General features: G+C 39.6%; 5 protein-coding genes across 5 annotated transcripts; 3 read left to right on the top strand and 2 right to left on the bottom strand.

The window, feature by feature from the left end:
* Positions 1–867: 867 nt before the first annotated feature.
* Positions 868–1,377, bottom strand: LOC145775409 (uncharacterized). The gene has a single exon (XM_082586702.1). It carries the CDS (start codon positions 1,375–1,377, stop codon positions 904–906), a length of 474 nt encoding a protein of 157 aa, XP_082442828.1. The 3' UTR covers positions 868–903.
* A 2,276-nt stretch (positions 1,378–3,653) lies between these two features.
* LOC145776362 (uncharacterized) lies at positions 3,654–5,015 on the top strand. Its single transcript, XM_082587758.1, has 3 exons — positions 3,654–4,414; positions 4,641–4,823; positions 4,912–5,015. Exons 1-3 carry the CDS (start codon positions 4,259–4,261, stop codon positions 4,963–4,965), a joined length of 393 nt encoding a protein of 130 aa, XP_082443884.1. The 5' UTR covers positions 3,654–4,258; the 3' UTR covers positions 4,966–5,015.
* An 8,957-nt stretch (positions 5,016–13,972) lies between these two features.
* Positions 13,973–14,482, bottom strand: LOC145775408 (uncharacterized). The gene has a single exon (XM_082586701.1). It carries the CDS (start codon positions 14,480–14,482, stop codon positions 14,009–14,011), a length of 474 nt encoding a protein of 157 aa, XP_082442827.1. The 3' UTR covers positions 13,973–14,008.
* A 5,603-nt stretch (positions 14,483–20,085) lies between these two features.
* On the top strand, positions 20,086–30,424 carry LOC145775407 (uncharacterized). The gene is made up of 8 exons (XM_082586699.1): positions 20,086–20,252; positions 24,558–24,672; positions 25,239–25,467; positions 26,725–28,092; positions 28,359–28,529; positions 29,035–29,106; positions 29,360–29,512; positions 29,671–30,424. The coding sequence occupies exons 1-8, from the start codon at positions 20,086–20,088 to the stop codon at positions 30,045–30,047; spliced, it is 2,652 nt and encodes an 883-aa protein (XP_082442825.1). The 3' UTR covers positions 30,048–30,424.
* An 808-nt stretch (positions 30,425–31,232) lies between these two features.
* LOC145775731 (uncharacterized) lies at positions 31,233–32,031 on the top strand. Its single transcript, XM_082587090.1, has 2 exons — positions 31,233–31,716; positions 31,842–32,031. Exons 1-2 carry the CDS (start codon positions 31,497–31,499, stop codon positions 31,958–31,960), a joined length of 339 nt encoding a protein of 112 aa, XP_082443216.1. The 5' UTR covers positions 31,233–31,496; the 3' UTR covers positions 31,961–32,031.
* The last annotated feature ends 28,917 nt before the right edge of the window (positions 32,032–60,948 follow it).

Here is a 60,948-nt window from a genome sequence, read left to right as displayed (position 1 = left end):
GACAAGAAACAATAACTTAAACTGGATCTCAAACCTTAATCGTCTTAGGCTACTGTGTGATGTGCAGTATTACCACAGAAAGAGCTCAACACCTGCTCTCCTGGGCCACATCGAAACGGGCTTTTGCCTGAGGATGGGTTTCATTTATGTCCGGTTTTCTTTCTCCATCCTATTATTATTACTATGACTGCTCATCCACATCAATATTGGAATTGGCAAATTCAATCCACAACACTTTTCATTAGGCTGTCATTCATTACTGCATCTGTGCTTCTCTCTGTTTTTGTTTTATTTTTTGCTATTTGCTATTTGTTTTATGGGTTTTGTGGCCGTGCTAACTACTGATATATAGCCTACTACGTGCTTTTCCATTCAGGCACGTTTTAAACCTTTTAAGGTTTTGCCGCCATTTCCCGTTCGTTAACGTGCTGGTAGGTGGCTCGGGTTCCAAATAGCGACTGTCAGAACAGCGACTGTCAATAGAGCGACCACACGACAGCGATTCATTTAAAACAGCGACTGTCAATAGAGCGACTACACGACAGCGATTCATCAAAAACAGCGACTGCCACAACAGCGACCTCACTTCTTTTATTAAATCCAAGGATTACGCGCACATGCACTCTTTCACCCCCTCCACACATACCTTCCATCCCCCACACCTCTCTACACACGTATGCACGCACAAATAGGCAAACACTGCGTAGTGAAAGATTGAAACCAAAAGGGACTTTAAAACAACATTTTATTTGGACTATCCATAGAAGTCACATGATTTAAAAAGAAATAGGCTAGTCAAGCCAAACAACAGAAAGTCGTCAACCCTTGCAATAAAATTCAGGGTCTAGAAAAAGATTGAAACCAAAAGGGACTTTAAAACAACCAAAAGTCTTGCAATAAAAATCAAGCCACGTTTATTTCTAAATTGTGAGCAAGGGCTCGAAGGAACTGCCGCAGATCATACTGGCCTCGATTTTGCTGTACAACAGTGATTCGTGTGTTCATTGTCACGTATCTTTTCATTCGCTGAGTCAGGTCTCTGCCTTGTAGTAGCTGGGTTCGGTTTGCCCGTTGAAGGGCTTCCTCCCGTCTTAAAGCTTCGATGAATCGAAAGATGGATGGATGATGAGTTTCCGTTGATCCCTGAAACGCATTGTGCCAACTCTCTAGCTGGTTGTTGGTTCGTGGCAGTCCCGCATCTTGTCTGGCTTTCACACTCCACATATGTACGGGAAACAATGGCTGTCGTCTGTCTCCCCGTCTGTTTCTTCGGCCCACGTAGTTGTCTTCGAAGTAAATTACGAGAGGCATTACTTCTGCTGGGTAGTCTGCCACCAATTCATCAAAGGCATCGCTCACTTCATCCAGATGGGGCATTTTTATGGCACTTAAAGTGTTAAGTCGCTATCATAACAGTCGCTGTTTTAATGCAGTCGGCATTTATACAATCGCTGTTTGGAATGTCGCTCACTTCATTACGTCGCTATTATGAAGTCGCCATTACGACAGTCGCTGTTTTGACAGTCGCTATCCGGCCTGGATGCCCTGGTAGGTCTATATCGATTTTGTAGTTAGTATCTTTTTCGTCCCGGACGCGTTAATGACGAAAAATAAAATGATTGATTGATTGATTTGATGAATCAATGTGATTTGATGAATCAATGCTACTAAGTACTTAGGCTACCGTACTTGTATACCCTGCCTTCATCATTTATATAGGCTACCAAGTAGCCTACTTACTTGCATACCATGCCTTCACCTTTTATGTAGGCTATCAAGTAGCCTACTTGCATACCCTGCCATCACCTTTTATGTAGGCTACTAAGTACTTAGGCTACCGTACTTGTATACCCTGCCTTCATCATTTATATAGGCTACCAAGTAGCCTACTTACTTGCATACCATGCCTTCACCTTTTATGTAGGCTACCAAGCAGCCTACTTGCATACCCTGCCATCACCTTTTATGTAGGCTACTAAGTACTTAGGCTACCGTACTTGTATACCCTGCCTTCATCATTTATATAGGCTACCAAGTAGCCTACTTACTTACATACCATGCCTTCACCTTTTTTATAGGCTGCCAAGAGCCTAGTTACTTTCATACCAAACCTTCACCTTTTATATAGGCTACCAAGAAGCCTACTTACTTGTATATCCTGCCATCACCTTTTATATAGGCTACCAAGTATACTTAGGCTACTTGTATACCCTGCCTTCACCATTTATATATAGGCTACCAAGTAGCCTACTTGCATGTTTAACTGTACGATGATTGATGTATCAACCATGTGTGATGGGTGTGCGGCGTATACGCGACGTAATTGTTGAAAATAAGGACTCAAATCAAAAAGAAGGACATTTCTTAGCAATAAGGACAGTAATATTTTCTAAGATAGAGTTCTTCAAAAGGACAAATCTTAGAATTAAGGACGGTATGGCAACCCTGGCAATATCCCTGGAATTGGGTGATTTACCGATTAGGTCCGTGTTGTGCGCCGTCTTCCTGGCGTTCAATTAAAAAATGGTTTTCGATTTCGCCATTTACTCGACAAACCTCCGAAGAAACTCGAGTTGCTAAGCAATCTGTTTCCGACGGCCCTCCCTAATATACATATTACGCGATTTGAAAAGAGACCAACGAGATGCTGCAATCTCTTACAACTCCATTATGAAGTTAAGCTTCCCAAAGCACGCCAATCAATTATATACATTAAATACTCATGTCAAGAAGTTTGATAAAACCCACAATGCAATTACACCCGGATTGAAATTATGCATCACTTGCCAGAGACAAGCAAAAAAAGAGCTTGATATTCTAGCCAAGGGCAACCCGTCTGATACGGATGAGTGTGATGATGCATGCTAATTTTCAAGTACATCTGAAGCTGACAGATTAGAATTTGCAATTACAGATAACGAAGGTGCACTTGATGCACTTAATGAAAGTCTTTTAAATCAAAATCTGTTACCAATCAAATTGAACATTTACTATGACATCATGATGCATATGCTGTGTGATCATGTATTTTTTATTAAAAAATCAATAATCAGCAGTGCCCTATTTATGGCATATGCATTTTGCTCTAGGCCTACTACTGTAGAGCATCATTAGTGCCTCAATTGTATGACACTTCAAGTCTATTGATTGAAAACATTATGGATATACTGTAGCAATGAAAAATTCATGTCAATTGCAGAAGCTTGCAACAAAATGTATTTATCATACTTTTCTACATGAAGCAGGTAGCTTTTCGTGACAGTTTAGCATGCATTAGTTGGGGGAAAAAATCTTTTTGCAGATTTGAAATATGGGGCATTGAAATGGAGTACCCCAAAACGTTTGTACAATAAAAAAAAGTGTTTTCCTTTGCTCTTTTCACAAATGTAATAACATCTTTCAATTCCTTGCCCCAAAAACTATAAGAATACATATTTTTATTATTTCTGTATCATAAAAAATAAGAAATCTAAGCTTTTTTTTTTTTTTTTTCGTGATATGAAAATAGCGCCTCTAGTGGCAAAAATATAATCGTTGATATCTTGAAAACCGCTTGATGGATTTTGACAGTACAAATGCCAATCTTCATCTTTTCCTAATAGCTCTAACATATTAAAAAATGAAGAAATTCTGAAAGGATGGGTTACAAAATTTTGACTGTATTATAATAGAATGACCCATACATATTGTCTTTCATTGTGCTTTTGTGTTGTGCTTGTATTTGCGTTACTGACGTTAAATCAACGTTAATAATAGCAGATTATGCTTGACAAGAAATATTGTTTTCTTGTGTGCATTTGTACCGTTTCATTTAACACCTTTTATTCCACCATGTGCTTTATTTAAATGTGTCATTCATTGTAAATCAAACGTATGCATATAACTTATCAATTTAATTAAAAAAAAATTGATTATTATTTACTGATATGGTATCAATCGAGCAGGATTTAACAAAATGGGCAAACAAGCCTTGAAAAGTGTGTTTAGCAAGTTTAGACATGAGTTTTTGTTCGCCTCCAGCTTGGACTCCAGCTCGCACGATGGCAAGGCCTGTATTTAGTAAGCCAAGGTTAGAACCAAACTGTGATTTTAGACTACAACCTGGTTAGCCGAGCTAATATTGATTGATATTATTCCTGCATTGTTAGGTCACAATGATGCTCGCTCCATCATCGCCATCTCAAAGATTCTGCGGGAAGGCAACGACTTGGAAGTGATTATCACAGCAGGAAGTCATTTTGATGGAGGGAGGATAAAGATGGAATCCTCCCACCCTCAGAATGACTTCCATGCTGTGACGTCATTCCTTAAGTCGATGCCGACGCGACTTGAATTCCTTGATCTGTCCACATGCAAAATGAATTCCAATCAATTCCTTCCATGGAAGGAAGCGATCAAATCGATGCGTGGATCAGTAAGTCATGTTTAACTTTTATAACCAACACATTGATTCATGGTCAGACGTTGATTCAACGTCGCATTACGTTGTTTTAACGTCTCAGTTTCACAAAGTAAGTTCCAGTTTCCAATTTTAATCATTTTCTAACAATTCTTGTAAACATAAAATAAATAAACAAAAAGTCACAACATAAATAAATTGTTTATGTTTAATTGTTGCATCATAATTAATTTGTGTTTAGATTGTTCGGATGGATCTCCAAGACAACTTCCTATCTATCGATGACGTCATCAAGGTGTTGCACAAGATTGAGGAGGAAGTTGGGATGTGGCAATCCCTCGATGATGGAGATGGGTGGAGGAGAGATGCGAACATGGAGGAAACATCCAAGCTACAAGAAGCATTGGATCGGACGGACAATAAAGTGAGAGTTGTTTACGTTGTATCAACGTTATATCAATTAATTGTGTCAACATTAAATCAACGTCAACTATTCGCTTTGTCTTTTACAGAAGTTGAAGATTCATGTTGGCGCCGGTCGTCCCCTCACGCACAAGGATTGTTGATGTTTTTATTTATTTGTTGATGTTTATAATAAAATTATGTCATCCAGTGATTTTGTTTGGTTGAGTTGAAAATACAACAAACTGCTTGTTTACATCAGGTGACGTAACATCAACAAAAATGTTTATAATATTATCATACCAAGGTTTGTTTATGTTCTTCAACTTGAGATCGATAAACATCAACAAAAGTAAGTTTGTTTTTTAAACTTATTAGTTTTTATGAAATAATTTCAATAAAAAGAATTAAAGTTAAGTTATTTGTTAACAGTGTTGCCAGATTAGATAATTGGTTTTTGTATATTCAATATACAATTTGAAAATAGACATGAGCTTCAATTGATTTGTTAACAGTGTTGCCAGGTTAGATAGTTATTTTTTGTAAGTTCAATGTACCATTTGATTCGGAAATTTAGAAGTAGCCATCGAGATGAGCCACGTCGTAGGTGACATCGAATCAATTATTTTGTTGACAATGTTGTCAGATAATTTTTTTTTTCAATTAAAAATTTTACACGGTGTTGCCAGGTTAATTACTTCGTTAAAACAGAGACCTGCAAGCGTTACTAGAGATGCAGCAAACCCAAAATTTTTATCCGAAACTGCATCATCGATTCGCAATTTGTCTGGAACTTTGACAATGCACCGCAAATTACAAAATTTTCAAAAAATATTTTAACGCGTTATTTTTTAGAAAGTCAAAAAGCACCCATGGCATATAACTGGTAACCTACCAGTACAGTTGTGCACTAATTGACTAAGCTAACCAGATCATATTCTCTTATCAGCAATGCATCTAAGTTATAAGACATCATGCTTTTTCAAATAGAATGTTCCTGGATCCAGTATCAGGACTTTTGAACACTTTTTGTAAGCAATAATGCAAATTTTAATGTCAGTGGCTGTATGAACAACACACACAAGAGTAAAACTTATAGCCTGAGCTAACTGTTATAGGAACTAATGCGGTAGTTGCGCTAGGCCTACAGCCTGGTAACTGGGAGCTGAGCTTATCAGCTAGGCTATTAACCAAAAACACTTGTACAGCTTCCCTCAAAAACAAAACACTGCTTGGAGAGGCCATGGAGGTTGATCGAATTCAAAGCTTTGTTGTGCACATGGCAGACCATTGCATGATTTAGCCGTTTCTGTGTCATGGTAGGTCGTAACCACGTTTTGACACGTAGCAAAGTTGAAAATGGCCGTTCAGCTGAACACGAGCTGGCTGGTGAAATGAGCAAAAGTTCCATTTGCGGAAACATTTGCCAAACAGCGGATGGTATCTTTTTGAATATCATTCGAAAATCTTGTGCAAGGGCTCTGTGTGAGAGAACTCAGGATAATCGTCTACCACGTCCACATGTGATTGTAGCTTTCCATTAAAGATTGATTCTTGTAGAATTTTGTAGTGCTCACGATTGGTCGACTTGAAATAGTCAGCAAAATTTTGCTGCGCGCTGTCAATGATTGCAAAATACTCTGACCGATATTTCGTCTCTGGTGTTTGAAGTCGAGGAGGTTGACCATTTCCATACTGAATATGATTTGGGATCTTTTTGGGACGTGACAAGTCTTTAAAAAAATTAGCAGAGTAAGAATTTTTTTAATTGAAAAAAAGCATAAAAGCTGCCTGCTAGCCTTCCAACTGCTGATTGGCCTATAGGCCTATACAATTTTTTGCCAAACCGGCAAAGACGTTTCAGCAGCCCTTAACTTCAATGTAATAATAACTCAAAAAACTCCTTTTTTCTCACACTAAAGTAACACAAGCTAATAAGCCTACTGCACTACATGCTTGTATGACTCTTTTTAAGTAATTCTAACACTCTGCACTGTCTGGCTTTGGCGTAACGAGTTGCACCTGAGTTTCTCCGCCTAATAAAACATTTGTGATAGCTTACTACGGTTGAGGTTTGCTCGCATAAAACAAAAATGTTGTCCCCTCCTTTCAATAGATTTTAAACGTCTGACTGATTGATAACATTGTCACATTCGGTTTATATTTTCCCTTTTACGTTACAAAAATAATGTAAAAAGATGGTGGGGACATATAAAAAGATGGTGGGGACATGTCCCCGCTGTCTTATAGGGATCGGCGCCCATGGTGTTTAGAGGTAGCACCCTCCCTGCAAGTTGATTTTAAGAACAAACAATAACGGTTATTTTTCCTAAATAAAAATTAAATTGAATGACAATTTCTGTAAAAAAAAAACGAGCATCGTCAGACTTCAACTCGCCACCACCACACCAAAAAACTTGTGGCTCGCTAGCCTGGCTGTAATGTAAAACTACACAAGTCAAACAAAGCTCAGTTTTGCCTCCAAAAGTAAGCTATGCGTTAAGAAAACAACCACTAGTAATTAAAAAGAGGCAGGATAGCTGGAGGCGTTCGTGCATCTCCCAGTTTGTAAGGCGAAACTACACTTACGAGAGCTCGAATATTACACTGGATGAAGGACTCTGTGGGTGAGCCACTGGTTATGACGATCCCAATCACATTTGACTCAACAAGTTCCACGTTAAGATGTTATTGGTTTGGTTTTGAATCTTTATCTTCGCACAGACAAAGCCTTACTAGGTTATTCCTGGTAGTTTCACTTCCTTGTAGAAGCTTTTGATTCAAAAACCGGTTAACGAGATGGACGGAGTAAAGTTTCCGATTGTTGAAATGTTGTTGCCGGGAATTATTCCATCCACTAGGTGCCGCCGAATGGAAAGCAATTCTGACTGCGTCGCTCAAGCTCACACTCCCAGAACCGAACCAGCGCCGCTTGATCTTCATTCGGGTTGGCGACCACTGATCTAACAGGGCGTTAAATATTTGATGTCAATTCATAATAAATTGACGTTATGCGGATTGTTCATTACATAGTTGACGTGTGTGACGAGGACAAAGTATCAACGACAGACGACGTTGTATCAACCTAAGCTTCAATGCTGCCGATAATGAAGTTTCAATGTGTTGTTAGCAAAAGATTGTGACAACCAGCTTAGAGGCCGAGTGGTTATCGCCTTTTCGCTCTAGTGCCAGGACCGGATGTAGCCTAAGTGCTGCCCTAGGCAGATAAGAAAAGTGCTGCCCCCAAACATTTTTTTCGATGGTGATTTTCGATTTTTCGATACAACACAGGCACTTGTTCTCATTTGTCCTCAATGCCGCCATTTTTATAAAACTTCATGAAACTAAAGTTTTTTCGTAAACTAGTCTTCCTTTTTGGCTTGTTTAGGCCTACATACTTTAAGCATCAAGGCAAGTAGGCTACACAAAATAGCCTACAACTTTTCCATCAATCTAATATTGACTAAAAACATGTTTTCTAGGCTCCTTTAACTTTACTAACAGTGAAACAAACCGAACAAAGATTAATAAAAATTGCACAGACAAAGCCTAGTCCTCCATACTAAGCGAGACAGATAACTAAAAGAAGTGCTAAACAGCACATATTGTTGAAAACCAATCAAGCGTGAAGTACTCTAGGGGCGATGACTTGCCATATATGACTTGCCGCACTGTTTATAAATGTGTGTGATGTGATAACATATTTATTAATTGCTATAGCCTATACCTGAATATACCTGTTGTGAATTATTATATTGACGTACAGTATTATCAATGTAGCCTAATATATTCGTTTATTTTGCCACCCTAGGCAACTGCCTACTGATAAATCTGGCCCTGTTTAGTGCTGGTAGATCTGAGATCGATTTCAGGGTTGGGTCAAAGCAAAGACTTTAAAAACGGTAGCCTACCAATTCTGTTCTTTCATTACGCAGTGAAAATAAGTTGCGTAGTAATGTGATAACATTGTAAACCTGAGGTCTGTTTAACGACACCTATTAATTGTTGCAAATCAATCCCTCTTCATTTTCTTTAGCTTGGAGGCGTAAGAAAATTAATAAAAGTAGAGTTTGTGTTGTAGTTTCCTTCACGTTACATAGCAAGTAAAAAGTTGCTCGAAGCTGCAGCTGAATATGCTGTGCATAGAAAGGTTTTTGCGCAATTTGTCAGCTAAGGGAAGACCAGTAGCCTATAGCCTATTAGTTAACTTTTACACTGACTTAGAAATAAATAGACTTTAATACATCCTTTTTTTAATCTAATTTTCGTAATCTCCAAGTACAATTGAAGTGTTACTATTATTGTGTTGATTTCTGAAGGTGGTATTAACTTATATAAGGCCTAGTTGTTTTTCCCAAGGGCACGCGGAACAAGCGAACTTGCCCGCTTTTCTCCACACTGCATTAGACGGTGGGGACTTGGTACTTTTCAAAGCAATGTCATTAAAGAACTACGCGATCCAAAGCTTTGAAATTTCTTGACTTTTCCTAAAAATTATTCAAGTATTTATTCCGCTTTAAATGACGTTGCTATTGTCTATAGTTTTAGAGATATGGCATGATTTTCATAACATACTCTGATATTTTAGCTAGCTACTAGCTAGCCCTTTTGTTTTCAAATTATACGGATTAATAGGATTACTGAGCGCCGCCGTGCGTGGAACTGCGACGCAGATATCTCATGAGTTGGTTTTGTTGTAAAGCTTTCAACCGTAATGATTCCGCCTTTTGTTTGCAAACTCGAGTTTTGAGTTGCTTTGATTAATCTTTTAATTACATCTGAGTTGCTTTGAAATTATCAGAGAGCATCCGATAAGCTGTGCTCAAAAAATGTAATTTTACGTTGTTTTTCTATGGCGAATACATTTTGTTTCTAACTTATAACAAGAAGCAGTAGGAAAATTCTTGAAACAAACTCTGTTTATCTCATAAAACATACAGACTGATGTGGTAAGTTTCTTGATTTCTTGTCGAAAAGCAAGGAGTGCGTTCTTGTCCAGCCAATAAACTTTTGCATGTACCTGTACACTTATATTCACATGAATATTTATGGATGTTGTGAAAATGTTTTATGAAAACGAGAGATTGATGGATACTGAAAAGAACTTGACACATACTATCTAAACTGCTTGGCTTTTGTGGAAAAACACGCGCAGCTAAATTACTGTGCTTTGACAAGCATTGTGCATATTGTATCATCACTGAATCTTTACCTAAATGGTAATTTTGCAGTTGCTTGAGAGATTACAAAATTATTTTTTTATACGAGGATTGAAATGTTTTGATATATCTCAGCAGAAACACTATTAGGATCAACTCAATAACTTCAAACTTTTCATTCAAATGTTGGTCTTCAAAAGCTTATTTTCACAAAACGGTGTAGGCCTATATCTTTTACTCCATAAATTTGGACGTTTGTGTCATTTGGAGCAAAGTTGTTTGTTGGATTGAAAGAATCTGAAATCAATGCCTCGTTTTTATAACGTATTGTAACGTAATCTATCAGTCAGCGCTTTTGTGCCTTTTTGTTTTCGAATACATTTCCGTGACAAAAGATTGGCTTTGTAATAACGCCATCAACCCTAGAGTTGTATTCCCTGACTGCATCTCAAACGCTATACCATACTCAGCAATTTTTCTAAAGCTTTGTTACACAAAATGCATATCTAACAAAATAAGGAAATTATGTTGAATTGAATTATATTTTATACGGATCGTTTTCCTTGTCCTTAAAAAAAGAAAGAACGATTTTTATCGTTTGGCATAAAAATATGTATATTGAGGTTCACCTTGGTTTGCATAATGAAAATCACCCCAAAGAATTGCTTGAAGTGATTTTCGCAGCTATTTGATCCTTCGCGATGATATCAATTATAGTTTCTATCAGATGAAACCTGTTCAAACTATTTTTTTAAAACTATGGTTCATTCAAGAATATAATACTTTGTAAATATAGCTTACTTCATTTTTGTGTTTTTACTTCGATTTTTTTCACAAGCAAGACCCTACACAAAACAAGTTATTTGCAACATGAGTTGATTGACCATAGTAGCCTGAATGGACCAGAAAGCTGTGGCCTAGACTTGATTACTTTTTATCAAAATGTTTGCACATTGGAAACAGCAATCACTTTGTTTCAAATCAGCAAATCACTTTTTGTCATTGGTTCAACGTCTGCAGACGTCTAAACTAATATACGACAAAATTGGTTTTCTGGGTCTCGGTTCGGAAAAACATCATTATGATGTATTGTGACGTGGTCTATCAGCCAGCAGTAGTTTATGCGTCTTTTGTTTTTGGATGTGTGTCAATTACAAAAGATGGCTTTTGCAGTAACGCCATCAACTGCAAACTGCATCTAAAATGCTATTTCAAAATTTGAACAGAAAGAAATCTTCTAATGCGTCACAAATAACTTGACACAAAATGCATGTCCAACAAATTAGAAAAAAAATGTAGAAAACGTTATTTTGCAAATCTAGTTAACAACATGAAAAAAAAACACTTCAATCATTTTGACACAAACGTGCATTTTTAAAATATCAATAACCTTCAATTTTGCCCAAGGAAAAAGTCAACACTTTAGTGATTTTTTTGTTTTTTTACGACAATAGCAATCGGCCTGAAAAAGATTTGTTTTCTATTTTTCGTATCGTTATGCCACGACTTCGAGTTTGTCACGCAGAACCGGAGTTCCATTTGGCAAACGACCTCTTCTATAGCCTAACAACACGATTTGACTAAACGATTATTATCACTACATTTTATCACAACTGTTTACAAAATTGTTTCATTCAAAGTGATCATTGTTGGTAAGTATTGAAACATATCACTTTGGAATGCATCGTGACATAGTTTATCATTCAGGAGTTTTAGACGCTCTTTGTTTTTGGAGTGCATGATGGCCTAAAATGGAACAAGCTCCTATCGAAGCAAGTCACTACCTTTGGATAGGTTGTTGTTCAAATACCAAGTGACACCATTAGGCTACCTTACTTTTCTGTATTCAACCGCTACCCAGACAGCAAATCAGACACTTTTTACATCGATTCACCCTCTTTAGACGTTGAATAGGCAGCAGTGGCCGAGTGGTTAGCGCGTTGGGCTCGCAGTCGAGAGCCTGCATGTTCGACCCCAGCCAGCCGCACTTGCTGTTGTTTCTCTGGGCAAGAAACTTTACGATAATTGCCTCTACCCAGTGATCGATTTCGAGTAATGGGTAGTACCAAATTTAAGTCATAAGTAGAGTAGACAATCGGAAACAGACATTGCAGTCGGCTGCAGCGTGGGTCAGGTGTACGTCGGAAGGCGTACACCGATGCATAGCGCTCAAGTCCGCTTTCCCGCAATGCAGGATAAAGATAATAAAACAAAACAAAACAAATGTTAAAAACGAATACATAGCTTCCTGAGATGTGCTGTGAAATACAAAGTGTTTCTTGATCATGCATAACCAAATTCGACAGTGTTAATGTAAAAAAAATTTGCTTGATTTAGTTCCAATATCAAGTAATGACAGTACGTTTGAAAAAGTGTAGGCTATAAACATGTGCTCAAAAAGAACTTGAAATAGTTTTTTTTCCGGTGATTTTGTCTCATTCTCTGCAAATGTTGAAACAAAGCAATTTTTTTTTACAATACCTCAGGCAAAACAACAAGCAAACGCGAGTCGGACGCCAATTACGATTTCATTGAAGCGTGGACGACGTCTCCGCGTAAGAGATTAAAATCTACACAATGGAATTAACCCGTCACACTCAGTTATAAGTTAATTAAGAAGAAATTTCTCAAGTCAAATAAAAAAATATGACCAACCATCAAATTATTTGATTTTTCAAGTTGCGCTGTTGAACAAATTTCAAAAGAGTTTCGATGTTATGTTGTCAGATAAATTATCTACACCATGTGAAAATTTGATTGATTTATCTTGCGTAGTTTTTGAGTTACACGAGCTCAAAGTGATAGTGTTGAACCGACCCCCCCGTCCGCAAGTCAACTGGCCAAACTACGTCACAGGAAAAAGGGTTAAAGCAAAACGGACACGCAATAGATTTAGAAAGACAACGTAGAAAGGCTTTCTTGCATTCTTTTGAAGATTTTAGTGTAAATCCAAAATAATTTACAAAAGATTAGGCCTACTTAACAATAATGTCAATTGCTTGTGCTGTACTTTTATGTTTGTAGATGTTAACAACAAACGCAACACTCCATAACCAACACGACACGTCGCAAAAGGGGATGAGAGCTTCATCAACACCATCAGGACATCATCGTCTACCAGCTCATCCACTCCATCACCCACAAGGACAAGAAACAATAACTTAAACTGGATCTCAAACCTTAATCGTCTTAGGCTACTGTGTGATGTGCAGTATTACCACAGAAAGAGCTCAACACCTGCTCTCCTGGGCCACATCGAAACGGGCTTTTGCCTGAGGATGGGTTTCATTTATGTCCGGTTTTCTTTCTCCATCCTATTATTATTACTATGACTGCTCATCCACATCAATATTGGAATTGGCAAATTCAATCCACAACACTTTTCATTAGGCTGTCATTCATTACTGCATCTGTGCTTCTCTCTGTTTTTGTTTTATTTTTTGCTATTTGCTATTTGTTTTATGGGTTTTGTGGCCGTGCTAACTACTGATATATAGCCTACTACGTGCTTTTCCATTCAGGCACGTTTTAAACCTTTTAAGGTTTTGCCGCCATTTCCCGTTCGTTAACGTGCTGGTAGGTGGCTCGGGTTCCAAATAGCGACTGTCAGAACAGCGACTGTCAATAGAGCGACCACACGACAGCGATTCATTTAAAACAGCGACTGTCAATAGAGCGACTACACGACAGCGATTCATCAAAAACAGCGACTGCCACAACAGCGACCTCACTTCTTTTATTAAATCCAAGGATTACGCGCACATGCACTCTTTCACCCCCTCCACACATACCTTCCATCCCCCACACCTCTCTACACACGTATGCACGCACAAATAGGCAAACACTGCGTAGTGAAAGATTGAAACCAAAAGGGACTTTAAAACAACATTTTATTTGGACTATCCATAGAAGTCACATGATTTAAAAAGAAATAGGCTAGTCAAGCCAAACAACAGAAAGTCGTCAACCCTTGCAATAAAATTCAGGGTCTAGAAAAAGATTGAAACCAAAAGGGACTTTAAAACAACCAAAAGTCTTGCAATAAAAATCAAGCCACGTTTATTTCTAAATTGTGAGCAAGGGCTCGAAGGAACTGCCGCAGATCATACTGGCCTCGATTTTGCTGTACAACAGTGATTCGTGTGTTCATTGTCACGTATCTTTTCATTCGCTGAGTCAGGTCTCTGCCTTGTAGTAGCTGGGTTCGGTTTGCCCGTTGAAGGGCTTCCTCCCGTCTTAAAGCTTCGATGAATCGAAAGATGGATGGATGATGAGTTTCCGTTGATCCCTGAAACGCATTGTGCCAACTCTCTAGCTGGTTGTTGGTTCGTGGCAGTCCCGCATCTTGTCTGGCTTTCACACTCCACATATGTACGGGAAACAATGGCTGTCGTCTGTCTCCCCGTCTGTTTCTTCGGCCCACGTAGTTGTCTTCGAAGTAAATTACGAGAGGCATTACTTCTGCTGGGTAGTCTGCCACCAATTCATCAAAGGCATCGCTCACTTCATCCAGATGGGGCATTTTTATGGCACTTAAAGTGTTAAGTCGCTATCATAACAGTCGCTGTTTTAATGCAGTCGGCATTTATACAATCGCTGTTTGGAATGTCGCTCACTTCATTACGTCGCTATTATGAAGTCGCCATTACGACAGTCGCTGTTTTGACAGTCGCTATCCGGCCTGGATGCCCTGGTAGGTCTATATCGATTTTGTAGTTAGTATCTTTTTCGTCCCGGACGCGTTAATGACGAAAAATAAAATGATTGATTGATTGATTTGATGAATCAATGTGTTGGTTATAAAAGTTAAACATGACTCACGGATCCACGCATCGATTTGATCGCCTCCTTCAATGAATGGAATCAATTGGAATTCATGAGACATCCGGACAGATTAAGGAATCCAAGTCGCGTCTGCATCGATTTGATGAATGACGTCACTGCATGGATGTCATTCTGAGTGTTGGAGGATTTCATCTTTATCCTTCCTCCATCAAAATGACTTCCTGCTGTGACTGTCACTTTCAAGTCGTTGCCTTCCCGCAGGATCTTGCTGATGGCGATGATGGAGCCACCATAGCAGTGGCGGATTCAGAACGTAATTTATGGGTGGGCCTAGGAAATATCTTGGTGGGCCTTCACCAATAACGCCACGTCGGGCCAGCATACAAAAATTAAAGTGGTATAGTGGTACAAATGTTAAAGTGGTATCATGCTGTGAAATAGTGACGTCAAAGACAATTCAATGCCACTTGGTTGTTCTAGTGTTAAACATTAATATGTCTTTTTTTCATGAATCTGATTTTGGGTGGGCCCACTGTCAATCTGGGTGGGCCTGTACCAATCAGGCCCAAACCGGTAGATCCGCCACTGCACCATAGTTATCTAACAATGCAGGAATAATATCAATCAATATTAGCTCGACTAACCAGGTTGTCATCTAAAACCACAGCGTGGTTCTAACCCAGGCCCGTAATTATACATTTTAGCTTGGGGGGGCTCAAAAGCTGTTGCGAAGTAAAAGGCTATGCACATAACATTTGTAGTTGCAATGAGTCTAATTTGCGGTTTTTCTGGCAAAGGCACGGCATGTGTTATAAAGTCACAAGGTGCTAGATAGCAGTAATTTCGAATGATTGGGATAATTCCAGCCAAAACATGGGTAATTCCAGCCAAAATGATTGCAGAATAGAATAGATGCAATATTTTTAACACACAACTTTGTCAGGAATGACCCTCGTGACTTTGTCTGGTACAGGTCTCCACCAAACCAATTTATCCCCTTTGGGGTGTTATATTCGGCAGTAAACGTCAAAAAACACTAACAGCTATCCTATAAAGGCTGATCTATGCCCGCGTCAACCCAATCATCGACCCGCTCCTTCCAAAAGAGCAAGCTGGGTTTCGGCGCGGAAAATCCACCGTAGATCAGGTCACACTGCTGACCCAAGACATCGAGGACTGCTTTGAGGCAAAAAAGAAGGCCGGCGCTGTCTTTCTAGATCTCACAGCTGCCTACGATACTGTGTGGCATCGCGGCCTTACTTACAAACTGCTTCGCCTGCTTCCTGACCGACATACGGTCCATATGATTATGGAACTTGTCAGGAATCGAAGCTTCACCCTCACCACCGGCAATCCACGGCGAAGCAGACTGAGACGCCTGAAAAACGGCGTCCCACAGGGGTCGGTCCTGGCTCCACTTCTTTTCAACATCTACACCCACGACCTGCCAACCACGGTCTCCACAAAATACGCTTATGCGGACGATCTGGCAATTCTCCACTCCACAAAGTCGTGGGAAAATCTAGAAGACACCTTGAGCCAGGACATGCAAACCATCTCAGCTTATCTCCAGAACTGGCGACTGAAACTCAGCGAAACTAAAAGTGTGGCAGCAGCTTTCCACCTACACAATCGGGAAGCTGATCGTGAGATACATGTCCACAACAACGGAAAACCTCTGTCCTTCTGCCCCGAGCCAAGGTATCTTGGGGTGACACTAGACAGATCGCTCACATACCGCCACCATTTGGTGTCACTGCGCAAGAAACTGACATCCCGCGCTGCACTACTGAAGCGCCTGGCAGGCTCTAGCTGGGGGCGAGGGCTGACACTTTGCGAATAGCAGCCTTAGCCCTTGTCTACTCTTCTGCAGAGTACTGTGCACCTGTCTGGTGCCGCAGTGCTCACTGCCACAACATCAACACTGCCATAAACAGCGCCCTGCGCACAGTGACCGGATGCCTGCGTCCCACACCATTGGACAATCTCCCCATTCTCGCTGGCATCCAACCTGCTGAGCTTCGTCGCGAAGAAGCCACTCTGTCCCTCGGTCGACGGGAACTGGAGCCTAACTATCTTCTCCACCACAAGATCTCTGCCTTCCCAAACGGGCACCCCCGCCGACTGAAATCAAGACACCCATTCGTGCCAGCCGCTCGGCTTCTGATCAACGAAGCTGATGAACAAGACATCTCTGCGGCTACTTGGGCGGACCATAAATGGAATTTTGAATAGAGGTCAAGCACCACCAGACTCCATTCATTCATCCCCGACGCCGACACACGCCCCATCGGCCTGACACTACAGAGACAGGCATGGGTGCGCCTCAACCGTCTCCGTACGGGCGTCGGGCTTTTCCGCTCAACAATGCACCAATGGGGAATGGCTTCTTCCTCCTCCTGTGAATGTGGTGCCCAGGAACAGACCGCAGACCACATCATCAATGACTGTACCATCTTCAAGCCACCTAACGGAGTGGAAGGTCTGCGCGTCATGGATGATGAAACTAAAGACTAGCTGCTCTCTAGCAGCCTTCCAGTGTAGTCCGGGAACATCGTGAATCTGGGGTGGTAAAAGGATAGACCCTCGGCCCCAGAAGCTCAGACGACGACGACGAACAGCTATCCAAGCTGATACCAATACCAATGTTGATGGATTTGTTTTTAAGAGATATTCATGAACAATATTTCCAAAACCAGCATCTTACTCCATTGTAATTGCTTTTACCTGAGATGCCTTGCCAAAAAAACTCATCCAAATTTAAAAATCATTATCGTGCAATCTGTCTGGAATAACCCTATAACTATTACCCCACCAGTACATAACAGCTACAAAATTACAAGCAATATAATTGTACAAAGTGACATATGAGAATTAAAACAAATTAAATATAGAAAGTCTTGGGTCTGGGATTACTCATTTGGAAAACCAAATGTAGCTTGCCTGGCAGAGTTTGCATTGATGAAGTCCCTTGATATATCGTTTACTCTTAGCTACTAATCCTAATGTGTAGTCACTAAGCATACTCGTCATGACAACCTACTCCTAGGGACAAGGGAAGAATTGAAGTAAACGTTTTAGCTCAGTCTACAATATGTATCTCTTACTTTGAGCTTGGGGGGGCATTTCCCCCCCAAGCCCCCCCAGCAATTACGGGTCTGTTCTAACCATAAAATAAACAAACATTGAACACAAGTTGTTTACTAACGAACAAAACATTAATTCATTTATATCGCAAATGAAAATATAAACAAATTATTTTGAACAAAACTTTCAGGTTTGAGCCAAAGTTCTAATTTGAAAATAACCTGAGTAGGCTAGACTTTTTGTCAGCTGATCACAAAATCACAAGTTTTGTCTTCAACGGCTTCAAAGTTTTATCAAATTAGGATAAAATATTTAGGCTAGCTTTGCAGGTGGAAACTAAACTTTTGTTAAAACATTAAATTAACCAGAGCTGGCAAATTAAAATAAACTTTGATTTCTTTTTCGATAAATCTTGGAAGCAACTTTAGAACTTGATCATGAAAATTTTGCAATCAGTCATTTCTTGCTGCAGCTCAATCCAAGCTGATGCTTTCTTTAAATTCAGACGACATGGACAGAAACAAACTTTCAAACATTTGTCTGATGAAACCAAGTAGCATGATGACAGATTTGATAAGTGGAGCCCATTGCGATGCTTTTAGCTGACCGGAGGTTCATCGGGCTGTAAACATCGGCCTTTTTTCAGGCAATGAATTCTACAGCAATAAAGCTATCCAAAGTTTCAATTATTTGGCACATAATATAAGATGGTGTGAGTTGTTGTTTTAGTGATTGTTAATCAAATAGAAAAGAAATGGCTTGACTTTGCTTTTTACAACAAATACTCATACAAACAACATGACGGCAGCAGTAGCTGCTGTGACAAATGCATAGCAACTGGTCTGGATAACTTGCTTTTCTTGAACAGTGTAAGATCGTCTAGCGGTGCGGCTTGCCTGATGTTACACCCGATCTTCACTGAGTTGATTCTATTTGAATAAGTCGTAATATAATGCTTATAGGCTACCACCTTGTAAATGAAAGACGATCGTACAAACTGTTCAGTTTGCTTTTATTTCCGACTATCACAACGAAAAATAATAGAAACGTTGCGTTTATATAAAATAAATTAAAATGATTGGAGTTTAACTGGTGTCGAAGATGATAGAAAACCTCTCAAACGATTGTGAACGTAAGCACTTTAACATTACCCACTCGTCGAAAAGCGTACTCGCGATTCAGCTGATTTCAGTCATGTGACTCGACAGTCGACACGTGATATTCTGATCGAAAAATTTTGATACAAAGAAATTTAACTGAATGCTTCGCTACAACCAGCGTTGCCTAATGGTTAGGGCAGAGGAGTAGTAATTTCGATTTCGTGGGTTCGATTCCCACCCTCTGCTAATACTATTTTTTCTGCTGCAAATGAACTGAGTGCAAGAAGGATCTTAATGACTGCAATCAATGGAGTTTATAAGGAAAATTGTGACTAAAACACAAAGCAATTTCACATTGAAAAGCAGGCACTCTTCGACGAGTGGGTGATGTTAAAGTGCCTACCGATTGTGAATGCATCAGATATTGAACCCTTCGCACAGCTACCTTGGTCCTTGGCCCTCGTTCATTCTACCACCGCGTACTGCGCACCAGTGTGGTGCCGCAGCTCTCACACCCGCCACATTGACACCGCCATCAACGACGCACTACGCACTGTGACTGGATGCCTGTGTCCTACTCCAACGGACTGCCTTTCCATCCTTGCAGGCATCCAACCTGCTGAGCTTTGCCGTAAAGAAGCCATGATTTCCCTTGCTCGTGGCGCACTGGACCCCGACGACCTCCTACACAGTACATTCCAGCGCCTACCTGGAGAACAGCAGCGACTGAAATCAAGACGCACTACGCACTGTGACTGGATGCCAGTGTCCTACTCCAACGGACTGCCTTCCCATCCTTGCAGGCATCCAACCTGCTGGACACTGAACACTGGACGAACTACACATAGAACACGGAGTGGCAAAACAACACCTCCCGACTCCGTGATTTCCTACCCGACATCGATCCCCACCCTCCGGGAATGTCCCTCGCAAGACTTGCGTGGGTCCGGCTTAACCGCCTACGAACCGGCGTCGGTAGCTTTCGTTCAGACAAGTGCAGATGGGGCCTGGCTCCCTCACCGGGATGCGAGTGTGGTGCCACAGACCAGACAGTAGACCATGTCGTCCATGACTGCCCAATCCATCAACCACCACATGGAACGCTTGGAGTGAAGGCCCTGGATGACGAGACTGTCAAGTGGCTGATGACTTCATGCCCAAACATGAAACATATAGTCCGAAAGAAGACAGCTCATACGACGACGAAGAAGAAGAAGAAGACGAAGAAGACGACGAAGAAGACGAAGAAGACGACGAAGACGAAGAAGAAGAAGAGGAAGAGGAAGAGGAAGAGGAAGAGGAAGAGGAAGAGGAACCCAAGTAGCAAAGATTGGCGTCTAGCCAGCTCCACGCTAGCGAAGTTATTGGCGACGCGCCAGCGATAATCGCCAGCCAGCCGCCACCGATCTGCTCATCGTTTAACCGGCGTAACGCTGGCGAAAATCGACAATAAAGTTGGCGGCGCGCAAACGCCCCGAACACGAAGGTCGCTCAAGTCAGTTAACGGCGCGCTGTCTGTATGTCAACGAATTTCGCTAAACTTACTGGCACGTTTTTCCGGCTGCGCGCGCTGTCGCTTGGCTGACGAATGCCGCCCTGCTGAAGCTCTTTATTTCGGCCACCATCAGCAGCTGTTGTTTTGCGAAATTACCAAAACAAAACACTAAAACTTTTGGAAGCATTTTGTGTATTAATTGTCTTTTTGCGATTAAAGCCAGACGCAATTCAAGAATGTAAAACAACGAAAACAATGAAGATTTTTAATGCACAGTCTTCCCACAGCTCCATTTTCGTAATAGCCTACAATGCTAAAAAATGTTTCAGTAATTAATGAATGACGGTTTTTATGATCATTTGTAATACAAATAACAAAACAATTTACAAGTCCAAGCCATGTGAGAGCAAAGCTAGACTATAAACATGAGATTATTTCATAAAAGCCCAAAGCTGTTAAGTGAATTTTGACGGTTATCGCGCAAACAATAATTTTTAAGGCAGAAATTCTATTAAAAAAACTTTCTTGGTTTTCGAAACTATAATGGGTTTGATTCAAATTTCTGCTTGCATGATATACCCTAGGGTAAGGGTAAGTAAAATTTACTCCCGATTAAAAACGAATTGTGTACTACATACTACAGTATCATAACAATAGTTATATAACTATATATAGTTATATTACAATCTTCGTCGTCCTTGGCCGTACAAAGGGACAACGGTAGTAGCGTAAATTGTTGTTCTTGTAATTTCTTGTTTAAGGTAACTTTCAGTGGATACGCCTCCTAGCTCTTATCGTCTTTCTCGAGGTTTGCTATATGCATTAAATTACAGTTTATACTGGTCCGCAAAGACGTTAAACTAGCGCAATGAAATTCCACGTCGATATTGTTAACGCAAGTTTCTCCACGTGTTAATTTTATTCGTAGGCCTTTATCCATTGTTCGTTCAACCGTTTCGCCACTGTCCAAATTGTTTGCTCCACGTTGGCAGTGATTGACGTTGGTTTTGCAATGCCATCGCTGTCAACGTGGAACCTTTTTCGCTATAAATACCAGTTCATTTGTAGTGTTGTTCATTCGCAATTCAAAAGTTGTACTGAAGAGAGCTAAATGCTCGAAATCCGGATATACAACAAATTCATGTTGTGTATGAATTGGAATTAAAAGCGAATTGAAGTTCATCTGGTCCTTTGTCTCCATTCATAGAATTTGAGCATACGCTGACGACGACGACGAACGTTAGTTATTAACTATATATAGTAATATATAACTGTAAAGTTATAGGCTACAACCAGTTTCGAAAACCAAGAAAGTTTTTTTTAATAGAATTTCTTCCTTAAAAATTATTGTTTGCGCGATAACCGTCAAAATTCACTTAACAGCTGTTGGGCTTTTACAAATAAGCAATAAGCATGTATAGTAGGTATTCCAATACGTCAAAATCATAGCACTGGAAGAAAATACACAGCAACATCAAGAACACTATTGCTTCCACTGTACTTTATGATGTAATAAAGATTAATACATAGCCAGCAAAGAAATTCAAATTAATGAGTTTTTCGTGCTATCTGGCTTTTGATGGTTGCCAACACGGCAATTACAATTGTAGGGAAGGGTCGCCTGAACGACGACCACAACGCATTTTCGTTTGCACATTTGTTGTGGCTGTCATGCTGGCAACCTTCAAAGCCAGATAACACAAAATTCAAACCCTCATAACATAGCCTACCATTGCATGAAAAAATCGTAAACCCACGTAGGATATATGCAGTATATCAACAATCATGAGTGATTATTGCGTTTCGACATCCATTAGGTAAATATGAAAAAAAAACTGGGAACATGTTGTTTTGACGCCAAAGAGCCTGGGTTCGGGGCAATGTTAGGGATTAGGACTGGCGGCAAAACACCCCTCCAAAAACACGTTTGAATAACAACAGTAAACATATTAAAAGTGAACACTAAAAGGTCAATAAACAATCAAAAAACAGATAGCGTTCATGTATTGTCGGAATTTTTATCTGCGCCGGAAGTTTTGTTTGCCCAGTTCTTTTTTTTTCGTTTCTGTCACCAGCCGCCTTCAAATATTGCTTCATTGCAAATTCGATATCTTTGTCCGTCGCCTTGGCTTGCCTTCGAAATTCGAATCACATCTGCAATAATACAAAATGAGCCCTCTGTGAAAACAATTTCGCTCACAACAACTTAATTACACTACTAACTCACAATTAAATGTACTGTATAATGGTATAAACCTCCAATGACGTAGAAAGACGGGTACTAGTATAAAAAATATACTAGTACCCGTCTTTCTACGTCATTGGACGTAGAAAGACGGGTCTTTCTACGTGTCTTTCTACGGGTCTTTCTACGTCAAAAAATTGTAATTAGGGAACGTTCAATTATTACGTAACGCCTTCGATGGGGGGGGGACTATGCAAAGCGTTACGTTAGCGTCACATTGGGGGGGGAGGTTCAAGCAAAACGTTACGTAACGCTTTCGATAACATAAGTAATATATATAATATAATTCATCAGTGATAAACTCAGCATTATTGAAACATCTTTTGTGATAAGGTGCTGTTGAAACCCGTGTTTTATCCTGCAACAACAACCACGCATGTGATATTGGGAAGGGAGGGCTAAATAGTAGAAGCTGATCTAATACTGGACGTTGTCACATTTTCACGTTTAAATTACAGAAAAATATTCCATTCCTTGATAAAACTTCCAATTTGTCAATCCTCAGTTGATTTGATTTATATTTAACTTGCATTCATAAAAACAAAGAGGCCTGGCATTTTCCACCATCGTACTGTAGTATGCATGGTGTTAGCATTGGCAGCACTTATTACTGACGATAGCTCGTAAAACTACGTAAATATACAATTATATAAATACAACGAAGTGGCTATTCTTACAACATATTGTAAAACTAGCCTCTGAAGCTATTCTTACAAGCACCACTCAAGCAAGACGTTGTTTACTCGAGCAAGACCTTAATGCGCTCAGGCGTTTCATCCGACGACGCTCATACGTAATTTCGCGCGCATGCGTATTGGCTTGTGCTGCACACTTGATCGTAGAGTGAACCGCGGTAGTTGCTGATTTTGCTGATCGAAACTACACGTCAATGAATCCATCGTCATCATGATTACGAAGGGAGCATTATATTACAGTTTTGAGACACTTTCTTCGGCTATTAAGCAATGGGAAAAAGAAAACTTTGTCAATGTTTATGTGAGAAATTCCATAACAATTGAACGCGCAAAACGACGTCTAGCACTTACATCCACAAAAACCTGGAATGAACAGTTGAAGTATCGTACAATACAGTATGCTTGTGTGCATGGAGGAAGAACACCCAAATCATGTAGTCAAGGAAAAAGACCAAATCAAAGGTAAGTAATGATGGTTTTGTCCTTGGTGCCCATAGGTTGAGCTACTCATGTAGCCTATATGCATAAGTTTTGCTAATAGATTGAGTTTTGCATAAGTGCAAATTGCCTACATTCCTTATGAATGCTAAGAACTTAGCAAAATGCATATATTCTGCTGAACCATTCCCGCATGCTGTCTATTGTAATAAGTTTTGCTAATAGATTGAGTTTTGCATAAGTGCAAATTGCCTACATTCCTTATGAATGCTTAGAACTTAGCAAAATGCATATATTCTGCTGAACCATTCCTGCATGCTGTCTATTGTAATTTCCATTGAATTGTCATGCCCAGAATTATTCCTAAGTTGCATTGAATTACCCATTAGTTTTGTCAATTTACCCATATGTTACGTCGAATTGCTCATTAGCACAATTCGTCGAATTACCCGTAAGTCTCATGAAATTATCCATAAAGACATGCCTTATGGGTACTTCAACGCAGCTTTTTGGCAATTTGACGTCACTTATGGGTAAATCGACTAGATTTATGAGAATGCTCGGCTGAACTTGTGGTAATTCAACGTGACTTTATGGGTAATTCAGGTGGGCTTATAGGTAATTGGATGCAACTTATGGGCAATTTGACATGACTTGCAGGTAGGCTACTTTAACGTGAGTTATGGCTAATTCAGGTGTACTTATGGGTGATTCAACACGGCCTATGTCACCTCATCTTTGTTGTTTTTCAGTACTTTTATCAAAGGTTGTCCATTTGGAATCAAAGTAAATGCAACGTCAGATGGAAAAGCGCTATGCATCACTGAGATTAGTAATGTCAATGATCATAATCATGATTTCAATGAAGTAAGTGGAAATAACCCTTTGTAGTAGTCATAGCCTTTGAGCTATGGTCACACTAGCCCTGTATATGATAAGGAGGCTTTCATCAGAAATTATGTGAAGGATAAAAAAGAGCGATAACATTAGGGGGGGGGGTTAATCGGCTTTTTTTTCAAATTCAATTTTAACCCAGGTTTTAGGATACAACAGTACATTCTAAGACCACTAGTAAAAAAAATTGAAATTTCCGTCCAAAACCCCCTCTATCCAAAAAATTACTTTTCGTGTATAATTGCATTTTGATTATGACACTTGAAGTTCAGATATTGTTTGCTACTGTACTAAAACACGTTAAGAATGTTGCAAGACAGTTTTTTCTGATCTTGACTTCATCGTAAGACACGGTAAAGTGGTCATTTCACTTTGCGCGCATGACTACGCACATGCTGAATATGACCAGTTTGTGCGAAACTGGTCATATTCAAGCCGCCGATTCACCAAACCTGGTGATCTTGCCCATCTCTGTGGGTTGGACACCTGTCAAAAGATATGTCGTTTTCTTGATTATGTGCATATAAATTATTTTTCAGAATGCATTTAATTTGATGCCTAAACAACGAAGATTAAATGAAACAGAAAGCAGTGTGATCGGAGAAATGCTTGCCACCAAGGCAAATAAAAAGTTGGTACAAAAGCACATTGCAGCTTCTACAGGAAAAACAGTTATTCTTAAAGATCTGCATAATATTGCCGCAAAACAGAGACCTTTGTATGAAAACACCTATGATGAACTTATTAATGAAATGAACAAAGAAAAAGGTTAGTCGACAGACAAAACTTTTTTGTCTGTTATACAGTACAAGATATGTTCATGCTAAATAGTAGAGATGACTTTCTAATTTCTATGTGCAGTATGATAAGTAGTGATAGAATGAGCTCCGGTTCCGGTCAAATTCTGGCTCCGTACTGGAGGTGATGTGACTCCGGCCTAGAGCCGGATGTGTGTGTGCAAGCTGTGGTCAGGGTCATGACCTTGGAAAAATGTAATTTTTTGCATCATTGTAGTACTGCAGCAATGCAAGAATAGGCTACCAGGTTGCCTGTAACATTGGTCAACACCGTAGGCGTATTTGCAATCTACAGGTCGCTGCTGCAGATTGAGTGTCACATGATATTGTGAGCATTCTTCTTGAACCATTTCAGATATAATGTCAATTAATCAATTCGCGATTGACCTCTTGCCGTAATGGTTTAGACTGCAGATGAATTATTTCGATGACGTGGGTTCAATCTCACCATTGCCAGTTCAATTTAAAGTGTTGACCGCCTGGTTTATCGGTCAATAGACTCCGTCTACTGCAGCAAACTGCGGATTACCAGTACGCACATCATAGTAGGCTACACAAGAAAAATATCTAATTTTCAGACGTTTTTCTATTCAGAAAACGTTTGTCTAGTATAACCAACACAGAACATTAGCAGTAGATACAACGTGTGGAAAATTTGCAACATTGAGCTATAAAGGGTCAATTGAGAGTATTTTTTGCTTCATTTTCTTCACAAGAATTCATTCTACTTTCCCAAACTCATGCTCCAAAGATTTTTGTTGCAACATAAGGCGCTATGGGGATTGTAAGATTGAAAGCGGGATCAAGGAATTCAATCAAAGGTCTTCAATATCTTGAAACAATTCTACTTTGAGTGGATAGAAATAGAAAACATTGCTAAATTTGAAATCTACGTAAAAGTTTACTCCTAATGGATCCTTTTAACGGACCCTAAGCATTGCAATGTGGCATCTTTTAGAGAATGGGGTGAGAGTGGTATACAACCGCTCAGTTGGAACATTGATTATATGATGTAAATATTACCAAAGGCCTAAACATCCTTCCTCTGGCCAATAATTAAAATAACATAGAATAGAAAACAAATTTCACTAAAAGTTGATGTTTTTGCTTTTAAATCTGATGGAGTGCCTAATAGGCCTAATTGTTTTGCGCTATTTTAGTCTGGCCCAGGATTGTCAAGATTCTTGCTTTGTAGGGTATACTAATCCTCAGTTTATTTTCATTTTAGGTGCTGCAGTAGATGTGTTTGCAGATGATGACAAACAATTGCAGGCGATATACTTTCAAACGAAAGACATGCGGGAAACCTTTGCGGCATATCCCGAAATGCTGCTGATTGATGCAACCTACAAACTTAATGACTTGAGAATGCCATTATATGTGATGCTGAATGTTGATGGCTTAGGTCAGAGTGAAATTGTGTGTCTGTGGCTTGTAGCCACTGAAGACAAACTGACTATCAGCAAGCTGTTAACTCAGTTTAAACTCCACAATCCAGCTTGGGATAAAGTGGAGGTTGTAATGGCTGACAAAGACATGACAGAGCGGGATGCCATGATGAAAATGCTGCCTACTGCAGAAATTTTAATTTGCTATTTTCATACCCTTCGCACTTTTCGTAGAGAAGTTTCCATGGAAAAATTAGGCATTTCTTCAGCCCAAAGGCAGGTATCACTGGAAATTTTAGGAAAACTGGCAAATGCCAAAAATGAGTCAGCTTATAATTTACTGTATAACCAATTCGTTGACACAGTCCCAATTGCTGTCACAACATATTATAACGATAACTGGCATGCTATTCGACATCAATGGGTGGATGGACTGAGCAACTTGAAAGCTAATTTTTTGAACAGAACTAATAATCGACTGGAATCCATCAATGGAAAGTTGAAAAGTGTCATAACAAGATACTCAGGAATGACCATGTTTTTTAAAGATCTGATGGCATGTATCCAATCTCTTTCCACCGAACGTGACCACAAAGCATCAAATGCTTTCCTTAAGGTTCCAATTGATGCGATTTCAAGTGTGGCGGAGAGACAATACCAACAGCTACTGACACCATTTGCATATATTCATGTGCAACAACAATTCAAGTTAGCGGAAAAGGTTGTCATGTCAGAGATTTTGAATGATTCTGCCATAGTAAAATCTCGTGTCCATGGGGAATTGGCAGTCACAACAACAGCATGTCCTTGTGGATTCACATCATCAATGCTGCTACCTTGTAGGCATGTCTTGGCAGTTAGAAGGCAGCTCCATATGTCAGAGTACAATCCCAATCTTTGTTCAGAACGGTGGACAATGCAATATTTTCTTAAATCCCATCGCCTGACAAGAAACTCACTGGACAACGGTCCTGCATCCACATTACCAGCTGTTGAGATTCTTAACAAGCCTCAAAGAAGATGTGTTTTATCAGAACAGCAAAAGTATTGCCGTGTTCAAGATATTTCCCAGAAGATTGCGTTAATGATATCTGAACAAGGAATGGATGAATTCCAATACAACCTGGATAATTTACGACAAATTGCAGAGTTCTTGCAGGAAGGAAAGAAATTCCAAGTTGTGAACTTTTTGGGTCAAACTCAGAAAGGTAGGCCTATATGCTAGCACTATTTACTAAATCAGAAAAACTAGCCTACTGTTTCAAATATCTGAAGAGATATGGGTTAGTTACTGCAACTTGCGTCGTGATTTTGCAGTCAATTTTTTTTTGAGCAATGATTTTTATGGCGTTGAGCTATCCAATATGTGGGCTAATATGTACTGCATGCGCAGTTGCGCACTAATTTACGATTATACAAGGTTGCAGATGCTCAGTAATTCTGCTTTTGTGAACAACTGCATGATCCTTTTCAGGCACTGATACTGGAAGTGCTGCTGCAACATCTTCCAGCAATGATCCTGGAATTGTATTTCCTACGGTCTCAAACAGTACTTTACAGCACACACCCGGTGACGTCTTGTCGACCGTTGATACCAGTGCGATTATGATGCAGACTCCGTCCAGTTCTGTTCAGTCTTTTAGAAGTATGCTGTTTCTGAAAGCTTCGTTTCTGATTAGTTTTTTTTTTTTTTCTTGCCTTGCATGCTGCGCTTACACTACGTTTCATGTTTCTTAAGATTATAGCACGGTCTGCATTATTTGATAAGTAATGAGTTTATTGGCAGGTGATGCAGCATTGTGCAAATAATCATCGAGAAACACCTAGCAGATTTTGATAGATACTGGATTGGTTGGCATTCGGTAACCACGCCAGAAGCATGTTTTGGCTGCAACAAAATCTTGTTTTCAAAAGGTTAATGTAGATTTGTTGACACCTCAAGTGCTCGCTTCCAACTCAAAATACGGTATATCACAATATCTACTGCCAGTGCACGTATTTACGATTATACGACATTATGTTCCGCCCAGGACCGTAACCTCGTCAGTTTGGCCCCCATTGCAACAGTGCAACACATCCAATAATTGTCCAGTAAAGACTCGTGCGACGCTTCTATTGTTTCTTCATTGCTCAGAGGTGATCCTTTTCAGGCACTGATACTGGAAGTGCTGCTGCAACATCTTCCAGCAATGATCCTGGAATTGCACTTCCTACAGTCTCAAGTAGTAGTTCACAGCACACACCCGGTGACGTCTTGTCGACCGTTGATACCAGTGCGATTATGATGCAGACACCGTCCAGTTCTATTCAGTCTTTTACAAGTATGTGCTGTTTCTGAAACATTCATTTCTGATTAGTTGTTTTTTCTTGCATTGCATAATGCATTATGTTTATTAATTTTTTAATAAAAACGTTGAAATAGTGATGTTTTCTACGTTGTAGCCTATATTCGATTCTCGTTGTGTTTATTAACAGATGATGCAGGATCAATCAAATTTCCACCGAAGATGATGAAACGTGGCAGGCCAAAAGGAGCTGGATTGACAGTCATTGGGTTACCACGCAAGAGACAAAAAAAGAGCGGACCAATTCCATTCAGACTGAAGTCGTCTTTTCAGAAAGAAGCAGGTTTGTTGCATTTATGTTTGTGTGACTTCATTTTTGTTATAGCCTACGTTAGTTTAAAAAACTACACTTTGACTTCTGTGGGTCTGCCTAGCCGATAGGCTACGTCAAAGCGTACGTAGGCTACATCAAACAAAGTCACCCATGGTCATATTTTTCAGCAATACTCAGTTGGTTTGTCGATTCTGAGGTAGTAGAAGAGGTCTTGCGTCCATTCAGCGATCGACTGATCGAAGAAAATGAAATTGAAACGTTGCCCGAAAGAATTCCAATGAAGTGTTTAGATGAAAACATTGCCATTGCTTCTGTGCGAAGACATTTTTCTTTTGACGGTTGGAAGTTGATGGAGAACCTACTGACCACTTTGCGAAATAAAGGCCGCTGGTTGTGCATCTCCTGTTATTTAGATCTTGATGCAGGCGACAGCATCATGTGCGACTCGTGTCTGGATTGGCACCATCTGAGATGTCTTGGTAGAACAATGCCGCCAAAAACGAAGTCTTGGTTCTGCAGGAAATGCAACCTTATGGAGAAGTGACATTGAATGTTCAGGTGATACTGCAATCTCGCTTTGTCAATTAAACCAAGGTTATGTAAACCGTGAACTACGAAAAGACTTATTGGCCTTGACGCGTTATGCTTGAAACTTGTAACATTTGATAAAAATCGTTTCTTCAATGGTCCTCACATAAAACGCTAACGATGTGTTCTTGAATGACTAATGAGTCCAATCCTGGCATTAAAAGTTCTGATGCATTTAGGACATTTAACATTCTTTGGGAGAGCTGGCTGAAAGTCATGGACTAGTACAGGTTTGTAATGTAGTTGCTGCAATATACTACGGTCCAACAAGACCTTCAACAGTTCATCAATATTCAACTATTTTACTGTTTCCAACTTAACACAATTAGTATACGTATGTTGAACTCTTTCATAGCAAATGGTGCTACAGAACTTGAAAATAGCAAGTAAAAGGTAGCTCGAAGCTGCAGTTTTTTTTTTGACTGACTCATCAGGAGCTGTCATCAAAATAAAACAAACCTAAATGTGGTGAAGTACTTATAGTAGAAGGAAAGAAGAAAAACTGGAGCTTCAAACTATCAGCTACCTTATACTCGCTAAATCCAGATTTGTTGCATGTGTGTAGTATTTACATTTCTTCACTGTAATCTTAGGCTATGGCATAAATGCTTTGATTTCTTATGGCAAAAAATGGGTGATGAAGATCCATAAGTTTATAACAGTAAAAAATCAATTGTTTATTGTTGAAAGTGGTTGGCTTCAGTTGAAGATGCCATGAGATCCATTGAAGAGTACGAAGCAAAAGCAGGAACGAAGCTTGTTGTTGTTCAGAAACGAGCATACGGTGCCATGTTAATGTTGATTTTTAACATCCTGTCATTGTAATTCACTAGTGTACTAAGTGTTGATATTCATACTACAATAATAAGCCTTTTCTTTGTTGACAAAGATTCTGAAAAGGTTTCTGCAAAGCACAGTGTTTTCACCAAAGTGGAGGTTAGGCATCATAAAAGAGGAAACGGTTTACTAACTGCAAAAAATGCTATAAACATATGTAAATGTGTTCTGTTTCATCAACTTTTCATCTCGTTTCTTAAAGACACTCAGTTTTCAGGTGTAAAAGCTTTGTTGATTCAAAGTAGCCTAGCCTACTTCACTGACCTCTTTTGTATTTTTTCCATCTAGTGTGCCAAATCCATACGCCTATGTGGTGTTATTGATTGGACCAAGTGACATGTCCAGCGGTAACCAAAGGCAGGGTTTGGGTCATAACCAATCTTTTTGAGACAATTTATTTTTTACCATATTTACGTAGTAGGCTTGGTGGTTTTCAATGTTACGTACAGTACCGTATATTATTTCTGTAGGCTACTATCATAAGATGAAAATTTAGTTGATTGTAACTCATCTTAGATGAAGATAATACGATTGTTGCATCGTTGCGGCCAAGGCATTTGCCTCTTGGATGCAACTTACAAGACGTCCAAGTATTCCCTTCCTCTATTTTTTCTTTGCGTCAGAACGAATGTTGGTTACCAGGTTGTTGCTACGTTTAAATGAACAAGCTTCGGACATAGCAGAAGCACTTTCTGTTGTAAAAGGGTGGTCAGAAAACTGGAACCCTTCGTTTTTCATGACCGATAAATGTGAGGCGGAAATCAAGGCCATCGAAAGCGTTTTTTCAAGTTAGTGAATTGCATTAACATTTTCGTTGCTTGTGTGCTGTCTCCATTGCTCATGCATTTGTGTCGTCACTGTTAAGTTGCTACTGTACTTTACCACTCAGTGCCCACGACTTCTTGTTCCGCAGATTGCTACGTGTTACTCTGTGCCTTTCATCGCGAACAAGCCTGGGAAAGGTGGATGAGGAAAAGTGACAATGGCGTTCGCGATGATAAAGCAATTGTGCTGACATACTGGACGCAATGAGGAAAGCAACTACATAGAACAGACTTGTTTGCAATCAAACCAGGCGACAATGAGCGAATGGCAAACGCGATACCCCCCTATTCAGGGATAATATGCGTGTCTGTGACCGCAGGGGACCTGGAGCCGAGTTGTTTTGCACGTTGATAGCACCATGCAGTTGCAAGCACAGTAGGGTGTTTCATTTTTTCACCATTTTTGAAATTCAAAATGCCTGGGGACCCATCTGGTGGTATTTGGGGTAAAAAGTTTACACCCCAAATTTTTTTCAATTATGACGTCATATTGAGGTGGTCCACGAGGTTTGAAATTTTTGGGCCTCAAAATCTCAAAATTTGGCCGTATCTCCGGAACCACTCATCATAGATCGACAAAATTAGTATCAAAATGCGCAGAAGGGTCGGTTTCCTATACCTGATGTAGAAAATATTAAGGTCTATCTGCTTGAGAAAAAAAGTTATTTCAAAAAATCTGATTTTCGGTCTATTTTCTCCTGATGAACAGAGATCAGGTGATCAAGATAACAAGTTTTCCTGTATCTTTCCACTCTTGGAAGCTGCTATTGCGTAATAATAGTCATTGTTCGTTTTGCAAGAGACGAAAGGGTAATAATTGAAGGTATTACTATTATAATGATGATGATGATGGCTATACCTCGTCGAGGATATTATAATGTGACCGTTGAGGAAGAGGTATGCTGCTCACCTGCTTTAGATTTTGATTAAGTGTCGTTATGGCATTAAGGTCAAGTATTAGTAAGTCGATGTAAAACTTCAAGGAATCGGAGAAAAATGCGCTTCCCCTTAATTCAGATATAGTCATCACTATTTTTACTTGAGGAAGAAAGTACGGTAGCCGAAACTAATCCCAAGTTTTTGAAGAAAATACCCTATTTCAAAGATTTGAAAGATGAACTGCTGAAAGATGTAGTTGGCATATGGAACAAAGCTAGTCTTCCAGTGCTTAGCAAACAGAGAATTGAAGCCAAGTTAAAAGACGTGATAGAGAAGTACAATACAGCAAGAAAGAAAGAAATGAAACGCAGAGGTAATGAGGTTAATCAAGAATGGTTACAGAACTTGTTCGATACATGTGCATGTAAGTGAAGTGTTCGATCTCCGAAACTCCGGTTGTTTTTCAAAAGAAACTCTCTTGCAGCTGTGAACTCGAAAACCGAGTCCAGGAGAAAGAAATCGCTTTCTAGAAAAACCAGCGAAAACAATCGAAAAATGTTTATCGGTGGCGTAGATGTCAACCATGTAGAAAAGGCTTTGGAACGGGAAAATCATAAAAGAAGGTGGGAAACGAGCAGTGAGGTTGAACAACCGAGCATTTCTGGCATACAATCTGCCAAAGCATCGGCACTACTATGTTCGAAACAGAGAAAAAGAAATGAAGCAGTTAGAGGTAAACACAGTAGCGAAAGCGACTCTGATGGTGATATGAATTGGGAAGATCATAGGGAATACGAGCCTCTGAAACCAGCTGTTGGAGGAAAAGTGTACAAGAAAGTAGCTACATTCTTTTTCAATAAATGATAGAAATTGTTTACTTGCTGATCGTAGGATGACTTCGGTACGCCAACAGTCAGATCTTATGAGGTCGGTTCTTGGAAAAGATCAAATAGCTGCATCACCTTCGACAGTATACCGCCAACGACAAAAAACAAGAGAAAATTCTCTGATGGAATGTGAGAACCTTCTCAACTCAGCTTCTGCTATGCAGTTATGTTATGATGGGCGCGTTGTCAATAAAATAGATCGATACGTTTTCTTGGGTCAACTTGTTGATGATAATGGCATGAAGCACGAAAGTGTGCTTGCTGTTAAATATTTTCCCAAAAGTGTGTGGGTCACTGCAGCACTGAGTTTTGACACCATTATCCAGGAGGCTTGCAGAGTTCACCTATCCCAAGTATATTCAGTCATGGCCGATATGACTGCTCTCAATACAGGAAAAAAGTCCGGAGTCAATACTCGACTGGTCAATTATTTTAATGATGAAGTTGGTCATGATATTCATACCCTTAAATGCATGTTCCACATAAACGAAATATATCTTTCCCATGTCATTTCTTTTGTGGACGGCGCCAAGAAGGGTCCCGGAGCAATGTAAGATGGGGCTTTGTTTAACCAGATAGCAAGACTAGACAAGCCCAGTACTGAAACCTTAACACCAACTATTATTACGCAATAACAGCTTCCAAGAGTGGAAAAATACAGAAAAACTTATTATCTTGATCACCTGATCTCTGTTCATCAGGAGAAAATAGACCGAAAATCAGATTTTTTGAAATAACTTTTTTTCTCAAGCAGATAGACCTTAATATTCTCTACATCAGGTATAGGAAACCGACCCTTCTGCGCATTTTGATACTAATTTTGTCGATCTATGATGAGTGGTTCCGGAGATACGGCCAAATTTTGAGATTTTGAGGCCCAAAAATTTCAAACCTCGTGGACCACCTCAATATGACGTCATAATTGAAAAAAAATTAGGGAGTAAACTTTTTTCCCCAAATACCACCAGATGGGACCCCAGGCATTTTGAATTTCAAAAATGGTGAAAAAATGAAACACCCTAAAGCACAGTAATAGGCTACTGAGCTCACATTTTGAACAATTCTGTGATCTTCACACCAAGGCTTTTTTTCAGTTGCTAACACGGCCACAAATCGCAGCGCATATGCGTGCTTAGTGTTAAGTAACAGCCTAGTGGAAAGTGTTGTGGATTGAATTTGCTAGTTCAAATAAGTATATTAATTCCGGTACCCAAAGCCTCAAATGAATTCACGAATATCGCAATTGTTAACAATGGCATATAAATTAGGATGTTAGTGCACACAAAGTAGGGAAAGTATTGCTTGAAGAGTTGATTCCTGGGACAAAAATTGAACACTGTAGGCTATGTCGAGCAGAAACTGGTTTAGTGTTTTAAGGTGGTCAAAAATGTAAGCATGCGTCTATTTGCATCCAACAAATAACGAAACTCTAAACTTCTCAGTTTGGTCGGGAAACAAAAAGGGTTGCGAGGACAAATGGCAGGTCTCATCTAGGCAAGGAGAGGAGGGACACATGGGTGATGATCTGGCCTAACAGTTACTGTGCTGTGCTCAAAATATGTACAGTTTTTGTTTAACATGTGCGGTATTCACTTTTTGTAAATAGCCTAGCTTTTCGGAAATGCAACGAGTCATCTGGCGCTATTTGCTTGTGTTTGAAGCCCGGTTGCTCGCTTTGTGAAAAAGCTATCAACCTCAACTTTTGCTTGTCAATAGACAGAGATATGTTGTTTAGATTAGCGTTTATTAAATGCTGTTATCTTTAAAAATATTTGTGGGATAAATGGTTAAAGTCGGTCAAGTTCAACTCTTTACCTAAGAAATATTTTTAACTTTTAGAGTCTGGCTGACCTTAATTTGGATAGACGATAGCTTGTGCTTTCCAGCAATGGTTCAATTGTTAAAATCGAAGCAGAAACAAGCAACTTACAACTAATTTAATAAAGACATGTAATGATCGCAGACCGGGGAGACTTGTATACTTGCTTCGGTTGCTCGCTTTGTGAAAAAGCTATCAACCTCAACTTTTGCTTGTCAATAGACAGAGATATGTTCTTTAGATTAGCGTTTATTAAATGCTGGTATCTTTACAAGTATTTTTGGGATAAATGGTTAAAGTCGGTCAAGTTCAACTCTTTACCTAAGAAATATTTTTAACTTTTAGAGTCTGGCTGACCTTCATTTGGATAAACGATAGCTTGCGCTTTCCAGCAATGGTTCAATTGTAAAAATCGAAGCAGAAACGACAAAGATATATTATTGATTAAATGCTGGTATCTTTAGAAGTATTCTTCGGATAAATAGCTAAACTTTGTCAAGTTTAACTCTTTTCTAAGGAGATATGTGGTGTTTTTCGGGCCTGTGTTACATAGCTATTAGGTAAAAGCGGACACTTGCATGCTTTTTTTTGTCATGGTTGACTAATTTCACCCCACTTTTCCACCATTTTATGGTGGATTCCTCCTGTGTGACGTCATCGCCTTTTTAACCAGGGTGGCGACTTGTATACCAGTTCCTGATCACGCATGAGCGCATATTGATGTCAAACGTAATGCTTGAGTGGTGCTTGTAAGAATAGCCTCTGAGGCTATTTTTACAATATGTTGTAAGAATAGCCACAGCCTAAATACAAACTTACCAAATAACACTTTTTTATTTTCAGATCAAGAAAGGCAGTTTTTACATTTTTTCCAGTCCAATTAAACTGAGCGGCCAGATCGTCTTTCATTAAAAGTCGCATAGCTCTCCACACAGTTTCGGTACAATCATTTCCTCCAACTTCCGTTGTTATTTCCTCCAACTTCCGTTGTTATTTTCCATCGCTGTTAAATGAATATCCACACGTTACTCAATAGTCAGTTTAAAACTGAACAAGGTAACAAGCCAAGTCTAGATCGTGAACTCACACCAAACAACTACATGTTCTATATATTGGTTAATCGTTAGGTTATGCTTTAAAAATCATAATAAATTGTCTAATAAACATGATTCTATTTTACAAACTAAAGTATTTCTGCACACAAAATGTATGTGGAAGCGTTTAGAGCAAAACAAACAAGTTTTAAAAATTAAAACTGAGCAGTTGAATAATTAGAAGATTCTAGTCTTTTTTAAGTATGATTTACCGTAGTTACCACCTGCAAAGCGAAAAAAAAACATGAACATCTGTAATGTAACATTAACTCACTTTCTGAAGAAGCAGCAGCTAAACATTTTGATGCACCAGGTTGATATTTAGACGCATGAGCATGATAGAGCAATTTATAACTAAAATATAAATCAGGATACAGACAAAGCTTAAATCTAAAATGACAGTCAATGGCGTTAGTGAGTGTTAAAAGTCCTTCAAATTTCGAAATAGAACTGAATTTCCTTGATAGTGAGAGACCTGAAATCATAGCCGTAGGAAAGTAAAACATTTTTTTTGGGGGGGGGGCGAACAAAATTTTCCCAAATTTGGCCTTTGCAAATATATTGTCAAAAACGCAATATTACTCGCAATCTCTAAGGTAGTGTAGTCTAAGAACTCCATACTCATCAAATGAAAGCCGACAAAATGCAAGCCTACCATAAGGTACGGTAGGCTACGCTAGCTACTTTTCACATTCATTTGAAAATTTCAAGGGGTCGATCTTAACTTTTTTTTCACTAGCCCGCACGATTTTTCAGTAGTCCGACCAGTTTACTGACTTTTCACTTGTCTGATGACGTATTAAGATAAGCGTTTTGGCTTGCTGGCTTCTCTGACCTCTGTGCAGGCGTGCTCACTACTACACGTGTCATGTCTAGCAAAGTTGCGAGAAAAAAGTAGTCACGTGCTCATTGACCTACTTTGCAGCCTTCATCGCGCAATTTCGCCTCTGGCAAGCAAATATTTGCAGTATTTCAGAGTGACGTCACCAACCGCCATTTTGTAAACCAAAACTTTTCACCAGCGAATATTGTCACTAGTCAATCGGACTAGTAGCCTACTGCAACATTTCTACTAGTCCGCGCGAATTTTCACTAGCCATTGGCTAGCGTACTAGCGTTAAGGTCGAACACAAATTTTGTGTGTATTTTTTAAAGTATCTATGCTAAATATCTCAAATTTGGTCATCATTGGGTGTAACCAGACAAAAAACTTGCTGTCCACTTTGAAAAGCATTACAAACACATTGATACAACCAAAAAAAAATAGATAAGGCTACTTTAAACACTGTCCAAACTTATGCACACCAACATAAAGCTAAATCGCTAAAAAAAAAACACTAGAACACTAGATCAAACCAAAATCACTAGATCTGGTGAAAAACACTAGGAGTGGCACCACTGACAATTATTATACAAAGTGTGTTTTGGGTGAAAAGACAGAACATTGGAGCACAAAATACGTCAAAGCGACCGAAACAAGGTAAAAATTCCAAAATTTTAGGCGGGGCAAGTCCCCAGACCAGAGCAGCGTGATCTTTAATCGGGTGCTTAACCACTGACCTAACTGGGCGGACGTATATATAGACACTATGATAGAGACTACCAGAAGGTCATGTGCAGCACGTAGGCTACAAATGGCTTTCTTGACTTTAACCACTGCTGTGGTGTCTTATGCAGTGTATTAAGTATTTGCATTATCATAAGTTATGAAACTTGTTAGTGTTGACCTTCTGTTAACCCACACACAATGACCTATGTGACGTTCTCAAAGTAATGCGCGATGCCAACAATTGCGTCCCATGCTATGGTCCCATGCTAAAGACGTCACAAGGCACGCAGCGCCATCCGGTGGCCTATTTTCATTTCGTTATATTTACGAAGCAGCAAGATAAATATAGAGAGAGGGAGGGAGAAAGCTTTTATTTCGTCTGTTGCAAGAATAATAGGCTACGGTACAATTATATACAAATTACCATTACAATTATTACGTACAATTACGGTATAGGAAATAATTTTGTCGAAAAATGTAATACGTACTTTAATACTAAAGAATCACTAAAATTTTTTTAAATTTGTCACTTCAGCTCCCTTCTAACAGGTTAAACTAATTTCAGACAGTTAAAGTGCGTCTACACGAGAAAGTGTTCTTGCTTAGAAATTCTTGCTTAAGCTAGTTTTTAAGCTCGTTTCGTCAACACTCACAATCTCGAAAAAAGATTTTGCTTGCTTGAACCGCGGTCACGTGAGTATTTCAACCGCAATGACGTCACGTTTCAAAACGTTCGCGCCGAAGCAAAAAGTAAACCAACTGTTCTTTAATAACTAGTCGGAGTGAGCTGGCACTTTGAGTTGTTGCAGTCATTCAATAATGGCTTTCAAATGTTAACGTGTATTATTTTTGTTGTGATGGTCACGGTCAGAAAGAAAAGCAACTGGACTCAACTTGTGTAAAAAATGCTGCAAAAAGACAAGATTGCAAACACGCAATTTACTTCAGAAAGAAGTGTTCTGACACCTTAGTGAAGTTATAAAGTTAGAAACAGGTGTGACAAGAGAACACTGAGAGCATCAAATACAAAACAACAACTACAAACTTCCCAGTTGCTTGACTAGCAGCCAGACTACTGAGTGCAGACCTGAGGTTTTGCCGCGAAAATATTTCTAAGCTAGAGAACTCGCATAAGCGCTTAGTTTTTCGTTCTGGAGCGTATTGTTTCTCGGGCACTTTAAAAGTAAGCGGCACAAAGTGCGATTATCTTAAATAAACAAACAAGAAGTTTAGCTGGTAGCTTATGCAAGAAAACAGTCGTCGTGTAGGCGCACCTTTAGGCTACCATTCTACCATCTTTCGATGAAGCGGTGGCCATGTGCTCCAACCAGTTGTTTTATATCAATATCTTGGACTGGATCGTCATGCTATTGTCTGATTGTTTATCTATTTTTCTAACATGCCAAATTGGATTTTTTTTTCACTATTGTTATGGTTTAACGTGTAAAACATACGGTAACCCAAATTTATCATATTACTGTGACATGCCACTACTACATCCCAGCTGGCGATGCCTGTCGTTTTTGCATTAATTCAACGTTTGCTAACGTTGGATCAGTGTGGAGGTGACGAGTTTAGCTGACTGGGGTCTAAAATTATCGCTTTATCAACGCAACTATTATCGAAGCACGCTTGATATCTTCAAGATATAACTTCCCTGGGTATAATTGAATTTCCGCAAGATGATGATGTTGTTTTTGCCAGTTTGTTTTATTTGTTTTTGTCATTGTTTTCATGTCGTCAAGTTATAGCCTATCTATTTTGTGAGTCGTGCAAGGCCTATGGTGCGTTGCGCTTGAAATGGCTTTGCCCGTGGTAGGATTTCTTTGTGAGGTTTTCTTTGCCTGCCTTGCTCTTCTTTGCTATGAGCTAAACGCATCAAGACGTGTTCCCCTTACGACCATCAGCATTCTTGATAACGCACCATGGCCGATCTTCATAGCAACTGTCCATACAAATCTTAAATATAGCCTATCAGCTAAAGCTATGTGGGCTAATAAAGCTATAGCCTAAATATATGTTGTTTAGTTGTTTTTTTTGTTTTTTTTTGTAACTTTTTATTTTTTTATTTTCCTTTTATATCTTAAATTTTTCTGAAGGTGTTGCGACAGAAATAAAAACAACTGAACTGAACTGATAAGCCGCCACTTATCACAATTAGCTTACTGGCCTGCAGTTATCTTGTTCGTGAGATAACGTGGGAAGATTGCCAGGTGCTTGTTCACTCACAAGTGCCTTTGTTACGTCAAACATCCGCTTGGAGAATAGGGGTAGGCAATGTATAACGCACTGGCCACCGGCGACGTGCAGACTTTCAAAACTTTGCAAAAATAACACAAAATATTGTCTTCTTTCATCGTCATTGCTAGGGCTGTATAGTTTCGAAGTGAAATTCATCAGTAAGAAAATTAATTTGAAACAAAAACAGAATTTTTCGATTTGAAACAAAACATTTCAAAATTCCGTAACATCCTTGAAATATCTTTGTTTCAAATTTTTTTTGCCATAATCAAGAGGTTGTTTTAAATAAAACATACTAAGCGGCGTTGAACTTCAAGATAGTTCGCCTAGTTCGAATTGAAAACAAAGAAATGGAACAAAAGAAATCGTTTCAAAAGTTCTTGCTTCTAACACTCCTGGTTCGACTTGCGTCGCTGATCATAGCAGGGTAGCTACACCCATGGCCAACTATCTGCTAATCAGCGTGAGCAGAAGCCAATGTTGATTTTTCATTAATAATCAAACCATTGAACATTTCCCATCCGATGACCGTTCAAATATCATGTGGCGTCTTTTTCTATAGACTTTTTTTCCTTTCCGTTAAGATGCTGTCCAAATTATGATGTAGCCTAGGCTATGTCACCAACCGATGCAACGTCGAGTGTTAGTTCTGATGACATTATGTAGCCTACAATTTATGATTTTCAAACAAAGTCGCCGTTTGGTTTTGTAAAGTTTTTCTCCTATTGAGACTGAGAGCATAATCAGCGCTGACGATCTTTCTGTGCTCATTCGAGATCGAGGCTAGGTTTTGATGCGTTTCACTGAGGAAAACATACGCTCAACGAACTCTGAGGTTCGTGAAATAGTGAGTAAAGCAGGAAAGAGATTATGCAACTACTTGGTTTTGGATTAAACCCATTCATGAAGGAGAAATTTACTACCTGATCGCAGTAAAAAGTTCCTGTAAATAACGCGTTCAGAGGCAGGAACGCAAGTATTATTGTGAGCAGAATATTTGAGAAGATCTTCATCCATAAAATTACTCTTAGATTATGATGGGAGGTAAGCTTCTGCCATTTTCACCTACTGACAATTATTGGCAGTAAATCTGCGACGCAGTTCTACCGACATTTCGTCTTCAACTTCCTAAATCGTCAGTTTCACGCAAACACGTCACTGCGGTCAAACACACACTAAACCAATGCAAACCATACAGTACAGAACTTCTATTAAAGTTACAGTAGGCCTAATTAGTGTTTTCGTGGCTGCGGTTTTTGAGAAAGCTGCGATGCTATTCCACTAGTCATCATAACAACCGCCGGTGTAATGTTCCGCGGCCACATAGCAAAGCAATAGCCTAAGGGACTCCACATTGCTACATTTTGTTTAAATTTTCGTGTCAAAAGCTCAAATAAAGTTGTTATTAGTTTGGCAGTTAGTCTTGGTCAGTATCTTAGGCTACTGCAGATTCATTTATTTATTTATTTAGTGACAGTTTTTAGGTTTTGCTTTCTTATGTTTGCTTTTTAGGCACTAAAGATGCTCTAAAGTTAGAGCGAAATGCATATGCCAATAGGGCTCTGCTGATTTTCCATGTATTGTAATAAAGAATGATTAATTGATACCAGTTAGTTTTGGCAGTTAGTCTTGGTCAGTATCTTAGGCTACTGCAGATTCATTTATTTATTTATTTAGTGACAGTTTTTAGGTTTTGCTTTCTTATGTTTGCTTTTTAGGCACTAAAGATGCTCTAAAGTTAGAGCGAAATGCATATGCCAATAGGGCTCTGCTGATTTTCCATGTATTTTGTAATAAAGAATGTTATTAGTTTGTTATGACTGAATTTATACATGTAAGCAAGATGTGCAATGTATGTTTGCAAGGGGCCCCTACTGACTACGTTAATTACGGCCCTGGTTGGAGGCAATTTGCCGTTGTTTTGGATCATGAGATTGTTGCAGTGTAGCCTACTTTCATAATTTAGTTTCATACATTAAGAAACGTTTGTTGTCAAAATTAATTTTAGTCTGGCTTTCTTTTACCTTTAATGACCTTTATAGGATGTTTTGCCGTATTGATCAAATTTACCCAGACAAAATTTTAGGGGTTTAATTGCTCCCCCACGCCCCTCTCCGTGACTACGTTCCTGAGATACACGGGACAGCCCCGAGGACGCTGTAGCTTGGCATCGTTTCCAACAATCGAATGGTTATTGACTACAATAGCATTTGCAAAAAGGATGGATACAGCGTTGAAGGTACTGGCGATCATTATTGTGATTTATTATTTTGAGCATTCCTTCCTGGATGATGGAACCATTTATAGCGACGTCAGGTAACCTACTTGCAAGGAATATTGGTTGATGTTTTAATCTTTATCTTCGGACTGAGAAAGCTTCAGGTAGATTATTCTTGGTAGTTTCGCATACTTGTAGAGGCAGAGGGTTTAAACAAAGTAGGAAAAAGTCATTATGGCGCAGCGGATAAGGCGTTGGCTTTGTAATGTTGCAAACCTGATCGTTGAGACCAGGATGGGCGCGTTGCTGCAGGAAAAGCGGCCGAGAAAGGAACTGGCCACCCTACTCTCGTTAGTGCCGAAGGCTTAGTAGGCTATAATGAGTAACTGATGTTCTCATTTCCCGAACTGAGTATGGCACCATCTTTATTACTGTAGCCTGCTAGCCCTTGCGCTGCGTTTGTAGAACTAGCCTATAGCCTATTTTTGCAACAAGTTTTGAAGTCTGTCTGAAATACTTACAACGTCACCAAATAGTTAACAGTATGTTTAGGCTAATATTCGAGAGCGAAATTATGTTCTAGTTCGTTGCTCACACCTTTTTTGACTTCTTTGTTTTAGCAAATATATGTTGCATTTGCTGAAATAGTCAGAAGTCTGCCTGCTTTGCAAAAAGGTTACCAAATATATTTCTATAATGAGGTAGCACCCATTGGTGGAGCCTGTAAGAATACCCTCCAACTGCAGAGATACCTCGTAGGTCTAACCTGACCATTCGTTCTTTTCGTTGCAGAAAATATTTCTCTGCTTGGTTTCCATCATTCAGCAGCGCAAAGATAGCAGAGGAGCATGAGGTTATGGGTTCGAAACCCGACCTCCACGACAAGGATTGGGAACGACACAACTCCCGTTTGGAAAATATTGTAGCCTTCATAGTGATGCTACTGAAGATGGCAAAATCATTTAATTTTTGGCTTGGTTTGCCGTTTTTTTTTCTGGTCGTTTTTATCGGTTTGCAATGCTGCTCCCGACTTGTCGAGGGTTTGTTCGCAATAACACTATTGATCTTGGTGATATACTGTTCAGTTTATTGCTTCCAAAACCTTGTTGGGTTCATAATAAACTTGGTTTTTTAAAGTTAAGACTCTGGTTGTGACTTGTGTGTCCTACATCTGGAAACTGATTTGCATAACAATAAACTTGAAAATGCTACAGAGTAGATTAGCAGCAGCATGCAGCTCAGTTTGTGAATGGCAAAAGAAAACATGGGAGACACTGTGAAGACCCGACAAAAGGAAATTGGAAATATTCTTAGGATAAAAACCACCAGGCTTTTTTGAAGCAAAGTGGAGAGAGAAGTCAGTTGTGCTGATTGACGAAACGTGGAAACACGTACAAACGTGGCCATCAGAGTGGTGTGCCTATCAGTAGCGCACCCAGAAAAAAATTTAGGAGGGGGCTAATTCAGAAATGCAGGCCGAGTGATTTGCGACAATAGCGACAGTGACAATAGGCCAATGCCCATCCCTTTGATTAATACAATATTTAAAAGCACTTACAATCCACCGGTTGCCGATACATCAGGATTCGTTTTCTCAATCAGACTAGAAGTTGGCTAAGTGAACCCCATGCTCAGGCGCGGATCTTGGAGTTTTTTGTCGGGGGGGTGCAGAAAATTTAAAAGTCAATTAGAAAGAAAGAAAAAGATTAAACAGGTATGAACAATGATACTACGACGTATACGATATGCTATAAAATAGACATTAAAACCGCTATTTTCATCAATTGTGAATGTTTAAAAAATAAATTTTGCTTGAATAAAAATTGCTGAGCATGCAAAGTAAACTTGAAATTTGGTTTAAAACCCTGTATACAGTGTCCATGACCAATTGGATATTTGTATGTTTGCAGGCTTATATGGTAATTGATTGAAATTATAATAAAGACTAAAAAAGGTAAAGGTGAGTCCCATACTTGAATCCAAGCATCGGGTGATGAGAAGATAATGGTTCTCATTATACTAAGCCTTCGGCACTAACGAGAGTAGGGTGGCCAGTTCCTTTCTCTCGGCCGCCTTTAATTCAGCAACTACGCCCACCCAAATTTATTACACCCTGGGTAGAGGTGAGCGGTGTTTTGTCAACAACCAGCATAAGCCGGGAGTCGAACCAGGATTGCATGATTGGAAAAGCGAGCACCTTACCCGCTGCGCCATCCCACCGCATTAATGAAGACATAATGAAGACTAAAAATTATAAAACAGCCATTCAAGGTTTCAGATTGTTTCAACTGACGTCATTTGGTTCAACGTTGGTAGCTGAGTCAGCTCCAACAAATGTTGCTATTAAAATGTATTTGAAGTTGTATGAAAGAAAATAACGGAGTCTGATCGATGGATAATTTCAACCATAATAATAACAAAAAATATTCTCTTCCCCTCCCCCCCCCCTCGAGATAAGTTAAGTCCGCCGTGGGACTAAGATCAGCTATTTAGAAGCATATCAAACCATTTGATACGGAAACACAATTTCAACAATTCCTCACAAAATTTCGGGAGGCCCTTGCCCTCCCCCATAAATCCGCGCCTGGCCATGCTACTAGCACCATCAGCATCCTCATCCCTACGTCCATTCTCGCAATCTTCTGTAGATCTCGACTTTTTCGTCATGTATGACAAAATAGAATTAGCTTTCCGTTTGCCAACACAAATAAGTGCGAAAACAGTTTGAAACAAAACACTAATTTTGTAAACAGTAAACTTGGACGTTTTTCCTACTTACAAAACATTCAAATTTAGTTCGTATTTTCAACTAAAGTCCCATACGCCTTCGCCTCTCTGCTCAAATGTCGTATACAGTTTTACATGTCCGTGTGATTCGGCATTGACGTACGGTACATCGGTATGTCCACCAGACATTAGACCACGAGAGTACGGAGCATCTGAACTTTAGGGAGTTAAAGAAAGGTGCCATTAAAGACCACATCATGGAGTGTTTATTTTGCACTGTTCGAAAATTCTATGCTGACTCATTTAAAATTTTACGCAAAAACAAATCCCAATTTGACACCAAAATTCACTGTTATGAAAGGAAGCATTGTTAATCAAACGCTACAACCCAAATTTAAACAAACAATTATTTGGTGGAGGCACGTCCATTCTCTTCAACATTTACTTGATGTATCACGCTCCCTGTGGTGCAAATTTTTTTGTAGTTATTTATGTAGTCGCCTTTTCCTAATGCAATTTTACCTTAAAAAAGTTGAAATTTATTGCATTTTTATAAACATTTCCATATTTCTGATGAGGGTTTAAGTTAAACCGAGAACGTTCGACTGTTAAAACTATTTGTAAATATGTAAAATATATTGTTATAATGCTCAGCTCTGTTGTATTGTTGAGTCTTATTCATATCTAACCTGTAAGAAAAAGGTATAAATGGGGAACATACAAAAAAATCATTTTTGGTGGTGGGTTTGGGGGGGGGCTTGAGCCCCCTTAGCCCCATGCTGGGTGCGCTACTGGTGCCTATGTCTTGCATACGGACTCTAAGATAGATATGTGGACCTAACACAACGCTGTTCGTTTTTATTTCTGACCATCACAAACAATATGAGCCAAACGTTGCAGAGGTCTAGAAAAAGGTGGTTATAATGTGCATGATATCAAAGCAGGACAATCAGTTTAAAATATGGCACAGCCGCAACACCTTAAAAACTAAATGCTCGATGAACACAAAATCCATTGGCTGCTGCGCCTGGATATAACAGCGTGATCTAAGGTGGCCTCAAACGCAAGACGCATAACAGCAAGGTCTGGGGGTTCGAGTTTCCTACCTCATGGGATTTCCCTTCGGTTCGTGCTTTTTCAAGTTCCCAGATTCTATGGCAATCACCCAATAACTTAGCACAACATGACATTCACAAAACAAATGAAAGTGAACTAATTCTCGGTTGCAATTTTACGAAGTGTTTGTTTGTTTGTTTTTATTTTGTTTTTATTATCTTTATCCTGCATTGCGGGAAAGCGGACTTGAGCGCTATGCATCGGTGTAGGCTACGCCTTCCGACGTGTCGTACACCTGACCCACGCTGCAGCCGTCTACAATGTCTGTTTCCGGTTGTCTACTCTACTTATGACTTAAATTTGGTACAACCCATTACTCAAAATCGATCACTGGGTAGAGGCAATTATCGTAAAGTTTCTTGCCCAGAGAAACAACAGCAACTGCGGGTGGCTGGAGTCGAACATGCAGGCTCACGACTGCGAGCCTAACGCGCTAACCACTCAGTCACTGCTGCCGACAATTGTACAAAGGCTGCTCTTCTTCAGACCAAACGCAAACGACACAGCATCGATCATCATACAGTAGAATGCACTGCCTGGCATTGGAGTCGATTTTTCACTGACGTAAGCCAATTCCAGGGAGGGGGGAATTCCCGCTAAATTTGAAAGCGTTTTCTCAAAGTTGCCGATTTTCAGCATAAACGATTATAATGCACTATGCGTGCAACCGCATGTCAGTCTGTCATGATTGTCGTGCAACATTATGCGCACTGTTAGTTTGGCTGTAATTGCGTAACATTGACCGAACACCAAGGAAAACAATTAGGCCTACCTTCGCATTTGGCGTCTGCAATTGCCGAAGTCCTAAAACTCCAACAAAATAACATAGCCTAAGATTTAATAGCATCGCTGATTTAAAATATTCCAAATAGTGATCATAACAATACTGGATCGTCCCTCAAATAGTGATCATAACAATACTGGATCGTCCCTCAAATAGTGATCATAACAATACTGGATCGTCCCTCAAATAGTGATCATAACAATACTGGATCGTCCCTCAAATAGTAATCATAACAATACTGGATCGTCCCTCAAATAGTGATCATAACAATACTGGATCGTCCCTCAAGGTTACTTAAAGAGACTTTCAAATTTCGGAAGCTTGTATTGTAAGTCTCCCTATCCTTTTCTAAACTTCCTTCAACGCACAACTATTTGAATCTTATTTGTTTTTCTTTTTAAAGTGCCCCTGACGGGTTGGATCCAAGTATAGTAACTGTTTTAAGCATTTTTAGCGCAGAATTATGCTTAGCGAACTTTTTAATCTTAACCTCGTAGTTCGACTGGTTAGGGCGTAATTTATATCAAACGACTGCTCCGCAGCGCCACCACAGGTGAAACTCCATATTTCACTGCTCTGGGACGACTTTGGTGGTGTTACGTCATCCTAAGTTGGCGTCGTTAGCGACTGATGAAACAAACGTTTCCTAGATGTAATTGGTGGATCACGGTTTGGTCGGAGCTAGTACAAGCGGTTGCTTTTTTCAAAGATTTATTGTTTTTCCAGTTTAATAAAACTGTACTGGATAAGTTTCTACAAAACCTAAAATATACTTGAAGTAAAAAATGAAGAAATCGTAACTTACGAATCATCATTCATATTTACTATTCATAAATAAATAAAAGTTCACTCTCCCTCTCTGATAATGTGCCTTCAGTTGGCCATTGAAATCCGGTGTAACGGACATCTGGACTTGAAAATTGTTTCGGATTCGCCAAACAATGCATGACGACAGCACAATCCGATTGTTGCTTCCGAGAGCATCACCTTGTAGTAGCCTATCCACTCCAATACATGCCTGTAGCCTAACCGATACTGCCTGCAAGGAAATAAAATCACTTCTTTTAGTGTGCATTCTTTAGCGTTCAGGGTATTTTTAGCCTAATGTAGCATCCTTACTCGTTTGATAGGTCTCCGTTTTCTCCTTTCGGTTTATTGGTTTTTCTCCAGTTCTTCCTGCTCTTTATAAAAAAAAAGTCCTCACAACTGCAGGATGTAAGTGTGCCTCAAAGTTGGTCAAATTTGTAACACAACTAGATGCGTCTTTCTTCAAAAATTCTTTCGTCTGTGGCACTTCATAGCAACATACACATTCATTGGGGTGGGGTATAGACTCGCACTTGTGACAAACGCACCACCTAGAGTGCTAGTTGAGGCAAACGCACCACCATAACAAAATGATCTTCAGTGAAGTGAACATATACGACTAGTTTTGTATGGCCCATCCCACTTTCGAACACTTGAAGAAAACTTTGACCATTTTCTTCTCAGCACCTTGTTTTGTGGGTGGTCACAGCGGTAAACCATAATCTCTTCGTTGGACAATTGTAACATAAGATTCCCAAATCCGTTCGTCTGCATGTAATGACCGAAGAAACACACACTTGAACTTCTTTTCAAACAGTGTATTTCTGTAAAATTAGCCCGCGGCTACCGAAAACGAGGGGGTGCAACGCCGTACACCTCTAAAAACTGTCACTACAGAACAGATTAATTGGATAAAAGACGGAACTTTTGTCCAGCTAGCAAGCACTAAGCCAACAGTTAAATGTGCGGCCAACTTTCAAGCAACCATTTCACGAATGACCAGAATAGATATCAATATCTCAAATTCACGTATGCAGAAGGCTACTGTGACGCAATAGAAAGACATTGTCACGCAATTCAAACCAGGTGTTTAAAGCTGATGTAATATTTCCTGTTTAAACAGGTTTCAAACTGAAACAGGCCCAAACAGGTCCAAACAGGTTTGACACAAGTCTTATGAACGATGTGCAGTTTTGGCACATTTTCTAGCAACTTCCATGACGTAATATTCAGTAGAGCTGAACGGTTTTTATATGACGTTTGATTTGGTGAAAAATTGTCTGGAACATAGCGGCCCCTAGTTATGACAGTCTGACATGGCATAACTAAAAAAGAATTGACGACAATTGTGAGCCAATGAATAAAAACACATGATACACAAATTGTTTGAATCACTCACGATTAAGTTAATACGCAAATACAAAGGCATGCAACGAATGAACAGCAATAAGAATAATACGACGATACATAAAATTGGTACCATAGGTACACGCTAAATGACGCTCTATACCAGTGATTCCCAACCGCGGCTCTTAGAGCCGCATGCGGCTCCAAGCTAGCCTTCTTGCGGCTCTCATTGACCCCTGAAAATCCCACAAAAAATACAAAAAATCTATTTAGGCTATAATAATTAGGGCGATTATTTTTTTACAAACTGCACTGCCGTTGTGTCGTAGAGGTTGCACTGTCAGTGAACTTTTCGTTTTACATCTTACACCTTGTAGAGTGGCCCATTGTCTACTTTGGAAAACGCAGCTTGCAAGTGGTGTTACAACACATTTCCCAACGTTATCTGACCATCGAACCAATGGATCATTTGAAGCATACAGCAGGCTTATCAGTAACTTGATTGATGAGTTCAACCGGCGCATTAACGGAATGAATTTATTTTTGCCAATGATGAACATGTTTGCAAATCCTATTGCAGTTAATGTGGCCACTGGCCACTGCTCCTGATAATTTTCAATTGGAGTTGCGAGACATGCAGTCAGCTATCAAGCTCAAACAATTATTTCAAAGTGAAGACCTACTTGAATTTTGGAGTCGAGTTCCAGAGGGAAAATATCCCAACTTGAAAACTAATGCCCAGAAAAACGCCTCTGTATTTGGATCAACTTACGTATGTGAAGCACTTTTCAGCAAAATGATCAGAATCAAAAATAAATATCGTAATCGGTTGACCGATGACCATCTCAAGCAGCTACTGCATACTGCATCTTCTGCAATTGCGCCTCGCTTTGACAAACTCGTTAAAGCTCAAAGCCAATGCCAAGTTGGACATTAAATTGATTTGTGTTATTTTCCTTGTTAGTGTTGCTATTCGTTGGTACATGCTTTCAAATTTTCGTTATAATTACTTGAGTGTTTTCATGCGGCTCCATACGTACTCTGAAGTTTGAAATTCGGCCCCGACACCAAAAAAGGTTGGGAACCACTGCTCTATACAATGGTTGCGATAATAACCGACTGTTCTGGGCTCAGACAAAGGTCGACCACCGCAGACAGAACCAGGCTCAAACCATAACACTTAGGTGTTCTTTACGGGGGCGAGGCACGAAATATCCCTCAACACGTAGTCTACTTTCACATTCCCCGTACTCTCATCATAGTTGCAGACGGCAACTTTGGCTCTACGAACCACAGGCTTCCCTTTCCTAATTTGTGGAACTACCTCATGCACCCTCCCAAGTTGATACTTCCCACGTTTACCAATATCTTGGAGAGAACCTACCACTACAAGTTGACCAGGCTCCAAATTCTCGGCCATTTTTTCCGGCCCTGAAGACCTGGCAAGTAAAAATCGATCCATTTACTCCAAAACTGCTGAGAAAGTGACAAATTGAACCGATAATCCCTTCTTAGTTGGTCACGATCATGTGGTTGCCCAACAGCACAGTATGGGTCTAAGTATGGGGTCAAAAGTGAGGCAGGGGTGATGACAGTAAAATCCCTAGGGTCGTCACTCAAAGGTACCAAAGGGCGTTCGTTCACGATCCAAACGGCACTGCCTGTGTACGTAAGCAGTTCAATGAAATTGGGCTTACGTATTGAAGAGTCCAAAATGTGAAAAAAGTATTTGGTCACATCAGCCATGAAACCAAATTTTTCAAGCCGAAATCTAGCCAAGACATCTGCCAGAGGGTTTAACAAGGCAGACAAGTCAGGACAAGAAGACATTACATCATTAACACAAGTTCCTCGAAATTCAGACTTGCCATCGTAAACAATACGTTTTTTTAATTGTGACGTCACAAAGTATGGTAAATACCATTCAAATCCCTTGACATTTCCTGCTTCACCAGCACGCTCAATATAGCCATTAGATTTAAGATCTTTCATGGTGTCAGTAAGGAAATCACGAAGTTCAGGTTGTTTTAAAGCTTTCTTTCTTAAAGCAGCAGCTCTATCTGACGCCAACACAAAATTGTTAGGTAAATCAATATCTTCCTTCAACGGAACAGATATCTCAAATCGACCATCTTTCAACTCAATATTCGGTTCGACAAGTTCTCTAGCGAAAATGTCATTGCGAGACAATTCACAGGTTTCATTTTGCAAGGTCAAATCCTGAATGACTTTATTCAGGTCTGCTATTTCCATATCACGAGACTCAATTTTACGCTGAAAGCCAGAGATGACATCCGACTCTGAAGACGTCTGCACTCTGCACACTTTAGCAACGCTTTCAGCTAAGGGTGACTTACCACCACAAGCCAACCAACCGAGAGGAGTGAGCAAAGCATGCGGTTCACTACGATTTTCACCAACACGCTCTTTTTTGGCCGACATCAAATAAGCGTTGTCGTTGCCAATCAGTACATCTACAGTACTACAATCATTCAAATGAAACATATTCACGTCATGAAAATGACGAAAACCACTTAAATCCTGCTTATGTGGTAAAGTTTTAACATCGTCAGCCCAAGCTGGGTTAACCACCGAAGTTATATCACAAAACAGTTCATCTGTCTCTAACGACTGGATGTTGAGTTTGACAAGGTCAGCACAAGTAGGTTTCTGACCAGCCAGAGTATCCGTTTTAAATGACGCTTTGTCATACGGTTTAACGCCAAGTTCGCAGACCAAATCACTCGAAACAAAGGTCAACTGCGAACCAGGATCATGCTGACAATACACCAACTTCGATTTGCCAGTCATTGGATTCAAAACACGAGCAGCAGTAACGCGGTTAAAGGCTGCTTTAACATTTCCAATCTTAACATTACGCACAGGAACTCTAGCACCAGCATCATCTTTGCTGATCGAATCCAGGGAATCACGTGACGTTACATAAAAATCATGCAGAAGAAAATAGTGTTTCCTATCGTTGTTAGGCCCACACTTGCGACAGTTATTTGCATGAACGCAATCCCTAACCATATGCTGGCGCAAACAATTCAAGCATTTGCCAGCTTTCACAATAACATCTCTCCGATCTTTAGGTGTCAAGCGCAAAAATTCTTTACAATTAGACAAAAAATGATATTCAACTTGACCACGTGACGAACAATAAATGCATGCCGGTAGGTTCTTACGTCTAGCCTCACCACTGCGCGGTGCGCCAACAACAGTCGAGTACTGCGAACTCCCTGACATCACATCATCATGGGGTTTTACGGACGTCTGCCTAACCGGACATGAAGGCAATTTTCCTTTGCCAAACTTTTTAAAATGCTGCGACTCACCAGAATCGCCCATTAGCATAATGCTAAAATCAGTCGACTTACGCGTTTCTTCCCGTACTACAAATTCAAACAAACTCTGAAAAGTAGGCTCATCAGTGCCACCATACTGATCACCTAAAAAGTCAAGATAACGCTGCTTAGCGTCAAACGGGAGTCGCTTAGCCAAATCCAAAACAAAACGTCCTTCTAATTTATCACGCTGACCATAAGCTTGCGCGTAAAGCAGACACTGCGACAATTCATCTTTAAACTCTTTCAAATCACTGGAAGAGATTGACTTCAATTTGCTACCATAGCGATACTTTCTAATTTCCGGTTCGGCGAAAAGACCTCCACGAACTCCAAAACGCTGAGACAAGCGAGCTAACGACATTTCTATCCTGTCTTCCTCTGACAAGCCAGGGGTGTCCGAAACCAAATTAGCAATCGTTTGCGCAGCTGTTCTAACACAAGCTGCTTGTAACAAAGTCAAACGAATTCCTTTGAAGGGCGAAGCTGCCATTAAGGCCGTAACACGATTTTTAAAGAAGATAAATGGCATATTATTACCATCGTAACCAATCAAGGCCGCCTTATCGAAGAACGTCCTACTATTTTGGTATTCAAAAAAGCAATCCTGCTGTTGAGAACTCGATTTAGCGGGAGAAGACAAGCTATATCCCTTAAGGGGCTGAGTGGGCTCAGTCACATGCACAGCCCGATCACGATCCTCACACACGTTAAAATCAGGAGACACGATACGCCTCTCACAACCACCCAAATTACGTGTAGTTGGGCGATCAACAACTAACGGCGCAGCAAACTTTGAAGGGGGCAAAGCATTACTGCTAATGGCGGCCCCGTGACCTGTACGCTCTGGGGGAGGAGTTCTGTTGTAATTCACAGATTTTGGCTCTACAGCCTTCGGAAGACCCTTAGCCGCGGCCCCGAGACCTCCTGAAACAGCTGGAAAACATGTGGATTGTACTGGACCACTTACGGATTGGACAGGTGTCTGGAAAAGGTTATCTAAATTTAACCGCGATTGATGTTCACTTCTGGAATGCCTAGAAGATCCCTTCTTAGAGCTACGCCTGGAGCCCACATCTGATCGATATTCAGCCAAAGCTACCTCTTTACGTTGTTCATTCCTCAACTGTGCGTCTTTGAGTGCAAACTCAGCAGCTCTTACTTCGGCTTTCGCGGCAGCCTCAGCTCGTACGGCCTCAGCTCTCGCGGCGGCCTCAGCAGCTCTCACTTCGGCTCTCGCGGCAGCCTCAGCTCGTATGGCTTCAGCTCGAATGGCGGCCTCAGCAGCTCTCGCTTCGGCCTCAACTCGTATGGTCTCAGCTCTCGCGGCGGCCTCAGCAGCTCTCGCTTCGGCCTCAGCTTGTATCTGAAGCTCCTCTCGTCTTAGCTGCAGGTTAATTTGTGCAACTATCCTTGACGAGCTCACAGACATCCTAGTGCTTACATTTGAGGCGCTATCCTCAGGATGTATGTCAGCATCCAACCTATCTGAGAACTCACTTTCTTTTTGTTCGAAGTTATTTTTTAACGAGTTAAATTCGGGATCTACCCTATCACGAAGTTCTGCCAAGATTGCAGAGTTAAAAATTTTACTCAAGAGAGCATGGAAATGCCGTAATTCCTCTTCTAAAGTAGATAACTTAGATCTAAAAATTAACAGTTCCTGCTTATCACTCAAAGAACCTAGGGCTACAGAAAGTTCCCCAATTTGAGTCAAAATATCCCGTCAAAGATGCCGGGCCTCTCGAACTGACTTAGCCTCATCGTTACTGGGTCCCTCCCCAGAATGGCCTGCCCGACCGCAAAGAACATCATCAGGCTTAAACTCAGTCGAGTCGACGGTGGTCGAGTCCCTGTCGCCACCGAGTGTAGACATATTAAATGTTGGGGCTAAATTTAACAATTAAAAAATTAATTTATACAAACACACAAAATTATTACAGTAGTTATAAAAAACTTAACTGCAAAGACCGTAAAATATACAAAAAAGAATTTAATGCACGATACCGTAGCTGTACGAGTATGAAGTCCAAAAGTCCACAAAACTTGCTTGGATTCTTCCACTTGAATCTTCAAGCACAGATGGATTGCCTTTAATCTTCTTTCTTGCCAATGATTGTCAAAGTTATTTTTCTTCAGTACCAAACTGAGAAGAAATGTCTTTACTTTTCTTTGCTTCTGTAAGAGTGTAGACTACCAACCAACAAATCTTCTTTTATTATTTCTTGTACTTCTAAGTAGTTCTTCTGCACTAGCTGACAACAAACACGTCTTTTATTTTTTTTTATGCTTCTAAGTGCTTCTGTGCCAAACACTAGACAGAGAATCGTCTTTTATTTTTTGCTTCTAAGTGCTTCTTGGCCTACCAACTAACAAACTTCGTCTTTTATTTTTTATGGTCACAGCGGTAAACCATAATCTCTTCGTGGGAAAATTGTAACATAAGATTCCCAAATCCGTTCGTCTGCATGTAATGACCGAAGAAACACACACTTGAACTTCTTTTCAAACAGTGTATTTCTGTAAAATTAGCCCGCGGCTACCGAAAACGAGGGGGTGCAACGCCGTACACCTCTAAAAACTGTCACTACAGAACAGATTAATTGGATAAAAGACGGAACTTTTGTCCAGCTAGCAAGCACTAAGCCAACAGTTAAATGTGCGGCCAACTTTCAAGCAACCATTTCACGAATGACCAGAATAGATATCAATATCTCAAATTCACGTATGCAGTAGGCTACTGTGACGCAATAGAAAGACATTGTCACGCAATTCAAACCAGGTGTTTAAAGCTGATGTAATATTTCCTGTTTAAACAGGTTTCAAACTGAAACAGGCCCAAACAGGTCCAAACAGGTTTGACACAAGTCTTATGAACGATGTGCAGTTTTGGCACATTTTCTAGCAACTTCCATGACGTAATATTCAGTAGAGCTGAACGGTTTTTATATGACGTTTGATTTGGTGAAAAATTGTCTGGAACAGTGGGAAAGCATGAAAAGATAGCACACGGTCTTTGTCACTGACAGTGACACTGTCAGATAAACAGCAATTGGTAGGTATTGCCTCAACCATAAATTAAGGGTAACCGTGGCATACGAGAATACTACACGGCACAACAAGCTGCCTTCATAAATCAAATTAGTGGGGTAACTCTCGATTGGTGCGCTTTTGCCGCGCGCTTTTTCAATTTGTCTCTTGCGAAGTTCAAGCTCGCACTCGCTCAGTCGCTTTCAGGGCTGCCACTCCTAGTGGTTTTCCACTAGATCTAGTGGTTTTTGAAATAATCTAGTGGTCTAGTGGTTTTCTTGGAGAATCTATAGTGTTTTTTTATAACTTTAAAATCAAGTAATATACTTTAAGTTATTTCCCTGCTACCATTGTTAAAAATGGTTGCGGAATGAGAAATTCCCTTCTCCAAACCAAATTTGGAAACCCTGTTTAGGTTTGATGGCATATTTACTGAGCCAGACAAGCTTTTGTAATTATATTTTGTGGATCATTTAATTGTTGCTAATTTGTAAGTATTGTTTATGAAAGCGGCTTGTCAAAATGTTGTGCAGTTTACGCAGCCAAGAGCAGTGTAGTGAAGTTTTTGTAAATTATCTCGCTTTGTAATAATGAATTCAAGTGCTTGTTATTTTTTGCCTTGTATTAAGATTTTACACTGACTTTCTTTTTGTTGCAGCAAATGAAATCGGATTGAACATGTTGAAATATTTAAAGTGTTGGTGTAATATTTTTTGAAGTGTTGTACCGGTAACTTTTTTTCGATGAAGTCATCATTGGGTGAGATGAATTAGAAACAGCAGCGGAGTAGAAACAATGCTATGTGGGCTTTCCACATTGCGATTATAATGTGTAGCCTACAATTAGCAAATAGTGGCTTCATGAAAGAAATTATGTCATGCAGACATAAAAATCATCTATTTTCATGTTAATTAAACATTTGGCGATGTTAAATCGACATAAAAATCATTTATTTTCACGTTAATTAAGCATTTGGCGATGTTAAATCGACATAAAAATGGCTATTTGTTGTCGCAATAACAATCTAGTGGTTTATTTTCCAGATCTAGTGGTATTTTTTGTCCAATCTAGTGGTTTTTTAATTTTGAGAATGGCAGCCCTGGTCGCTTTCATGGTTACAGAGGTGAGAGGTTTGCACTGGTAGGTGCTGTTGGTAGATTTGTAAGATTTTTTATTACCAAGAAAATGTTCATTAGGCTAGTTGTACGTTCACTCAATCTTTATGAACTAGGGTAGCCTACTGTCAGCAAATCAATGAACTTCAGCTCAGTTTAAATTAATCTGTTCATTGGGCTAGTTGTACAGTCACTCAGCTAACTAGGGAACTGTCAGCAAATACGGTAAATTAGCTTGCAAAAACATTTTCTCTTGTCTTAATTTGTAGTTTTATACAGCCAGGATCATTTACTGGTAAAGTAAGGTAGGTACTAGCTGAAAAGTTACTCTGACGTGAACTAGGAAGCTATGTGAAACTACTGTGCTTTCAGTTTTTATAAATCGAAGAGTGTACCCAGACAGCAAATCACTCAGAGTTTCTTTACTTCGATTCAACGTCTGTAGACCTTGAATCAATGAAAAAACGTCTGATTTTCTGTCTGGGTAGTTTTAAATGTAGAAATAGCTAAAGATTTATAACCAACTAACCATTTATAAATACTTTTTAATAGGTTACATCAGGGGTGTGCAACGTGCGGCCCGCGGGCCAAATGTGGCCCGCGAAGAAAAATTGTGTGGCCCGCAAAGTTGTGCCAATTTTGTATTGTGCACGGCCCGCGAAACGTGTTTATAATTTAGTTTTGTCTGGTAGGCCTACGTGTGAACAATTTATTGTGGAGTGAATTATTGTAGGTCTACTGTAGATTTAACACCTTCTGTTAACCATTTTAAAATCTCCCACCGGTTACCACAATTCCATTGCATTTAATCATTGGAACGAAAAATATATGGTCACATAAAAGGCTTTATGAACAAATTACGACTTTGGAAAGCTCACACACAGACAGAAAATCTTTTTCACTTTCCAATTTGGAGAGACTATCGAATGCATCCTGAGAAGAAAACTGAATTTGCATACCAACATGAAAAATTGTTGTATGAATTTTTGGCTCGTTTCAAGGACTTCAAATCTCATAAACATTTGTTTGGTATATTCTCTTCGCCATTCAACACAGACATTCACAAAGCACCAGCTGATATCCATCTTGAACTGATTGATCTTCAAGAGAAAACGGATTTGAAAGCAAGTAGCCTATAGGCTAATTAGAAATGAATCTTTGCGATGTTTACCGAAAACATCTCAACCAAGGTGAGTTCCCACATTTGAAAAAACTCATGGCTTAAAAAATAGCTCTTTTTGGCTCAACGTATTTGTGCTAACAATTTTTTTCTAAAATAGGCGTCATGAAATTTTCCTATCGATCGGTTCTGACCAAGGTCATGGTTCTGACAGACGAACACTTGGAAATGGACTTCGAATTGCGAGCACTTCCATTAAAGTAAATTGGAAAAAGCAGTCGGGAAAAAAAGCCAGCTGCAAACTTTTCACTGAACTCGTATAAAGTTGGTGTGACAATAAATTAAAATAGCAGTTTTCTTTAGAAATTTATGCATCTTGACTTATTATTTCTGCAAAGAGATAACCCCTAATAATGCCATAAGAATAACATGTATAACAAAAACAAAGTACTTTTTTGTGCCTGCAACTACTAGAAATCATATGTTAAATAAACGTGCGGCCCGCGGTTTCACCCAGTTATTTATATTTGGCCCTCCTGTAATAAAGGTTGCACGCCCCTGGGTTACATAATTCACATTCAAGACAATTAATCAGTAGACTTATGGTAAAAACGTGTTCTGTTGTGTTATGCAAAACTGGATATCGAAAACGACTGAATGATATAGTTGTGGTTCCAGAAAAGCATCCAGTTTTTAACTTTCCTCAAACCAAAGTTGCTTTGTGTCAAAAGTGGATTCGATTTGTCAATCGAAAACAATGGAAGCCAAGCAAAAGTTGTGGGATATGTGCAAAGCATTTTGAGTCTAAATATCTTAAGATTGGCAACCGCACAACATTGCGATGGGAATTGGATCCTATTCCATCAATTTATGGTGAAGTACAAAACATTCCCTCCTCGGTATTGCCTTCACCTTCAACCTCCAGAAAACCACCTTCAAGGCAAACCACATTACCAGATCAAATAATTGACTTTAAAGTTTGTGATGAAATAAGAGATTTTACCAATATCGACACAAGTCTCTGTCCCAAAGATTACAACTTAAATCTGGAAGAAAGTACCTTTTACAAACTTGAAAACTGCAAAATTTATGACATTCCTGTTGTAACAGAGACTATTGTTGTTGATCGATCAATGCATGTTAAGTTATTTTACAAGTCATCACCTATACCACTGCCTGATTGGTTTAGAAAAGGTGGTAATTGTAAGCTAAAAAGCAAGTTTGCTTTAGAAAACTTTCCATCGTATATACACAGCACTGCAGAAGATAAAGATCAATTGCATCCTCTTCTTGATGAACTGACCAGATCAAGATACAAGAAAACCACTGATGGTCCAAAGTATTCTGCTGATCTTTTGCAGTTTCCACTTATTTTGAGATACACTTCACTCCCAGCATACAAACTGATGCTGAAAAACTTTCCTTTGCCATCACTGAGTTTATTAAGTAAACTGAGTAAGGGAGGGATTGAACCTTTGAAGACAGCAAAATTATTACTTCAGCAAGAAAAACTTGACAAAGAAGTTGTGCTTTTAATTGACGAAATGTATCTTCAAAAAGGTGTTCAGTATCACAGTGGGCAGCTTGTTGGAAGTGATCCAAATGGAAATCTATACAAAGGAATTATGACTTTTATGATTGTAGGTCTCAGAAAAAATATACCGTTTGTAATTAAGGCTGTTCCTGAAATAACAGTTGAAGGAAAATGGATAGCATCTCATATTGATGAAAGTATAAAATGTCTTCATGAAGTTGGGTTTAAGGTACGTGCCATCATATCAGACAATCACTCCTCAAATGTTGCTGCATTTGCAGATTTATATCGTAAGTATGGCGTTGCATCACATGTAAATGCAATTAATCATCCCAGCAAACCAGAACTTATTTCATACATGTTTTTTGATTCTGTTCACCTCATGAAAAATATCAGAAACAACCTATTAAACTCTGGTAGCTTTATATTTCCCGCATTTCAATTTGATGGTTTTTTTGATGATATTTGCTTACCCGGAGGAGAAATTTCATGGCGATTACTTCAATATGTTTATGATAAAGACCAAAAGTTACAAGGCAATCTACGTAAAGCATTCAAGTTGTCATACAAATCTTTACATCCTGGTGACAACAAACAAAGTGCTCCACTTGCACTTGCAATTTTTGATCCGACCACATCAGCTGCTATTGAAAGTTACTATGGAGACAGACCAGATGCATCTAACTTTTTAAAGATAATTAACATATGGTGGACGATAAGCAACAGCAAGCAACAATTTAACTCAAATTACCGCCTTGGAAATGCTGCTGTGCAAAATGACAACAAACCAAAGTTTTTCAGACAGTTAGCTGAATGGTTTCAGATGTGGACGGATATGCAGTGTCCAAACGCCAAGAAATTCACTTTAAGTAAACAAACCAGCTCTGCTATGATCTCTACACTGAAATGTACAGCTTCACTTATAGAAGATTTGTTGGAAGATGGTTTTGGATTCGTTTTAACATCTCGTTTCCAAACAGATCCGCTGGAACTTACATTTTCAAAATATAGACAAATGAGTGGTGGACGGTTTTTAGTAGGGTTGCGTGAAGTTGAAACTTCCCAACGAATTTTAGCTATTAAGACTCTTTTAAAAGAATCGGTTTCCATATGGAATGCGGACATTCGGCCTGATATCAACGATACTGCTTTGTTAACATTAAGAAACAAACTAAACAATATTTCTGAAGAACTTAAAAACTGTTGCTTGGATAAAAACGCTGTTGAAGTTGCAGCGGTCGTGGCAGGGTACTGTGCAAAAAAAATCGTTAAACGTTCACAGTGTGCTGAATGCAATGCATTGTTAATTTCTTCTAGTAGTGAACCTTTTGTCAATGAATATGACTATCTTTTGAAACTGTCACGAGGTGGTTTAACGTTGCCTTCTGTTGATCTTGCTCAGTACACATCGAAATGTTTTGCCATGCTAAATACTGCTCTCAGCGTGATGAGACAAAGTGAACTGAGTGAAAGAACTGCTGCAGAAAATATTTTGCTCTTAAATGATATGCCATTTAGCTTTTTGTGTGAAAAGCATTTTGCAAACATCAAGTTTGTGAATGTAATTATAACTAATGTGTAT

This window comes from Aplidium turbinatum, chromosome 8, assembly GCF_918807975.1.
Source record: "Aplidium turbinatum chromosome 8, kaAplTurb1.1, whole genome shotgun sequence".
NCBI lineage: Eukaryota > Metazoa > Chordata > Ascidiacea > Aplousobranchia > Polyclinidae > Aplidium > Aplidium turbinatum.
The sequence above is the reverse complement of the archived record's forward strand: the minus strand, read 5'-3'. Positions and strand labels throughout refer to the sequence as shown.

Excerpts from the sequence above, each read along its gene's own strand:
- LOC145775407 (XM_082586699.1), top strand. The coding sequence starts at position 20,086 with ATGCCCAAACATGAAACATATAGTCCGAAAGAAGACAGCTCATACGAC. Across the intron at positions 24,673-25,238 it reads ATAATCATGATTTCAATGAA|AATGCATTTAATTTGATGCC; the intron begins GTAAGTGGAAAT and ends ATTATTTTTCAG. Across the intron at positions 29,107-29,359 it reads TGCACTTCCTACAGTCTCAA|ATGATGCAGGATCAATCAAA; the intron begins GTAGTAGTTCAC and ends GTTTATTAACAG.
- LOC145775731 (XM_082587090.1), top strand. The coding sequence starts at position 31,497 with ATGCAACTTACAAGACGTCCAAGTATTCCCTTCCTCTATTTTTTCTTT. Across the intron at positions 31,717-31,841 it reads CATCGAAAGCGTTTTTTCAA|ATTGCTACGTGTTACTCTGT; the intron begins GTTAGTGAATTG and ends CTTGTTCCGCAG.
- LOC145775409 (XM_082586702.1), bottom strand. The coding sequence starts at position 1,377 with ATGCCCCATCTGGATGAAGTGAGCGATGCCTTTGATGAATTGGTGGCA.
- LOC145776362 (XM_082587758.1), top strand. The coding sequence starts at position 4,259 with ATGGAATCCTCCCACCCTCAGAATGACTTCCATGCTGTGACGTCATTC. Across the intron at positions 4,415-4,640 it reads TCAAATCGATGCGTGGATCA|ATTGTTCGGATGGATCTCCA; the intron begins GTAAGTCATGTT and ends ATTTGTGTTTAG. Across the intron at positions 4,824-4,911 it reads TGGATCGGACGGACAATAAA|AAGTTGAAGATTCATGTTGG; the intron begins GTGAGAGTTGTT and ends TGTCTTTTACAG.
- LOC145775408 (XM_082586701.1), bottom strand. The coding sequence starts at position 14,482 with ATGCCCCATCTGGATGAAGTGAGCGATGCCTTTGATGAATTGGTGGCA.